Source organism: Medicago truncatula, chromosome 3, assembly GCF_003473485.1.
Source record: "Medicago truncatula cultivar Jemalong A17 chromosome 3, MtrunA17r5.0-ANR, whole genome shotgun sequence".
Taxonomy (NCBI): domain Eukaryota; kingdom Viridiplantae; phylum Streptophyta; class Magnoliopsida; order Fabales; family Fabaceae; genus Medicago; species Medicago truncatula.
Genome location: NC_053044.1, coordinates 10,102,257 through 10,174,345, shown reverse-complemented (window position 1 = coordinate 10,174,345; position 72,089 = coordinate 10,102,257). Strand labels below are relative to the sequence as shown.

General features: G+C 34.4%; 8 protein-coding genes and 1 long non-coding RNA gene across 10 annotated transcripts; 4 read left to right on the top strand and 5 right to left on the bottom strand.

The window, feature by feature from the left end:
- Window positions 1–8,803: 8,803 nt before the first annotated feature.
- LOC11424746 (uncharacterized) lies at window positions 8,804–11,078 on the bottom strand. Of its 2 annotated transcripts, XR_003010671.2 has the most exons (4): window positions 10,785–11,078; window positions 10,413–10,553; window positions 9,804–9,896; window positions 8,804–9,669 (listed from the first exon to the last, which is right to left on the bottom strand). It is a non-coding gene; the product is annotated as an uncharacterized lncRNA (long non-coding RNA). The 2 variants fall into 2 exon arrangements; XR_003010670.2 differs by having other exon boundaries at window positions 8,804–9,896; window positions 10,785–11,076.
- A 4,235-nt stretch (window positions 11,079–15,313) lies between these two features.
- LOC11421550 (F-box protein SKIP23) lies at window positions 15,314–16,393 on the bottom strand. The gene has a single exon (XM_003599173.1). It carries the CDS (start codon window positions 16,391–16,393, stop codon window positions 15,314–15,316), a length of 1,080 nt encoding a protein of 359 aa, XP_003599221.1.
- Window positions 16,394–24,306: 7,913 nt separating this feature from the next.
- On the bottom strand, window positions 24,307–25,446 carry LOC11446063 (F-box protein SKIP23). Its single transcript, XM_024778680.1, has one exon. The coding sequence runs from the start codon at window positions 25,444–25,446 to the stop codon at window positions 24,307–24,309; it is 1,140 nt and encodes a 379-aa protein (XP_024634448.1).
- A 2,279-nt stretch (window positions 25,447–27,725) lies between these two features.
- LOC25488778 (F-box protein SKIP23) lies at window positions 27,726–29,086 on the bottom strand. The gene has a single exon (XM_013603735.3). The coding sequence runs from the start codon at window positions 29,029–29,031 to the stop codon at window positions 27,841–27,843; it is 1,191 nt and encodes a 396-aa protein (XP_013459189.1). The 5' UTR covers window positions 29,032–29,086; the 3' UTR covers window positions 27,726–27,840.
- Window positions 29,087–32,797: 3,711 nt separating this feature from the next.
- LOC11446062 (F-box/kelch-repeat protein At3g23880) lies at window positions 32,798–33,973 on the top strand. Its single transcript, XM_003599171.2, has one exon. It carries the CDS (start codon window positions 32,798–32,800, stop codon window positions 33,971–33,973), a length of 1,176 nt encoding a protein of 391 aa, XP_003599219.2.
- Window positions 33,974–46,577: 12,604 nt separating this feature from the next.
- Window positions 46,578–47,696, top strand: LOC11438269 (F-box/kelch-repeat protein At3g23880). The gene has a single exon (XM_003599170.1). The coding sequence runs from the start codon at window positions 46,578–46,580 to the stop codon at window positions 47,694–47,696; it is 1,119 nt and encodes a 372-aa protein (XP_003599218.1).
- A 5,752-nt stretch (window positions 47,697–53,448) lies between these two features.
- Window positions 53,449–55,129, top strand: LOC11419620 (F-box/kelch-repeat protein At3g23880). Its single transcript, XM_003599169.1, has 2 exons — window positions 53,449–53,523; window positions 54,299–55,129. Exons 1-2 carry the CDS (start codon window positions 53,449–53,451, stop codon window positions 55,127–55,129), a joined length of 906 nt encoding a protein of 301 aa, XP_003599217.1.
- Window positions 55,130–56,018: 889 nt separating this feature from the next.
- LOC11445580 (F-box protein CPR1) lies at window positions 56,019–57,200 on the top strand. Its single transcript, XM_003599168.1, has one exon. The coding sequence runs from the start codon at window positions 56,019–56,021 to the stop codon at window positions 57,198–57,200; it is 1,182 nt and encodes a 393-aa protein (XP_003599216.1).
- Window positions 57,201–70,353: 13,153 nt separating this feature from the next.
- On the bottom strand, window positions 70,354–70,908 carry LOC11428383 (uncharacterized). Its single transcript, XM_003599164.2, has one exon. The coding sequence runs from the start codon at window positions 70,906–70,908 to the stop codon at window positions 70,354–70,356; it is 555 nt and encodes a 184-aa protein (XP_003599212.2).
- Window positions 70,909–72,089: the final 1,181 nt, after the last annotated feature.

Genomic DNA, 72,089 nt, shown 5'->3' with positions numbered 1-72,089 from the left:
AAACATTTAAAAGTAATTTTAATAGTCACAGGTTTATACACTATTAGATGAGTTTCTTGCATCTATTTGTAATTTAATTATTTCGAAAGTCAGCATTCAAATCACGTGAGTTAAAATTATTAGTGTTAACGTATTCAAAATAACAGTTAAATGTATAAAAATCAGCATTACTATAAAAGCAATACTTCGCTATAGTATAGACAATAAATTAATTTTAACAATTTTGAACACAATATTTTCAACATTTACTAAGTTTTACATCAGGTTCTGAATCAGCACTTTGAAAGTGTAATGGCTTCGTGAATTTGAAACATGGTGACTGACCTTTCCATCTCTCCTATATTAATTATTATGGGTTTTATATACTCTTGTTAATATTTTTTTTTTATTAAACATAGAACACACTTAATGTTGAATTCATTGCTTCTGATCATAATCACAACCAATAGAATCAAGGTTTCTGATGAAGTTTGTTTCCAACGCAAAGAGCAATGATCTAACATCAAAAACTTTGAAATCATCCACATGATAAATTGTATCCAGACAAAGTGCAATTATTGATTGTTTATATATTTAAGCATATAAATCAAGTAAAAACAACAACACACTAAAATTTGGTGCAACTAACCCATTTGATTGTTTCTGCACTTGCATATTAACTGATGAAGAATAAATAATTCACGTGAAGTATCACTGCCCATGTTGGTAAGGGGCCATTATATTTTCGCTTAACCTCCAATTTCACAACAGATTGGCAAAAAAATAAATTGGCATAGAAGTAAAATGCAATTATATTAATTAAGCAACATGACCTCAAACTGAATAGTCAGAATTCAAGATTACAAAATAGAAATTGCATGGAAACGAAAAAAACGTAGTTTAAAAAACTACAGAACTCCCATCAAATAAAAACTTAAGACCAAACCTAAAAAAGCTTAATCCCCCATAACCAAAAAACATCCACCACTGCACCAAATTACACCTTCATTCTTGCAACCAAACCCTAACTCCAACTAACAGTGATGTAGAGGCTATCGTTCTTCCCAGCTGCATGTGTACCAAGTCTGATCTTCACACCATCATAGAGATTACGCGCGTCCACAAAGCGTTTCCATTCACCACCGATCATGCAGTGCTCATACGGAGCTGAACCAAAGATTAATATGCACTCCCACACCCACATGTTTCCAAAGTCATCAACCAACTTGAGTGATGTAGAGGCCTTGTCCAAGGTGTCTGCCATGAAGACAACATTAGTTATATGAAGTAATAGCATTATAAGGAAGACAACATGGAAAACAACTTTGCTCAAATTTGCATTTACCAGTCAAGCAATGGTATGAGAGCAAAGTCTCAGCTGTGGGTATGGCCATTAACTATCTGCTGCGAAATAGGTTGCGCGGTCGCAAAGTGTTAGCTTGACTATTTATATCCAAAAGTTCTGGTGTTGTAAAACGTGAACTTGCATGGGAATTATGCCGCACTTAGTGGAGGATACCAATGGTGACATTAATTGAAGTTTATAGTTACTATAACCTTTGCATTTGAAATTCAAATGATAAGAATATGTAAAGACTATAAAACACACTTCAACAAATCACACTAATTTCTCTCTCTTTTTTCTTTAATAAATAATTAGATTTTCAGGTTAACATAGTTTTAGAGGGAATTAGCAATTAATGATGCATTTTTTAAAATATTTTTGAAATTCAAATTGCAAATGCCTTAGGAGGGAAATATTTTTAGGTTAACTCATTAGCATTAAATGCTGCATTTTTAGAGCCAAAAATTTAGGGTTAAGTTGTTGCTAACCTAACAACTTTAAGGAGTAAGGGATTACTTGAAAGCACAAGATATTTGACGTAGAAATTATATATGATAAGTTCGAACCTGTTTTGTTTTCATCATTTTGCTGTTTGTTTCGTTTGAATGGTGATGATGCTTCCCGTGATGTTGAATGGTGATGAACTCTGTGATGACGATGAATGATGATTTCGATGACGGTGATGATGATGATGATTCCGTTTACGGTGATGATGATGATGAATGACGGTGATGATGTTTGAATGGTGATGAGTGATGCTTCCCGTGTTGTTTTGATTTCGTTTCGTTTGGTTTCACTTGGAGGTGTATGACAAATGGGTTGGGGTGTACGAAGTAATTATGTTGAGCTACCGGTTAATGGGCTGGGATTTATGCAGGGTGCATAAGGATGCCTTATGCATGATAACTGCACCCGCAAAAATGGGTATCTCTATTGTGGATGTTCTTAGTATGTGCAATTTCCATGCAACTTATGCAAACACACGGGACACATGACCAAGATATGCAGATAGTCCTCGTAATTATCTCCATGAATTTGGTTAGTTCATGCAATTATCACAAACTCTAGCGCTCGTAGAAACCCTTCTCCTCGTGCGTATTATAGATGCACAATGGCTCTTGGTTAAGTATATATTTTGGAGTTCTTCATTGCAGAAAGGAAGTAGATGGAGGCATTACTTTAATTAAGTATATCTTCCCAACATATTGTTAGTTTAGCTTGTTAAGTTCATGTACATTTATACTTTTTGCTTTCCTTTTAATGAGCCAGGCCCATCTGTCTTTCTTCTGACTGTATTATTTACTTTTGGTGCTTTTAACTACAGTGTGTCTATATTAGGAATTGGTTTCAATTTGTGTATAGTGATCTTAATATTAATAAGAATTTGAGATTGAATCAATTGTTTGTGTTTTACTATTGATCTACCCAGATTTCACTATCAGCAACATTTATGCAGCATAATTTTCTGCAATTCCAATTAAAACTGTTAGCTACTGATTGGCTACTAATTAGCTTCAAATTAGTAACATTTATGTAACAGAATTTCTGCAATTGCAACCTAAACTGTTAGCTATAGATTGGCTACAAATTTGCTACTAATTAGCTACTAAATGAGTAACAATTTTTAAGTGTTGCAAGTTTTACTCTCAAATGTTACTGAAATCATTTAGTAACACGGGCTTTACATAACATTTGTCAAATGTTACAAGATCTAAATAGTAACAATTGTTTTTGATTTAATTACAATTTTGAAGTGTTACTAAATCTTATATATGTAGTAGTGTGACCAAAGACATTGGCCAAATTATGTTGATCAAATATCTTAAAATCGAGTAATTATCCAAACAATTTAAAGAATTGAATCAGACATGACCTAGCCGCCTTTTAATATATCTCTTAAGTAAATAAAATCAATCTAGTTGTTAAGTACAACGTCCTTTGTGTTTACCCTGATTTTTGGTAAACAACCGTTGTTTTAAAATTAATTGTTTGCAAGATCAGCCAATAGTAGTAGTTAAGTTTTTTTGACAAAGGTAGTAGTTAAGTTCAAATCATGTAATCCCTCTGAAGATGAATTTTATAAAGTTTACTCCTTGTCGACACTATAGTACATTTGTTAAAAAATTGCCATCGATGCGGTGTATTGAATACTCACACTGGTTATTGGTCTTCACATTGAAGGATATGGTGTTTTCAGACCCAAGAATGAAAGCAACAACAAATTGTGTCTTTGTTTCACCAATTAGAAAAAATAGAGAGAATTATAAACAGAGAGGATCCTAACTCCAATTTAAACCTTAGCGTGACTATTATTTATTGTGAGTTAATTGCTTCTCATCCAAATATCTTAATTAAACACAAGACATAAAATGTACCAATTGAAGGTGACGCTATGAGTTTGTTCCTTTAAATAAACGAGATAAATTGCGACATCTTAATATACCTAAGAGACACTTATAATAATGGTGGTTATATGAATTGTCTCTTGCAATTCTAGAAGGGCTAAAAGAAATTTAATTAAAATTAAAAAAGCATGAGGTGTTTTACATATAAAATGATCAAATATTTGTTTGTTTGTTACATGCAATTTAAGGACACATAATATGGCTGAAATTCTAAAAATTCTTTATGTTTTCATCATCTTCCTATCACTAATTCTGGCTGTAATTAGCCAACATCGTAAGTCCATTTTCACATCCATTTAAATGTTTCTTATTTATCATATATAAAATCTTTCACACCCCCTTCTTGTAACATTCATTTATATTCTTATTTGAAATACAGCTTTCACCCCCTGCGAAACCAATGCGGATTGCAAATGTCGTAATCATAAAAGACCAGATTGTCTTTGGCATAAATGTTATTGCTATTAAGTGTAACAATTAAGTGAAAAATAATTCTATGTTACTTTTAATAAGCTACCTATTGATTTGCATGTAATGTTTTAGACTCTTTGGCATAAATGTTATTCCTATTAAGTGTAACAATTATCAAATGCATGTAATGTTCTAGACTCTTCTAGCTGCATGTGGTACCAATTGGATTTTGAAAATAATTTTACCAAATTGAATCCACCAACATAATTAAAACAACCAATTACGTTCTGTAGAAGCTATGTAATAAACATCTCCAATTACATTTTTCAAAATACCACCTTAACATGACTTGAATGCATAGACTTGAAGTAAAGATTCGACAATGCACAACTCACCAAACTATATTATACATTAACTTACACATCATATAATATCTTCACCAATTAACATTATAATCACCATAAATATGTTTTTTTACCAACTTTTTGCATTATCAAGTATTTACATCCTTACAATCAAGAAAGTTATCGTCAATCCATCAAGTTAAAATCACTAAAGGAATCATCATCATAATCATCATCAACAATTATTACCTGAAGAAACAATAACGTTTCAAAATCACATTTTGCATAAAAAACGGACAACTAACCACATCATGACATTCATCATATTTAACATCCAATCATCATTGATTCATTCTTATTATATCCTATTATTGTGAAGCCATTTGCATGTTATCAGATCATAAAACTTCATTTTAACCAAATTCGTCTATTTTCACAAAATCGATTAATTTCAAATTTCTCAACAAAATAAGGGGTCCATTTTCTTACACAACATCAAAAACATCCCTACATATCACCTAACATCTTAGTTAATCAATCATAACATTTTGGTTTCACAAGGTTCCTTAATTTTCTCAAAAACTCAAAGTTAATAAGAGCTTTATTCTTTTATTCATGATCACTCTGTTTTCCTTTTTGTGTTTCTTTGAATGCATCGTAGTCCTTACCCATGATTTCTTTAAAGACAATAGAATTATAGAAAGCACAGGTGGGGTCTATACTATTGTAATTCATTAATTAAGTTGATTAAGTATGACTAGCATAGTTTTATTCCCTCGCTGGCCGAGATAAATATCTTAATGAGTAACATCGTAATGTTTATTTTTCTTTCTCTAAAATAATTTAAGAAAGTCAAAAAAAGGAAAGGCAACTGATTTTGGGAAAATAAATATTGAAATTGTTGTGTATGTCTTCAAATTGCAAAGTTGGGAAGCAGAGAAATCGTAACACGATTTTGGTAATGTTAAAAGCTGTTTTCAGGGCGTCCAATCGTGACATGATTTTGGGAAATCATGACACGATTTTTGGCTTGATGGACAAGATTTTCAGGATAAGGTTGGTCGTACCTTGGATCGTACGCATCAATCGTGGCACGATTGGGGAAAAACGTGACACGATTTTGACGCAGAAGGCAGCTATATAAGTGTTCTTTGCAGATTTTGAAGAGTGAGTTGGAAGAGAGAGAAACTTGGGAAATCAAAGGAAGAAACTTTAGGGTTTAGGGTCTTTGATTAGAGTCTCTCTTGGGTTGGGAAATATTGTAAACACCTTGGTGAGTGAAAATCATTGAGTGTCTTGGTCATTGGTGAGATTGGGAGAAAAGGGTAGAAATTAGGGTTGTTCTTTGTGAACTTGTCAAAACTAATTTCTTGTAACCCTTTTGTATCTTTTTGTAAGAACTCATTGATAGTGGATTGGAGAGTTCAATCTCTCCTCCAAAGTAGGTCAAGTTTGAACCGAACTGGGTGAACAATCTCTTGGTGTGTTTGTTTCTCTCTGCTCTCCCTTTTATCTTGTGCTTGTGATTTATGCTTTTCACTTTGATTCCTAGATTAGATCTAGGTGCTGTTATTGTTGATTATTGCTTGTGTTCACTTTGATATTGGTTACTACTTTCCTTTGCTCCACACATCATAGTTTGTATTGGTGTGATTTTGAGACCGGAATTCACAACAATTGGCGCCCACCGTGGGGCATAGGAGTGATTTGGTTTAGTGAGTACCATGGGTTCAAAGTGGGATATTGAGAAGTTCACCGGGATTAACGATTTTGGGTTATGGAAGGTGAAGATGTAAGCGGTGTTGATACAACAAAAGTGTGAGAAAGCTTTGAAGGGTGAAGGTGCGTTACCAATCACCATGTCACAAGCGGAGAAGACCGAGATGGTGGACAAGGCTAGGAGTGCCATTGTCTTATGCCTCGGGGACAAAGTTTTGAGGGATGTCGCGAAGGAACCAACCGCGGCATCTACGTGGTCAAAGTTGGAGCCGTTGTATATGACCAAGTCTTTGGCTCATAGGCAATTCCTTAAGCAACAAATCTACTCATTCAAGATGGTGCATTCAAAGACCGTGATGGAGCAATTGGCGTAGTTCAACAAAATCCTTGATGATTTGGAGAACATTGAGGTGCAACTTGAGGACGAAGACAAGGCTATACTCTTGTTGTGTGCTTTACCGAGATCATTTGAATCCTTTAAGGATACCATGCTCTATGGCAAAGAAGGCACTGTCACCTTGGAAGAAGTTCAAGCGGCTTTAAGAACCAATGAGTTGACCAAGTCCAAGGACTTGAGAGCGGATGAAAACAGTGAAGGCAAGGTGGAAGCATAGTGGAAGTACTCATTTGGAAGTTGAGGTAGAGAAAGCTCAACTTAAGGTGGAGTTGATGACACCGGGAATGGTACGACTATGGAGGCCTTGGTTGTTTATGCTCTAGTTGTGAGCATGTGAATTCTTCATGAGGATGGAAGGCATTCCGGGGTTTGAAGAATGTATGATGTAGCTTGTGTGATTACCTAAAAGACCAAGGGGTGATCGGATGCAAGGTGATCTTCGAGGAAGCGGGAGACGTTCCGTGGTTGAAGAGGATTTGGTGTAGACTTGTGGAGCAACTTGGTGTAGTTGGGTGCAAGTGAAAAGAAAAGGGAGATTGGTGGTTGATGGTTAAAGTGACATCATCATCAGTTTGAAGTCAAGGTGGAGAATGTTGTGTATGTCTTCAAATTGCAAAGATGGGAAGCAGAGAAATCGTGACACGATTTGGCAATCGTGACACGATTTGTTGTGTTTGTTTCTCTCTTCTCTCCCTTTTATCTTGTGCTTGTGATCTATGCTTTTCACTTTGATTCCTAGATTAGATCTAGGTGCTGTTATTGTTGATTATTGCTTGTGTTCACTTTGATATTGGTTACTACTTTCCTTTGCTCCACAATCATAGTTTGTATTGGTGTGATTTTGAGACCGGAATTCACAACAGAAATGCCTATGTTAGTTGGATCCATGTTGTTTAATTGAAGATGTTCGTTACTAAAATTATATACTACTTGATAACAAAATTGCATTCATCTAAACTTTTTTGGTCTTGATATTAAAGAACATGGTAACTATAATTCTGTTGTTAGATTGATTAAGACTAATATTTTACAATGATTTATTATAATAGATTGTGGCATCCAATGCACATTATGTTGTTCAAGGTTTTAATTTTATTCAGATTGTTTCTTATAGTCAATAACATTGTATCAGAACCATATTGGATAAGAACATTGTATCAGAACCATTTTATTGAGATTGTTTTTGCTATGCTGTTAGATTTCTTATTTTTTTTTTCTTCCGTCTTTGATTGAATTTACAATTTTGAACTTGTTTATCTATACTGTAAGAGCTACTATATTAAGTATGTTAGTAATATTTATGACTGCACCATATTGGATAAGAACATTGTATCAGAACTAATGAACTTGACTCTTTTGGTTTCTCTGTTCTCTAAACTTTTTTCCCTTTTAATTGTTATGATTGTAGAGGTCTAGTGCAAAAAAACTTCTCTATATTGTTAGATTCAAAATGGCAGGAAGAATCTTAAGGATTGGAGAGAATAAGATGAATGGTGATAATTTGTGTTTTTGTTCTTATAGTTTGTTGATTCTGTTTTTTATTTCTCTTTTCATTTGTTGATTCTGTTTTTATTTCTTCTTGTAACATAATCCATGTGCAGTTCCTTCATAGTTCTAGATGCAGTGCAAAAGTAAATTGTCAGAAGTTTCTCTATGGAAGTTTTCATTATGTATTTTCGTAGCTAATTTTCTAATTGTATATAGTGTAGTATAGCACTTTTGTAACATGTGGCAGTCTGTTCTTCTAGAATTCTGATATCATTATTTTTTAGGCTTAATTGCACTTTTGAACCCCTATCTTTCCAAAAGTTGCGGTTATGGACCCCTAACTAATTTAAATACAAAACAGTCCTTTATGTTTTGATTCTTTGGCAGTTTTGGACACCCAAGGCAAAAAATAAATAAAAAAATTGATACGTCACTACAACATAATTGAGATTTAGTAACACTTGAAAACTATTACTAAATCGAAAAAAATGTTACTAATTAAATTTAGTTACATTTAAACAATTGTTAGGTAAAGCCCCTGTTACTAAAGAGTTTTAGTTACATTTTAGAGCATTATATGTAACATTCAAAAAATGTCGCAAAATGTTGCCTATAGTAACGCTTTTTTAATCACCAGTAACATTAAAAAAATGTTGCATTTATCATTTTTGAGAAGTTGGAAAAGTGTCGCAAAATTGTCTAGAATAAAAAATTGTGAATCTACCAAATAATTCTTTCTTTAGACTTCATTCATATTTGAATTCACCAATATTAGAAGATCAAATATCATTCAAATTTACAACTCCAAATATGTTACAAATGTTTGAAATTTGATTTCATAATGGAAACGAACAATGCAACACAACAACTACAGCCGCACTAATTTTTGCACTAAATAGTGCACATCTATAGCCGCACTAATTTTTGCAATAGAAAATCCTTAAGCATGCCATCATTTAGCCTCCTAAGCTTTCATCACCACAACTTGAACACAAGGACTTTTACTTTTGAAGAACCTGCAACAAATTCCAACAACTACAGAATTCAGCTCCATGGATATATCATTTATAAACCATAGACAAAACCATAGATTTCATCTTATTAAGCCAAAACTCAATAAAACTAGTAAAGAGACACAAGATAAAAACCAGAAATCCTCCCAAGCTTATAACCAGAAAATGCCACCTCTGATATGAGCCCAAATCAGACCCTGCTACTAAATGTCAATAAACAGGCAGCAACATAGACAAACTTGCACTGATATCAAAAACCTCAAACCAACATACAACAGCAAAACCAAATATTATTGAACCAAAAAATCAAAACAACACTCAAAACTGAGCAACAGAACTGAAGGAAAATAATTATCCAAAGTTAATACAATGATTTTTCCTCACATTACTAGATTCCGATTTTTTCCAGCAACCAATTCAGCATTTACAAACTGAAGGAATAGAAACTCACGGGCTTTTAGTTGCAAGAGCATAAAACATGCTGCTATATAATGCTCCTTGTTTCAACAGGTTGAGCTTCAAGCTCAAGGTCCTTCTCAGTAGCTTCTGAAGTGAAATCTTCCTTTTTCTAGAAAATATTGCAATTGGAACATGTGTTCCTTTATATTTCAACTTTCAAGCCATTAACAGCCAAACACAAATAATTCATATATGCAACTACTTAAAGTCAGAAACTGAAAAGTCGTACAAATAAGTAATAACCTTTATAGAATCCCATCTTTGTTTACAACTGTCTCCAAGCCAAGAAGCAGAGTATGTTCCAAGAGCAGTTCTATCACCATCATCGTCCATTAGCTGTAAATGAGGAAAAGGTCAGTATAGTAATAAAGACACGTACTATCCTCAAGGTAGAAGAATTTGTACTAGCAAAAACACACCAAAAACGAAGGGTGTGCTCTGTCCTTAATATTAACTCTTTGCATGAGAGCAGACACTAGCTCATTTAGATGATGTCGATGTTCAAAAAGCTTTGAATTGTACAACATTAAGTAACTTGAAATGAGAAAATAGGTTCAAGTGTGGATATGCAATTGTAACTAGAACATATGCACATTGAAGCCTCATCATTGCACAACAAACACATAATCAAATAAAATAGCGAAACATGCATATTGCATGAAGACAATCAATATAAAACTAGAATATAGAGCCCCATAATCACATCCTACAACATCACTCACCTACTTCTTATATGACCTGATCAACATCACAATACAAATGTAACAATATAAAACTAATAAGGTCTCCTATGGTTGCATATTCATTTCTATGTTCTATTCCTTGTAATTACAAACTGAAATCATCACACACCTTTAATACAGTGTATATGCTGCTACACATATGTAGTATCAAGCAGACCAAGTAAACAAATCCCTCACAAGCATTTCATCAAACACTTTATGTGCCTTTCTCCAAACACCCACATTTAGCATACATAGTCATCAACTTGGCCTATATATCAGAAACATATAACAAAATCAAATACTTATACCTGCAATTGAGGATGGAGAAAGATAAAATAAGACATAAACTGATCCAGATTTATTATCATTTTTCCTATTTTCCCCTAAAATCTAATTGATCAAGCATCTAAGAATGAAACAGAGGGAAATCAGAACCCCTAATACAACAACACGATGGGATAGAATGAATAGTGTTAGATAGATATGTGATGGAATCTACCTTACTGAATCGTGAGATACGACGGTGAAGATGCCATAATCTGCGAGAGGGAGAGATACTCTGACGAGGTGAGAGATGCAGCGGCAAGATGAGAGGCGCAAGGTTGTGATACGACTGCAAAGTGAGAGATACGGTGGTGAAGTTGATCGGAGTGACGAGAGTGAGACAAACTTGGAATACGAGGAAAGTAACAAGAATGGGTTTCTAATATTTTGTAAAGTAAATTTATTATTGAGTTTTTTATAAACACCTAAGTGAAACTTTTTTCATAAACTTTGCAACAAGAAACGCAACAAAGCCCAACAAATGTTACAAAAACACTACAATTAGTTACATTTTTAATGAGTGTTACAAGGTGGTGTGTGGCACCTCACTTAGGGTGCCACGTCAGCGTTGACCGAGTCAACAATGGACTGGGGGTTCAAAACTGCCAAAGAATCAAAACATAGGGGGCTGTTTTGTATTTAAATTAGTTAGGGGTTCATAACCGCAACTTTTGAAAAGATAGGGATCCAAAAGTGCAATTAAGCCTATTTTTTATCAATCGTAGAAACATTTTATCTTAAAATTACTTATATGATTGTTCTTACTATGTGTAACCAGGGGAACAATTCGTGAACAAGTATGTAATATGAATTTAACTAGGAATATATTTCAAAGCCATGATCGTTACTCAAGGTGCTTTGCTTTTAATTTGTATTTTAGTTGTTTGCTAGAGATTGGCAACGACTTAGCTAGAATTAGCTATGAAATATGCAACATTTTTTAATTGTACCAAATAAATCTCTCAGTTGTTACGAAAATAATTTAGTAACACAGGCTTTACCTAACATTTATGCAAATGTTACTAGAAGTAAACAAGAAAAGAAGACAGATCAAGTCATATGTAAGTTATTTAAAACTTCATTTTTCAGAATGTCTATTCTAATAAAGCAAGTAAGAAACCAAAAGTTTGATGTCATAATTATGTAACATGTTGGCAAGTCAAACACAGAGAGCACTCGAAGACAACATATCGATAAATAGTTTCTTCAAAAAAAATAAATATATATATCGATAAATAGGATTTCAAACACTGTGAAAAGGCTAATTGTATTCCTTAACTATCTATATTAAATAACAACAAAAGGATTGGTAAACAATGGAGCAGTACATCCAATCCAAGTCTATAATGGCCCTTTTAAAATAGGGAAGAGTTAAGGAGAGGCCCTTTCCATAGCCATAGCCCTTATATCTCTTTTTCGATCTAAGAAGGTACGATTGATATGAAACCTTAAACCAGGAAAGAAGGCAAAATCTTGAGATATCATATAAGTGTAAATGATAAATTAGGCTTCAAGAGGTAGACTTATCTCCATGTATTTGAGGAGTTCATGTCATTATTATGAAGTCTAGCGCTCGTAGAAAATCACCCACGACAAATGCACCAAACGAGATTTTTAATTTTGGGTGGAACTTTCATATTTCCACTCCAATATGTCTGTATGAACTGAGTTAAACAGAGGCATATTAACAGAATTCGTTGCCTAGATGAGAGAACCGCGAACCGGTTCGTGTGAACAGGTTCACTGTACTTTTACAAACCAATTTGGCCATAATTCACACAGAATTCGATGATTGAAGAGTACCAGAGTACCGCACACAAAAATCATGAAATAATAAAAACTTTAAAATAATTAAATGACACTGGGAAGAGACAACACTTTAATGAAAGTGATATCTAGTGACCCACCAACAAACACCACAAGGCATGGCTTGTAGCTTGTTAAAAGAAAGAGGTGTAAGTGTCTGATGTCGTACTTCTAGTTCTACCGTTTGTAAACCAATTTTTATCAAGTTTGTAAATCACTTTCCATCATGTTTAGATTCTAATTTTAATTGAATATTTTCTACAAAAACAGTGTACCGATATTATATTTGAGCGTACCACGAACCCATAGCGTATCGACTGTGTATACCTCCTCAAGTACCGAATTATTCGAGAGTGAAGAACCGCGTACCTGAACCCGTACCATGTAGCGAAGCGAATTGCAAATCGGGTGACTATGAACAGAGGAATAAACTGTGTTATGATCAAAGGAGCTCTTAATAACATACTGATTCCAAGACTTTTCATCTTGAGTCCAACCCCACTCATTTTTGAATTTATCAACATTCTAGGTTTCCTTGTTAACATTAATAATTACTCTACTGCTATTTCTAGTTTTTGCCAATTGGAATTCAATGGAATTACACCATCTATTGTTACTTTGAGTATTTTGATGAATTCTTACTGCAACCTAGGTGGAATGTCATAACATTGACCAACCCTTGAAAAGGTATGTGTCTGAAGTCAAGCTCAAGAAGCATTGTACTTTCTTGACCACGCGGTTGCTCATGGATTTAGGCAGACCAAGTGAGTTATGCCATCTTGTTGAATGAGTTATGTAAAATGGGAGAAACAAGAGCAGCTATGCAAATGCTGAGAAAAATATGGGTCAACACTGACTTGGTAATGTATAGGACAATAATTGATAGTTTGTGTAAAGATAAACTCGTAAATGATGATTATGAGTTATATCCTGCAATGATTGCAAAGGAGATTTTTCCAAATATTTTTTAGTATACTAGTTGATGCATTGTGCTATGACGAAAAGAGGAAACAAGCTATAAGTGTGTTGGCTATGATGATGAAAAAAGGTGTACATCCGAATGTTGTTACTTATGGTGCTTTAATGGATGGTTATTTCTTAGTTAATCAACTGAGCAAGGCCATAAATATACTCACCGTTATGATCTAGAAGGGAGTGGTGCCAAATGTTCGATGCTACAATATCATTATTAATTAATGGATTGTGCGAAAAAAAAAGGGTGGATGAAGCAATGAATCTCTTCGGAGAGATGCATGGGGAAAAGATTATTCCTTTCCAAGTGGCTAGATTTGTCATACGCTAAGTTTTAGACTTCTACCAAACAACCTGACCTATCTTCACTTCGTTGTCGCACAATGATGAATGTTTCTTTCCAATATACTGCAGCAGCAAAAGCTCCCATAACATATCTAGGTCTCAATTTTCTTTTGTAGCTTTTTTAATAGAGCCAACATCTTTTGTCATCCCTAAATGGAGTGCTACAAGAACAGTGCTTCCCTTACCGAAAAGAATACTGACATTTTGAAAATTGTAAACAACAATGTATGGATCATTTCAGCCAAGTTACTAGAGATGGAACATTGTTAAAGTAGCTTCTAACTAGAGACGTACAGTAGAAAATTTGTCAAGAAAACTACTTCAACATAAAACATTCAGTTTCTTGCATAAAAACATGCAAAAGTAGAACTCGAGAATAGTCTTAGTAAGGGGAATGGTGTAAAACTATTGATTGTAACTTTGCTTCTAATTGAAGATTGGGAAGCATATTTTTCTTTTTAACTCATAGCGTGACAATACAACAGATATATAAGCTCTTTGCTCATACTAATGGGCATCCCGGTGAACTAAATCTCCTGCATACACATGGTCCGAGAAAGGGTACCCTATTTTTACACAAGAGTCTGTTTCTAGGACTTAAACCCATACCCTTTCAGTCACGTGACACCAACGTTACCATCGTGCCAAGGCTCGCCGTTCACTTTACTCATACTTAATTTTAGAATAAATAAATACATGAGGTCAAGCGATCACAAATTATTGTGATCAGATAGGTACTTAACAATCAAGATTTGATAGCTAAAACTGCGAGGAATGGATAACAAGAAAAACTTACTAGCAATAACAGATAAAAATTTATCGAACACGTGCAGTAAGAAAAGTGAAGAAAATAAAGAGCGAGAATAATCAAATAGAAATAACATATAATTCGTTTCAATATGTCCAACAAAAATCGAGAAATAAATATCACTTCCTTATTTTCTGGACATTAAACAAAAGGAAACAAAGAAGACTGATCCATTCGTCACAGATAAATAGCACATCTTGAATAATTAATCACAACTTGCTAATAAATAGCACATCTTGAATAATTAATCACAACTTGCTAAAAAAGGGAGTTGAAGAAGCCACCATACACTTATCCAGCAGCCGAAATTCCACTTCATTTTCTAGCATATTTTCATACGAATATGTAATTAGGAATTAGGAGTTTGTTGATAAATATATAGTTTATAAAAGAAACAGCGAAGATAATAAAATACATCAACATTGTTATATCTAGTTTAGAATCTTCATGATATAATGATATCATGCCATGATGATGTATTTCAATTCATACATTCATATATTTATGTATATGTAATCATATAAGTTACTCCTCAAAACAATTATATACAATCATTTCATCATATAGATCAAGATTTTTTAATAAGCTAGCTGCATATTTTAAAAAATAAACAATGAGTTTATGAAAAATTAGAATTGTCTACTTATACTTAATGTAACTAGCAACATTTCAATTTTTTAGTCAAAAAGTTTATCCAATCTAACAACATAAATTAAGCACAATAATGCAATATGACAATCACATTAGAAACCTTTCAATGTAGGATAACATACTCAGCTCTTGAGGATCCAATCCGGAGGTGGCGAAAACAAGTTGAAATATTCATGATAATGAGATACAGACGAAACCCGACCTTGATCCAAATGATAAACACCATTCCCACCTTGCATCCAATAATTGGTGATGGCGTCGTCGATAAAGATGATGCAATTCCCTTTGGAAACACACAAATCCGAAGCTGATGCAGAAAATGATGTTCCTTTGCCAAAAAACAAAACCCTATCCCCTAAATTCATCAAATTCACCCATTTCTTCTCCTTCTCATGAAATCTGAAAACTTTAATATTAAAATGTAAACTCTCATAAATGTCCACTAACAACAACTCACCGTCACTCTCCACCAACAGTTTTCTATCCCCACCATGAACCACATGTTCAGCAACTAACTGAACTGTTGAATCAGGTCCAATCATAACCGTCCTACCAAATTTATCAACAGCGTAACACTGCCCTTTAAACACACAGATGTCTCCAGAGGTCGTTGAAATGTCATAGATCCACTCCCAAGGCTCATTGCCGCAACGGAACAGCATCAGCTGGGGGGTACAATTTTTTAATATGCCAAGAACGAGAGAATGTTTTCCAATGGAAATTACCTTTTGAGGGAGCAGCACTGAGTTGGATGTGAATTCGTCAGTGATGAAATCAGTTCCTAAATGTAGGACGGAGAGTTTGTTGAAATCAATGAGGCGAGGCAAATGAAAAGAGGTTGAAGATGAGAGATGGGATATGTGGGTGAGTGGACAGTTGAGTTTGGTCTTGCCACTTGAGTTTTGTGTAATTCTAACTAACCAAGGACGAATTAGGGTTTGTTGTTGTGGTGGTGGTTGTTGTTTGATGAGGAATATACTGCGCTTGGAGAGGCAACAGAATGAAGTGATGGTGGAATCAGATAATGATTTGAGGAGTGGAAAATTGATGGTTAAACTGAGATGGTGATCTGAGACGGAGGAAGAGCGACGCCAATTGGAACAAACAGATCGAAAGCGTATGAGATCGATTTCGATGTCAATTCTTTGCGAAATCATATTCAAAAGCTCCTTTGGGAGATCAGACCAGTCTACCTCAGCCATGGGTGATGTTGCTTCAGCTGCTGATGTCAAATAGCAAAAGAACCCTAGAAAAAAAGGGATGCCAGGCTGTTAAAACATTATCATGCATATGATTTTATATTATTTATTATTTTTTCTGAGGGGATTACCATGCATAGGATTATAACATCACGTATGTGTGTTTGGTCAGTCAACCCATAACTCCCCCATGTACTCCATGAAAAGCGGAGCTATATATACACAGGAAGAATAATTCTTAGATGCACACAATTTAGACCATCTATTAGGTCACACACAAAAAAGAAGACATGGTATTATGTGTGTGTGACTAAATAGAGGGTCAAAAATTTTGCGTCCACACAAGAGTTGTTCCCATCACGAATGTGTGCGTGGGGTGCTCATTTATTTTAAAATATTTTTCACTTAATTTTTTTTAACAGTATAGAAAATCTAATTGGTCAATTTTATTATTGATACACTTTTTTGCAGTATAAAAATTTATAGAATTTCTTTTTTCACCCTCCAACTCCTCGCATGCCCTACGTTTTGATAATTTTACCTTGTTTTGATTTTATAATCTAACCAATATTCATATATTTTTTTTTTTTTGGTCAGGTAGTCTAGTGGCTAGAAATTCACTTTTAAAGTGAATAAGTGGGGTGTCCGGGGTTCGAACCCCGGCCCCTGCATATAATAATGCATTGTCCCTGCCAACTGAGCTATGCTCACGGGGACAATATTCATATTGTTATTTCTCCATCTTCAACTGCTCGTCTGGTAGTTCAATCAGTATTTAAAAAAATAAAAATAATTACAATCATGTTATATAATTATGAGCGTATTTTCCTGCCTTTGGGTTATATAATCAAAAACCCCTTTCACATCTTCCACTCCATTAAAAAAAAAAATCGTGAACCCATCCAGAAAGCATATACTTTTATTCGGGAAAGTTTAGTAATTAGACATATTTTCAAGCATGCATAAATCCTCTCGACATATTTTCAAGCATGCTTAGCCTACGCATATAATTACATTGAATTATGTGATTTTCTCAAATTATTAGCAGTGTCACTGTTTGTGTCTGATGTCTATGTCCGTATCCATTCTGTTATGAGTGTGGAAGGCCCAATTGATAAAAGTGGTGCAAATGATGACATGGCAAATAAGAAGGGATTGAGACGTAGCTACAGGATCAAAGGGAGTCATCCAATGTGGTCCCAGTTTGTTAGTAAATGAAGGGATATTAAGTAGTGGTAGTAGAATGAATGTGGTGTGCATTTTTGTGTGATATCACTTTCTCTCTCTTTCCTTATTTTCTCTATTCTACCTTATCTTTCTGTTCATTGTACTGGCTTGTTAGCCATTTCCAGTATTTTTCTATTAAGTGAATTGAATGAAATCAGTGGACAAGCAATACTCCATTTAATTGCTTGATTCTTATTATTATTTCAATTTTTGTTCTGATATCTCATAACATTGGTGCTTTCATTCTTTCCATGGCCGACAACACAAGATTGAAGGAATTGACCACCGAGTTACGTCGTCAAGCGGAAGCGCAAGAGAAATCCAACGTCGAAAACAAAGCGAGATTCGATCGATTGGAGGCGATGCAGACAGCTTCAGATCTGAGATTCAACCAACTCTCTGCAACACTTGAGAGGTTCATGCAGCAAGCACCACAACACAATGTCTCCCATGGAAACACGAACTCAGGCTCAAGCTCTAGTGTGATTTCTGCAACAGTTGTAGGTTCACAGTCAACATTTGTGGGTCATACTCAATCAGCAGTGGTGGGAAAGCAATCGACCTCAAGTATGAGCTCTCAACCGTTTCAAGTGCGTCATATTAAGCTGGAGTTTCCAAGATTCAATGGTAAGCATGTCTTAGATTGGATTTTTAAAGCTGAGCAATATTTTGGTTACTATAATACTCCAGATGCAGAGAGATTAATTATTGCTTCAGTTCATTTAGAACAAGAAGTAGTTCCTTGGTTTCAAATGGTGAATAGATCTCGCCCATTTCAGTCTTGGAATGATTTCACTAGGGCTCTTGAACTTGATTTCGGTCCTTCTATATATGATTGTCCTAGAGCATCTTTGTTCAAATTGCAACAAAACAAATCTGTTAACGAGTATTATCTGGAATTTACAGCTCTCTCTAACCGTGTTTATGGTCTCAGCAATGATGCTTTAATTGATTGTTTTGTTAGTGGACTGAAAGATGAATTACGCAGAGATGTCATGCTTCACACTCCTATTTCTATTGTTAAGGCTGTGTCATTAGCAAAACTGTTTGAGGAGAAAATTGCTGCTAACTTCAATCCAAAACAACCATTAAAACCATATACACCAGCCCAACCTCACCAACACCGAGCCCCCTTCAATCCAACCAGAAACGATCAAAATCAAACTATTGAAAAAGCCCCCAACCTACCCTTACTCCCTACACCACCAACGAGACCTATGAGCCACCTTCAAAAGAACCCTGCAATTAAGAGAATTTCACCTGCAGAGATGCAATTGAGAAGAGAGAAGGGCCTATGCTATTTTTGCGATGATAAGTTTTCATTTTCTCACAAGTGTCCTAACAAACAATTGATGCTACTTGAATTAGATGATGACCTTGATCCTCCTGATACACCTAGCCAAACAGCAGTGACCAGTGACACAGAAACACAAGAAGTAGCAGAGCACCATCTATCCCTTAATGCTTTGAAGGGAGCAACGGGGATGGGAGTAATTCGATTCAAGGGATACATTGGTCCTATTAGTGTATCTATTTTACTTGATGGAGGTAGTTCAGAGAGTTTCATTCAACCTAGAATTGTTCATTGTCTCAATTTACCTATTGAACATACTGACAAATGCAATGTCCTGGTTGGTAATGGTCAACACATGAAAGCAGAAGGTGTGGTTAGAAAGCTGTCATTAAAAGTGCAGGACATAGACATCACAGTCCCTGCTTACTTGCTACCCGTAGCAGGATCTGATGTGATCCTAGGAGCTCCTTGGTTGGCTTCTTTAGGGCCTCATGTAGCTGATTATTCTGTATCCAAATTGAAGTTTTATATGGATGGCAAGTTTGTGACGTTGCAAGGGGAAAGTGACAACAAACCTGCAGTGTCCCAATTGAATCATTTTAGAAGGCTACAACACATGAATGCAATTTCTGAGTTATTCACCATACAAAAAATTGATCCTGCTGTTATAGAAGATAATTGGGAAGGAATGCCAGTGAATATTGAACCAGAAATGGCCACCTTGTTGCATACTTATAGAGAGATATTTCAAATACCCAAAGGATTACCTCCTAACAGAGAGTTGAGCCATGAGATTTTGTTGAAAGAAGGAGCACAACCAGTGAAGGTGAAGCCTTATAGGTATCCGCATAGTCAAAAGGAACAAATCGAAAAAATGGTGCAGGATATGTTAGAGGAAGGAATTATTCAACCTAGTTTGAGTCCTTTTTCTTCACCAATCATTCTAGTAAAGAAGAAGGATGGGACATGGAGATGTTGCACAGATTATAGAGCTTTGAACGCCATAACAATCAAGGACAGTTTTCCTATGCCCACTGTGGATGAACTACTTGATGAATTACATGGTGCACAGTACTTTACAAAGTTGGATTTGCGTTCTGGATACCATCAAATTCTCCTCAAGCCTGAAGATAGACAGAAAACAGCATTCAGAACTCATCAAGGTCACTATGAGTGGTTGGTGATGCCATTTGGGCTCACAAGTGCCCCTGCTACATTTCAGAGACTCATGAATCAATTGTTTCAACCACTGTTGAGAAAATGTGTTCTGGTTTTTTTTGATGACATTTTGGTTTACAGTCCATCTTGGCATTCTCACTTGAAACATGTGGAAATTGTATTTCAGATATTAAGCCAAAATGTGTTGTATGCAAAGCTATCTAAATGCTCATTTGGGATAACCGAAGTTGAATATTTGGGTCATGTGGTGTCTGGTTCTGGTGTGGCAATGGACAAGATTAAAGTGATAGCTGTGTTGGAATGGCCTACTCCAACGAATTTGAAACAATTAAGGGGATTCTTGGGACTCACTGGCTACTATAGAAGATTTATCAGATCTTATGCTACTATAGCTGGTCCTTTAACAAATTTGTTAAAAAAAGATGCATTTAAGTGGGATGAAAGTACTGCCAAAGCTTTTGACACATTGAAGCAAGCTATTACTACAGCACCGGTGCTTGTGTTGCCTGATTTCTCTCAACCTTTTGTGTTGGAAACAGATGCCTCTGGTACAGGGGTAGGAGCTGTACTAAGTCAGGGAGGTCATCCCATAGCTTATTTCTCCAAAAAAATGGCATCTAGGATGCAACTTCAGTCAGCTTACACCAGAGAATTCTATGCTATCACTACTGCCTTAGCCAAGTTCAGACACTATCTCCTTGGACATAAATTCATACTGAGAACTGATCAAAAAAGTTTGAAAAGCTTGTTGGATCAATCTCTACAAACCCCTGAACAACAAGCTTGGCTTCACAAATTCATTGGATTTGATTTCCAAATTGAATATAAACCAGGTAAGGACAATCAAGCAGCCGATGCTCTGTCAAGAGTAATGTCTCTTTCATGGTCTGCACCTGAACATGATTTTTTAGAGCAATTGAAGAAAGAAATTGGCAATGACTCCCACTTGCAAACAATAGTACAACAGTGCGTAAACAATACTATGGACGACATAAATTATATGGTGAAAGAAGGGTTATTGTACTGGAAGCATAGGTTGGTAATTCCTATGGAGAGTAATTTGATTCATCAGATTCTCAAGGAATACCATGATACACCAATCGGAGGGCATGCAGGGGTGACTAGAACCTTAGCAAGAGTTACTGCCCAATTTTATTGGCCGAATATGAGGCAGCATATACAGAAGTTTATTGAAGCATGTGTCACTTGTCAGCAGGCTAAATCTGTTAATACAACTTATGCAGGGCTACTTCAACCATTGCCTATTCCAGAGCAGGTATGGGATGATGTAACTATGGATTTTATTACTGGATTGCCACTATCTTTTGGTTTTACTGTTATTATGGTCGTCGTAGATAGGCTGAGTAAATATGCTCATTTCATGCCCTTGAAAGCTGATTATTCAAATAGGACTGTTGCTGAGGCATTTGTGAATTATGTAGTAAAATTACACGGAATGCCTAAGTCAATTATCTCTGATAGAGACAAGGTATTTACCAGCAAATTCTGGCAGCATTTGTTTCAAATGCAAGGCACAACATTGTCCATGAGCACAACTTATCATCCTCAAACGGATGGACAATCAGAAGCTGTTAATAAATGTCTCGAAATGTACCTGAGATGCTTCACATTCAAGAATCCTAAGACATGGTTTAAGGCACTTACTTGGGTAGAACTATGGTATAACACTTTCTTACATACTAGTTTAGGTATGTCTCCATTTAAGGCACTATATGGCAGGGAACCCCCTATGTTAACACGTTATAGTGTTAATAATTCTGATCCCACAGAGGTACAACAACAGTTAATGGACAGAGACAAGCTACTGGTTGAGTTAAAAGAAAATTTACTGAGAGCACAACAGGTTATGAAGAGCAATGCTGACAAAAAGAGAAAAGATGTGTCTTTTGAAGTAGGGGATCAAGTGTTAGTGAAATTACAACCATACAGGCAGTCTTCTGTAGCATTAAGAAAGAACAACAAACTAGGCATGAGGTACTTTGGTCCATTTACTGTGATAGCCAAAGTAGGAGTAGTAGCTTATAAGTTGCAATTGCCTGAGACAGCTCGTATTCATCCGGTCTTCCATGTGTCCCAATTGAAGATCTTCAAGGGTCTCACTACTGAGCCATATTTTCCTTTACCACTTACCACAATGGAAGAAGGTCCTGTCATACAGCCGGAAGTGATATTGAACGTACGCAACATTATCAGAGGAGATCGAAAAGTGGAGCAACTGCTAGTGAAATGGAAGGATATGCAGAACAGTGAAGCTACTTGGGAAGACAAGCAAGAGATGTTGGATAGCTACCCCAATCTCAATCTTGAGGACAAGATTGTTCTTGAAGGGGAGGGTAATGTTATGAGTGTGGAAGGCCCAATTGATAAAAGTGGTGCAAATGATGACATGGCAAATAAGAAGGGATTGAGACGTAGCTACAGGATCAAAGGGAGTCATCCAATGTGGTCCCAGTTTGTTAGTAAATGAAGGGATATTAAGTAGTGGTAGTAGAATGAATGTGGTGTGCATTTTTGTGTGATATCACTTTCTCTCTCTTTCCTTATTTTCTCTATTCTACCTTATCTTTCTGTTCATTGTACTGGCTTGTTAGCCATTTCCAGTATTTTTCTGTTAAGTGAATTGAATGAAATCAGTGGACAAGCAATACTCCATTTAATTGCTTGATTCTTATTATTATTTCAATTTTTGTTCTGATATCTCATAACACATTCTTTATTTGTATTTAAAAAACTAGGTCACTCCAATTATAAAAGTTTGCAGGATATTCATAAATGAATCTTCATACCTAAAAGAAGAATTACATTGAGAATATATACAATTTTGAAAAAAAATAAAAAAATAAGCAAATGTATAAATTATTTTGGCAAAGGTGCTAAGGATGCGAAATACAAAGGAGGCTACTTCTACATAAAACGCCCAGTTTCGTGACATGTACAATTAGGAACCAGAAATAGTTCTATTAAGGGGTTTAATGTAAAGCTTTTGATTGTAACTTTGCTTCTAATTACAGACTGAGAAGCACATTATTCTTTTTAACTCATAAAGTACATGAGAACAAGCAATCACAGGTTTATGCAATCAGATAGGTACAATAAAATCAAGACTTCATAGCTAAAGAAACAAGGATGACAAGAAACAGAAAATTGCATTAACAGATTAAAATTTTTCCTGCAGTTCAATTGGAAATTATAACTCTTCTCAATACATCAAATTTTGTGTAGTGGGAACCGAATAAGACTAAAAAATTGATTAGAAATTATAACTCTTGGCAATATATAACTACCATATTGTCTGAAAAAGTAAAAGATTAAATTTGCACATTGCCATGTTTTGCGGATTAACCAGACGGTGTTGTCTCTCGTCTTCATTCTTTCTATCACCCCTGTTAGAAAGTAAATGAGAAGATCAAAATCCTAATATATAATGTCTAGGCTAATCTAAGTACAAGTAAACAAGAAACATAGAGGAAAGAACCTGGTCTTAGATAGGTTATTTAGAACCTCATTTCTCATAATGTTCATTCCAATGAGTAAACAAGAAACCAAGAGTTTTATGTCAAAATAACGTAACATGTTGGCAAGTCAAACACATAGAGACGACAGATCGAGAAAATAAGATTCCAAACAATGGGAGAGGGTTAATTGATTATATTCTAAAACTAAACCTCTTAAATAAAAAGATAAGGTTTGGTAAACAATGGAGCAGTCCATCCATGTTTATAGTGGCCCTTTTAAAAAAAGAGAAGTGTTGAGGAAATGATCTTTAATTCATAAGCATTGAGTAAGTCACACAGTGTTAAGGAGAATTCAGAATTATAAAACCTTAACTCTTAATACTTATCTCTCTTTTGGGGTCTAAGAAGATATGAACTGTTAAATAAAGTGGAACATATACATTAAATCCCGAACCACTAGAGATGATCAACCTAAAGTAAAATCAGTTGAGATGCAAGTGTATCTGATTAATTGAGATGCAAGTGGTAAAGATTCAATCAAACTAACATAACTTCTTCTGCAAAAGTAACAACAATAAAATACGATAATCAAACCCATAATCTTTGTTTGTTACATCTAGTTTAGAAACTTCATAATAAAAACTTGCCATATTAGAAAAAGTACTAGCCAAAAAGTTTATCCAATCAAACAAGTTCAACTAAGCTAAATAATGCAAGATGGCAATCCTATTAGATGCCTTTCAATGCAAGATGGCATACTCAGCTTTTGAAGATCCAATCCGGAGGTGGCCAGAACAAGTTGAAGTATTCAGGATAACGAGACATAGACGAAAGCCGACCTTGATCCAAATGAAAGACACGATTCCCACATTGCACGTTCCTAGAAGAGATAGGAACGCATCGTCAATAAAGATGACACAATTCCCTTTGGAAACACACAAATCTGAAGCAGAAGCAGAAAATGAACATCCATTCACAAGGAACAAAACCCTATCCCCTAAATTTTTCAACTTCACCCATTTCTTCTCTTTCTCATGAAACCTGAACACTTCAATACTAAAACGTAAACACTCGTAAATGTCGACTAACAACAACTCACCGTCACTCTCTACCAGCAACTTTCTATCCCCACCACCTACAACATGTTGAGCCACTAAATCAACCGTGGAATCCAGTCGAATCTTAACTGTCCTTCCACGTTTATCAACAACGTAAATCTGCCCTCTAAACACACAGATATCTCCAAAGGTGGTCGAGATGTCGGAGATCTGCTTCCAACACTCATCACTGCAGCGAAAAAGAACTGGCTGAGGGGTACAGGGTTTTAATATGCCAATAGCGAGTGGTTTTTCTCCAACGGAAATAACCTTTTCAGGGTACATGTAATTGGAGAAAAATGATGATTTATTGAGGAAAAAGAACTCGCTGCCCACGAAAAAATCAGTTCCTAAATGTCGGACCGATAGATTGTTGAAATCAAGTAGATGAGGAAGATAAAAAGAGATTGAAGGTGAGTGATATGACATGAGTGGGAGGAAGAGTTTGATTTTTCCACTTTCGTTTTGGGTAATTCGCAACAACCAAGGACGATCAAGGGTTAATTGGTGTTGGTGTTGCTGTGGTTTGATGAGGAAGATACTACGTCTGGACAGGGAAAAGAATAAAGTATTGGTGGTGTCGATGGGATTAGAGAGTATATATGAGAAATCAAGGAGTGGAAACTTGATAGTTAAATTGAGATGGTGATTTGAGACGGAGGAAGAGCGACGCCAATTGGAACATACCGATCGAAAGCGAATGAGATCGATCTTGTTGTCAATTCCTTTTGATATCAGATTTAGAAGCTCCCTTGGGAGAGCAGACCAGTCTAACTCCTCCATGGGTGATGTTGCTGCAGCTGCAGCTGCTGATGTCTGCCTTGTTTCTTTTAGAGTTTTTAGTTAATGGAAAATAGCAAAAAAAAGCCCTAGAATAAAACGGGATGGTCGTTAAAACATTACCATTCCTAACATTAAAAATTTAAATTTTTTTATTAATTAATTTTTTCCCAACATTTTACGAAATCCAATTGTACATGTTTTTTTTTTAAATAGTATAGTTGCTAAAAATTCACTTTTTTTTTTTTTATGGTAAATAAGTGGGTCGAGATTACAAACCTTGACCCCTACATTTATTATGCATTGTCCTACCAATTTGGTTAAGCTCACGGGGACTAATTGCACAATTTTTTATTAATACACTTTTGGCCTAGGATAAAAAAATGTACTAGTCCTGGTCCTAGTTCGGATGATGAACTCCATACACATTAGTATGTAGAAGTTGGAGTTCCAATGCGAGATTCATCACTTCTTTACAATTATAGTGTGCGTGTCTATCCACTAAACTACTTAAAAAAAAATACAGCATTTCATTCTATTTAGGATTCCAAGGCTCAATCATAGGGTCAACGATCTGGTATCGGGTTCAAAGGTTCAATGAGGTGCATAAGTTCAGCCACGAATTCCCTACATTATCGAAGAGATGTGGAATATAGAATAAGACGTTCATAGTCAATATGGGTCATCCAAACGATCGTCTGGTTCAACCGGTTAACCGTTTATTCCTATTTGGCATGCTCAATAATATATAAAGAGAGTGACTCACTATAAAAACATGTATCCACTTCATAATGGAAAAATATATAAAAGCTCCTTGAAACCATGTTGACTTGAGCATTGGTACACCGCTTCAATGAAGAACAATTGACAACCTACATAACTGTTGGTTATTATTTTGCATTTAAACCCCAAAGCTGGCTAGTGTTTGGTTGATTATGCAAGTTGTTTCATTTGGTGAAAACTAGGAGAATGGTGTAACATCATTTTGGATGTTGTAGCATTGAACAATGCTTGTATGACCACACAAAGAACATGTTAGAGTGGGGCCAACTGGTTGTTGTTTGAAGACCAAGATATGACACTCCTTAAATCCGTACAAGACAATGATTAGGGATATGTTAATCCTTGACAGGCCAAAGACATGAGAAAGACCAAAAGGCACAAAAGAAAGTCTTCTCTGATCACAATCACAACTCTAAATGAAAAAGATTTGGAAACACTCACGTCAAATGATAATTTAATTATATTAATCAACATAAATTAATTAAATTCTCTTTATTTAATTTTTCTCTCGTTAATGTGAGTATGTCTAAATATTTTTCATTCAGAGTTGAGCTCATAGAAGAGTTTCTCAAAGGTACAAGAATAAGGCAAGGATAGTGTACGATGAATTAGAACATATAAGGACAAAACGTTGTTACAGCAAAGGTTTCGAATTGTTCCCTCTGCATTGCTGCGACGGAAACACTCGCAGTCACTAAGATACCAATTTTATTCCCTCATTTTGAACCATCATACATCACACATGGACTGTGAAGGACTAATTATTTCTCCCTTTCAGATTATAAAGTCTCCTTTGTAACTCTGAATATTGTTTTTCATTTACGCAATGATGTTTCTATCCATATTCTCTTCTATTTCTGTTTTAATGGTTTACAAAGTATTTTTCCAAAACACTTTTAAAAACCAGCTCTAAATTGAAACAAAATACAGTTTCAAGCTTCAAGAAACTCTCCAAACAACATCATCCCGCTTTTGGCTGTGGCTAAACGGGACAGGTCAAAACGGACCGGACCAGGCCGTTTTGCCATTCCTACTCAAAACAGGTCTTTCTAAATATACATCACCAACTAAAAATTCACAAACCATAATGTTTGCATCCTTTTAAAATTCCTCATTCAATAAAAAATATACATCCTACCACTACCAACATTGATTATGATCATGCCCTACAACTACACTTGATTACATCATGAGAATCCTTTACATGTTACACAACATAAATGACCATTTATATTGCTTTAGCAGTAGTAGCGTCTCAATTAGGTTCCGATCAAGCCTCTCATTTAAAAGATGTTGTCTTGATAGCTCTTATACATACTGCATCGCCAACTCTATTCCTACATGCATACATCTAGTTTCCCTCAAAACAAAATGCATCAAATAGATAAAGATTTCTGAAAATGTTCGCTGCATTTATAAAAAATGAATAAGCTTTGAAAATTCCGAAGTGTTCAGATACTTATAGAGTTATAGTCAATGTAACATTTTTTTTCGTCTAAGTAATAGTGAACACGTTTATCCAATCTAACAACATAAAATAAGAACAATAATGCACTATGAATCCCTATTACATTAGAAACCTTCCAATGGAAGATAACATATTGTGTTACGAATTCAAATTTTGAGGATCCACTTCGGTGGCAAGAACAAGTTAAAATATTCGGGATATTCAGACACACGCGAAAGCTGATTTCGTTCCAAGTGAAAAACACGATACCCGTGTGTTAAATCGTCCCTAGATAAGACGTAATAATCAATAAAGATAACACAATTTCCTTTGGTAAGACACAGATCTGAAGCAGAAGCAGAAAATGAACATCCACTCCCCAAGAAAAAAACCATATCCCCAAAATTCTTCAACTTCCACTTCTCTAACTTCTTATCATAATCCATCAACTTCACCCACTTCTTCTCCTTCTCATCAAGCTTAAAAAAATCAATTCTGAATTGATACAATGATTGATAAATGTCCAATAACAACAACTCACCCTCGCTCTCCACCAGCATTTTTCTGATGAGACTGTCACCAAGAAGATTATATAAAGGTTGAGCCACTAATACCATGGTCAAGTCTGGTCCAATCTTAACTGTTCTTCCGGACATTTCTACCACGTAGAACCGCCCTTTAAACAAGCAGATGTCTCCACGGACAGTTGATAAATTGGAGAACAGCTTCCACTGCTCGTTGCAGCCACGAAAAATCACTGGCAGATGGGAAAAATGACTCAATGTGCCGAGTAAGAGAGGGTTTTTCCCATGGCACGTGACAGCAAGGGCGGTTTCAGGGCACTTTCCGTATTGGTTGGAGATGTAACGGGTTCCTAAATGAAGGACGGAGAGTTTGTTGAAGTCAAGCACGTCAGCACGTTCAATTAAGGTTTCTTGTAGTTGTTTTGCTGATTCATGTCTGATGGGTGGGTGTGAGTATGTGAGCATAATTTTGCCACGCTTGTTTGGGAGTGAGCTTGGGCATATTTGCATCAACCAAGGACGAAGAACTACGGTTTGATGTGGTGGTGCTTTGACAAGGAAGAGACTGCGTTTGGAGAAGCTGTCGAATGGAGAGTTGCTGTTTTTGATGAAATGGATGATATCATTGTCGTCGTTTTTTGTGGAATATGGTGGAGGAATATATTTGGGGAATTTGAAGGATGAGATGTTACTATGGTGATTTGGGATGGAGGAAGAGCGCCACGTTGAACAAATTGATCGAAAATGAATAAGGTCGAGTTCGTTGTCAATGCATTGTGATATGAGATTCAGAAGTTCTTTAGGAAGTTCAGACCAGTCTACCTCAGTTGCCATGAAAGAAGTTGATGCAGAATGATGGTGTTGTGATGGTGACTGTGTCTTAGTAACGGTAAAGGAGCCAAACGATTGAGTGATATCGCAGCAAGACAGAATTGAGATGAAGAGAATCTTAAGCCAATGAATGATATCAGTTAAGAGAGAATTTTGTGTATTTTTGTTCACAAATACACAGTGGTTGCTCAATGCCCTTTTATAGGCTTACATACTAGGGTTGCTCAATGTTTTAATAGGGTTGTTATTACTTAACTCTTAAGCTAGTGAATCTTATCTCTTAAGAAAACGGTACTTCTATCCTCCAAGGGCCAATAATATATTTTCATCGTGAACAAGTATCAAAGTTTTTTTTTTTTTTTTTTGAAGGATTGACCAAGTATCAAAGTCTTCTAGATTTTGCTTTTTAATTTCTAAGAAATAATCCTGGAGAAAAAATAAATACATTTAAATTCTATTGTAATATTCATAAAATAAAAAATAAAAAATCTACCGTACTAAATGGGCCCGATTTGTCAGGTCTGGCTGTTTAGGCGCAATTTCGAAAGTTTTACCTCATACCCCTACAATTATTCCTCCATCCCTATAAACCATAGAGAATACCAATTTTAACCTTGTTTTTAGAATCACACCCACTACTGGAAAACTTAGCCCAACAAAGTCTTTCGGTGCTAATCTGAAATTGGCGTGTGCAGGTGAAAATCACCCCTAAAAACTGCCAATTGTTTCATATATAATCTTCTCTAAGAAATCAACTACCTTTTTTACTTTGATGAAATCCTAAGTTATCGAGTCCACATTTTTTCACAAGACATAATCAATTTAGAATTAAGGGTAAAACGAAAACCCTAAAACATATATTGATTGAACAGATCTAAAAAAATAATTTGGGAACTAAATTTGTTGATTTCTTTATGGAAATGAAAAGAAATCAATCAAACAACATCTATCCTTTTTTACCATGTTGATTCTGATGTATTCTACCAATTTGAATGGATGAATGTCGTTTTATTTTTGTAAAAAAAAAAACTTATTATTTTCACTTATTACTTCTCTATGTTCAAATTCCTTTTTCATCTTATTTCTTTTTCTAATTTACTTTCTCTGTTTTCATGAAAGAAAGAAAGAAAAAAACCCTCTTTGAAATTCCCACCATCCCACCTTTTTTACCATGTTGTGCCTCTGACGTTATTAGGCTATCTCACAAAGTCACAAATACAAAGAGTCTCATACTTAAGAAGAGATGTGTTAATGTGTCATGTGTGATTTAAACTTCTACGTTGGATGCAATAGTAGATTTTAAGCAAAATGTTAGTGAGATGACCCGTATACCTAATGTCTTAAGGTTTTGCATCAAAATATGGTGTCGATTTCATTTGGGAGGTTTCTTTTAGCCAAATATGATGATCCAACCTATTGTCTACTCCCGCAGAACTCTAAACATTATGATGAATTGTCTTCTTAGCGTTTTATGTCATTTACTTGGTTTTTTATATTTAAATAACTAAAAAAGTCAATTATTTATTTTAAATTCCTTCGGTTTTGGTCTTTGGTCGGATCAAACCATGGAAAAACGTCAATGTGTTATGATGAGATGACAAAATGCATGCTTATATTGTTTCAAATTCCTCCACTTTTTGTCTTTAGTAAATGAGTTACAGATGTACGCAACAAAAAAAATGTACAAATTTTGATCTACAATAGATGAAATATGCGGGAATGCAAATAAAGGAAATAATGGTCAAGGTTTCAAATTTAAAAAGCAAGAAAGTCCACATATTATTTTTTTTTATACAAAAGAAAGTTCGTTCGCATCCTTATTTACTTTGAAATACATGTTGTCGTATACATCTTTGCGTTGAAACTGTTTGATTGTCATTGTTATTGCTATAAATACAATAATGAGATGTTAATTGGTATTATATATTTTTGACAAAAAAATTGTTTGATTAAAAATATGTTATTGCACATTTATAGGTTAACATAGTGAATGATGACACAATTGAATTTTGAGTGAAAACAAAATTTAGTTTCGTATAAAAATTGAGATCCAATTTAGTTTCTCTGAAAACTAAAAGCAGTTTTTAGTTCCAAAAAACAAATTAGAAAATTTAGTCTCTATCTCACTATTCTTAAAAATATTTTCCAGGTTCCGTGAATAAATCTATGCGATAAGTTGTTAGAACTTAAGTATTATAAGGTGGAATTGGGTATTAAATTTATATAGTTATATGATCTTCTCATGTTCTTCAATAATATTTTTTCTTCTAAAAAAATAAATATTTATCCTTTTTACGTGAATTGGACTCCTAAGACTCGTCTGGATCACAGGACCTCTCTCATGAATCAAAGAGTATTTAAAAAAGTATTTGCACATCATTCACTAAAGAAATTCTCATGAGGGCAACAAAAGTTGAATCAACAACTTTGTGGTTGAGTGAAAAGAGTGGTGTTTTTTTTAAGCTTTTCTTTATGTAGGCTGAACTTTTGTCATTTATTTGATTTTTTTTCTTCCCAAGGAGTCATTTATTTGAATTAAAACACATATAATTAATTTCCATGTAAATGATAGTGTGTTATAACTTATAATATTCACATCAATGCATTTATTTAAATCCGTTAATTTAGTATGATCTATATTCATTGCATTGTAGCATTCTATATTTTGTTGTATGACTTTTAAAAAAAAAAAAAAACTAGACAAATAACGGTAGCATTTTAGCTTTAAATAAGTTATCAAAAACATCTTTAAATTGAATTGATTTGAAATTGTGGTGGAATCTTTTTTTTGTTTTTTGTGAGACGTTGGGTTTATCAAAAACACATATACTATTTAAAATTCAATCAACATATATACTATTTTTTTTCGTGGGATCCAGGATTCAAACCGGAAAACCCAAATTGAAGACATAATTGAAGAATATGCTAAAATGCATAACTTTTTTTTTTTCGTTCATAATTGCTCTTTTTTTTTTTTTTTTTTTTTTTTTTGTAGATAGACGAAATGGCAAAGCCATTATAAAACTCACACACACAAGTGGAGGCACCGGGGTTCGAACCCCGGTCATGGCATCCGGCCTAACAATTTCGGCATTTTGTTTTTTTTTAAAAACAAAATTTTTCCGCTTACATGCACCTACATAGTGAAATATGCATCCATGATGTGGCAATTCAATGGTAAGAGTTTGACATCTCAATAGACATAGTTTAAATTTCATCTCAAAAGAAAGAAATAATAGACTTTTTACGGACAAAACATGTTCGGTAATTCAGGTGTTTGACAACATTAAGGCCCTCACGTTTATGTGGTTGAAGCCAAAGTTTAAGCCTCTTTCCTTCAATCTTCATGGTTGGTTGCTTAGTTCGTTCACCGAGCTAGGCATAGACTAATAGTTATTTTATTTCTTTTGTTTTCTTTTTGTAAATATTGTTTGGACCTTGTTTCTTCCTAAATACCTTGTGCTAGGAGATACACTTTTCGTTGATAATATATTCCATTTTAACTATTTCAAAAAAAAAAAAAACATTATTAATTTTACTAGTGGAAGATTAAAATTAAATACTACAGTTTAATTAATTATTATATTTTGGTCCATTACAGTTTAATTAATTTATTGAATTTAATATTCTCAAAAAAAAAAAAATCAAATATGATAGAGACCATTGAGATTTGAAACGAAAACACTACTTTTAAGCCTCCTATTTCTATTTCTCGCTATTAAGTGTTAACATTACCTTTCGAATCAGAACTAATTGCTTGTTGTGAAACATGGCGTCAGTTAGCAGCAGTGACAAAGTCGTTTCTTCTCAGTCACTCATGGTGGAAACAACCGCCATCGGAACCCTAACATATGTGCTGCCTTTACCTACTCTTCCATTCGATCTGATTGTGGAAATTATGTGCAGACTTCCGGTAAAGCTACTAGTGCAGCTTCGGTGCCTTGGCAAATCCTTCAATTACCTAATTTCAGATCCGAAATTCGCCAAGAAGCACCTTCGTTTATCAATCAAGCGCCACCACCTCATAGTATGCCCTGCCGACTTGTCATCTCGGGTAATTCTCTATGATTCCCCAATTTCCTCTTTTTTTTCAAAATCTGGGGTTACTCAGACACAACTCAGTTACCCTAAATTTCAATTCGAAAATCCTACCAACATAAGTTCTTGCGATGGAATCCTTTGCCTCACCATAGATGATGGTTCCGCTATTTTGTGGAACCCTTCCATCAGAAAATTAACAAAATTGCCTCCTTTTTTTGTGAAAGGGGAGAAAAGTTTTTGGTATTCCGCATATAGCTTTGGGTATGACCGTTTCACTGATGAGTATAAGGTCTTCGTTGTTTCCCTTCTTAATTACGAAAGGAAAATAGAAGTTAGTGTTCATACTTTGGGCACTGATTATTGGAGAAGGATACAAGACTTCCCATTTAAAAATGCTATTCGGTACAGTGGAATATTTGTGAGTGACACTGTTAATTGGTTGACTACTGATCTTTCAAAATCAAATTGTGATGAAATTGTTTCTCTTGATTTGGTGAACGAGTCCTACCAAATACTTTCGAGCCCTGATTTGAATAGGGAATCTTGGCGTTTGTCGATGGGAGTGTTGAGGGACTGCTTGTGCCTCTCTGCAAGTAGTACTTGTGATATGTTTTTTGATGTTTGGGTTATGAAGGAATATGGAAATATAGATTCTTGGACTAAATTATACAGTGTTTCTTACGTTGGAACTCAGATTCCCCAAGCATATGCGTTAGTTCTGTATATTTCTGAGGATGACCAAATGGTAGTGGATTTTATTGGGCAGCGCCAGGGGAGTAACAAACGGATGGTCACTATGTATGATTCCAAAAATGGTACTTTGAATATTCTTGATATTCAAAATATCAATCATTTCAGTTTCTTTACCCTAGTTGTCTACAACGAGAGTTTGATATCACCTTAAGCATGAGATTCAAGTGCTACATATATATTGTTAGTTTCTATTTGTATTATTAATTTCTGCTTGTTATAATAATTGGTGACTTGTTGGATCATTGTTATATAATACTATTGTGATGCCATTCTTTTCAAGAATATTGAATATTCAATTTTAGCACATATGTAGTGCATATCACCTTAAAATTGGAATGTCTTATTTAAAGTGAATTACGCAACTCAAATTGGCCATATTTGCCTCAGACAGATGATCTCTAATGAAAACAATAATTTAGCCATTTAAGAGTTTACATAAATCAATTGAGCGGCTCAATGAAGGAGATTTGGCTTCTTTTCATCTGCAAGACCTTGTCATAAACATAAAAAATATATTTATTCTTTATCCATCTTTACTTATTTAATTAAACGTATGTTAGAAAATTGAAAAACCTCATGTTGAATATCCTTGATCAGTGCCAATAGAGATGTAAGGTTTTCTCTATATAGCACATGTCTTTATTGTAAAATTTTCTTTAATAATTGTATCTATTTATAGACTTCCAACATAACATTTCAAACTGCATGTTTATTTCCCACTTGTATGAGTTGATTTTTTTGTCTTATTAACATTTTTTTTTTATTATTCGACAAATCATTCTAAAGATTTTGCAATCTATTCTAAGTTGCAAGAATAAATTAGAGAATTTGGTAAGTCGATTCAATACCCATGTTCAAGTTGATAACTTAAGACAGTCATTTAGTGAAACTCATCCCTGACAATTTTATTATTACTAAAGCTCCCGCATATGCGGGGTCTGGGAAGGGGTCCCAACATTATTGGTGTATTCTACGCAGCCTTACCCTGTTTTTTACGCAAGAGGCTGTTTCCAGGACTTGAACCGATGACCTTTCAGTCACATGACAACAACTTTACAAGTTGCGCCAAGGTTACCCCTCACATGATGACTCTTGATCAAATTTATATTGTCCTGAAGAATTGTTAAGGATAAGGTAAAAGAGTTCAATTATTCTTTTAGATATATAGTGGTTGTTGAACCCTCTGGTTTGTTTCGGCCCTGGGATTTTAGATTGACGAGGTAGCGGTCGGATTGCTATCGGTAGGCACTGGGACTGTTTTGAGCAGAATATGTTGTATTCATGCTCGCTGCTGCATTTTGCTCCATCAACACGTTTATCTAAGAGTTTTGTTTCTGTTTTTTCTATTGGCATCTTAGTAATAGTTCTTCTGGTGTTCATGTTGTTTGGATCCGCTGAGGTGGTGGGGGACGAGCGCATAGTTGTTTTCAGCTTGCTCTTGTTGTTGTAGTTTCTGTTGTTGGACAAATCAAACATAATTTTTTTGCAATCTATTCTAAATTTAATTTTTCCATATTTTGCCTATTTATTAAAAACGTCTCAGGACATCATGACTCTCGTTTTTTTACGTCAAAGATAATTTCATTAGAAAAAGTCTGGCATTAATAAATCAAATGTCAAGATTGTAGAAATACGAGGTGGAGTCTCTTTGATCCATATGCAATCTAAATTATTTAGCTAAATAATGACCTATACACTTTTTTTCTTTTGTTTTTTTTTTTTAAGGAATACATTTTTTTTTCTTGATGCAACAACAACCAATATACTTAAATATATTTGACACTTAGTAAATGATAATACTATTTAAGTTTTTGGTGTTTCATTTTATTAGGTACCCAAAATTTAATACTATAACAATTAGTGTTTAGAGAAGCTCAACACAAGTTATTTTGTCATTAGTCCTTCTGTTAATTTCAAGTTAAAAAAACCGTTAAAAATAACTGTGTGCCACATGGACCAATTATTTCACGCTACGTGGCTCACTACAATTAAAATAAATGAAATAAAATAATTGCTATTAGAAAAAAGAAGAAATGAAAAGCAGAAAGTCAGTAGCTTTGAGAAAAGGGGGAAAATGGCTTGTAGGTTTCAACTTGCTCCAATTCGATTCGTTGCCTTGCCTTATGTTTCAGTTTCGATTTCGACTCCATACATCAATTAGATTTCGACCTCCATCATCATTTATGCAATTAATTTTTACAAAAAATGCCAGTTTTCAGCACGTAATCGATTACAATTTATCAGTTCGATTTCGCATTCTCGTTTTAGTTTATGGTCGTGTTTTCGTTGAATTTCTGTTCACTATGAGTTGTGTTTTCCGTTGGAAGATGTTGTCTTCGTTGTGAGCTGGTTCAAATTGAAACCATAAAATACATTTTCCCCTTTCTAAAAGTTTTTGCGTTTCATTTCTTTCTTTCTATATATTTTCTTCTTAATTTGTTATATCTAATTAAATATTAATAGTAATATAAAATCAAATTAAAAATCAATAATTTTATTTCATTTTTCTTAATTCTGAAAATTGTCTTGTAGTGTGCCACGTGACATGAAATAACTGGTCCACATGGTACACCGTTAGTTTTAACATCTTTTTTTAACTTAAAGTATGTTTCTCAGTTATCTTTTTTTAGTATACGTTGATGCCTTAGATCCAACAAGGTATGTTTCTCAATTATCTTGTTTGTTGATAGAACACTATGGCGTTGTCATTTAATTCATGTAACGACTCCACTTAATGGGATAAGACTCGGTTGATATTGTTAGTATTAGTCTTTGTGTCACCTTTGGAAAATTTATTGGAACCTACCTGTTCAAGTTAGTATTTGTGAAACTAATGTCAAATTCTATTTATTATAATTTTTGTTGGTTGCTTGAAAATCCAAGGGTAAATGATTTGAATTTTTGAATGACTCGTGATGCGTGTAAGATACTCTAAAATCAACTTTTAGTGTAAAATAGATTAATTCATTAACGCAAGAGTCTATTTAAGATTGGTAACACTCTGCTCAACATCATTTGACAAGCACCATTATTGATTGTCCTGAATACTAGTCACTCATGATGGTTGCATTGCAATCTTGTGTTATCTTTCGTTAAATATTTTGTAAATGTGAGAGTTAACTTAAAATCAGAATTCTGGAGAATCGTGCTACGATGGAGAAGTTTCGTGCCACGATTGTTGAAGCAAAATTCTGGAGCAATCACTGGAAAAAATCGTGCCACGACTGAATCGCATCGTGGCACGATGGTGCGATTGAAGATAAAAATAAAACATATTTTTATTGAAGATTTGTTTTAGTTTTTTAAGGGATTACTTTCACTATAAATATAGACCTTGTATTAGAGAAAACTCTGAGAGAGAGATAGAGGGGGCTGAAACAAGGTTTAGAAAGGCAACAACAAAACTAGGATTTGTATAGAGTTTGTCTCTTTGAAAGAAACACTAGGTTTTGAGGGTTGATTCACCTTGGGAAACACTATTAGGATTGAGTCTCTTGGTTACGGAAAGAGGTTGAGACTTTGGGTAGAATTAGGCGGGAGACTTATTCTTGTAACCCATTGATTTCTCTTTTGTAACGTTACTCATCATATAGTGGATCGGAGGGCTGCTCTCTCCCCCAGACTAGGTCAATTTAGACCGAACTAGGTCAACAAATTCTTTTGTGTTCTCTCTTCTTCTTTTCTCTCGCTGTTGTTTTCTATTTTTGGCCTGTGATTATAATTGTTTCATACACTTTGGTTTGGTTACTTGATTATTCCTTGCTCCACACATCAAGTTGTTATTGGTGTGATTTTTCATCGAATTCGCAACAGTAAACATGTTCATTCTCAATGAAAACAAATAAATTTTCTCAGGTGTTTTCAATTGCAATTGCTCACCTTAGAACTTCCAAATTAGGAATAATGCGGATCTTATTAACTAACAAAATTGTGAGAAGTTCTAAAATTAATGTTCGATGCTGCCTTCGTGCGAGAGACCTCTCATAAACCAGAATGTTCCTTACAAAGTTAAAAAGTTGAAAAATAAAAATGAGAAGTATATGTTATTAACAGAAACGTAATTAAAAAGGTGATCAACTATGGACAATGGGATTAACTTATGGATCCACTGACTTTAATAAGATCGCCCTTTTTGGGATTAAATAGAAAAATTGGTCCCTCAAAACAGTAATTGTCGGTCAAATTATTCTCTTAATTTAGCGAATTGGCAAATACATCTCTAAAGTGGTAAATTGTTGGTTAAAATAGTTGCAGAATTTTATTTATTTTTGAACGAAAATAGTTGCAGAATTATAACCCTCCTATTTGGAGTTATATTTATAGTCCTCAATATATTATAGGCTAAAATATGGTTTTGGTCCCTGCAAATATGCCTCATTTTGGTTTTATTCTCTGTAAAAGAAATTTGTTGTTTTTGGTCCCTGCAAAATCAAAAGATTTTGCAGGGACTATTTCTCTAATAAATGAGTTCAGTCATCATGTGACACGTGTGCAAATCATCACAAAAGTGGAGTCAGGGACCAAAACCAAAATAAGACATATTTGCAGGGACCAAAAACAACAATTTTTTTTTATAGGGACTAAAACCAAAACGAGGCATATTTGCAGGGATCAAAACCATATTTTAGCCTATATTATACTCCATGGGAGGTTTAGATTTAAGCTGGATTCTTTTGAAATGCAGGTCACTTTTTTAGTTTTTTTTTGTTATAAACAACATGTATTTAATAAAACGTGTTTCTCGCACAAGACGCGCAATGGAAACCATCACAGACCTAGACAATGCAGTATATAAGCGACATCACTATTATCTGAACATAGCCTACCGCCAATAACTCAAGCACCGAAACAGAAATGAAGCAAAGGAAACAGGGAAAAAAACAACAATAACTCAATGTATAAACCATTCATTTTAGACCATTTAACCATAATCAATGCACCATGTGAAATTTTACAAACCCCATGCTCAATTCTAGTGCAATAACCTAGACTATCAAACATGCTTAGGGAAATTAAATTTCGCTTAAGTTTGGGAGCAAACCTCACATCCTTTAAAAGGAATTCACGGCCATCAAACATCTATAGACGAATATTGTCCATGCTTTGGACTTTGCACGCTTTGTTATTTCTGAGTCGAACAACTTCTCCTTCTCTTAGAGCCAAAGTCTCAAAATATTCCTTTCTAGGACACATATGATAAGAGCATCCCGAGTCCAAAACCCAACTCTTCTCCGGTTCCCAACTTGTGACCACTAGTGCACCCGCACTCTCATAACCATCTTCATTTGACGCCTCCGCAACTTGAACGGAAGGACAACCATTGCCCTCTCTATCCGGAAAATCCTTCTTGAAGTGACCTTGCTTATGACAAAGAAAGCATTTATACTTTGATTTGTCAAAGCCCTTGGACCTAGACTAGGACCTTGATTTCCCTTTGCCTTTTCCTCTATGCTCACTCCTCCCTCTTGCAACATATTCAAGCCTCACCACCTTCATCAACCTTCAAGTCCTTGAACTTGGTCAATTCCTTGGTTCTCAAAGCCGCTTGGACCTCCTCCAAAGTAGTGGTGCCCTCCTTACCATAAAGGATGGTATCCTTGAAATGCTTAAAAGACTTTGGTAATAAACAAAGTAACAACAAAGCCTTATCCTCATCTTCCACATTGACTTCAATGTTGGCCAAATCATCAAGAATTTTTTTAAATTCCGCCCATTTCTCCGAGATTGATTTAGACTCCACCATCTTGAATGAATAGAGTTGTTGTTTCTTTATGTAGGCCGAACCTTTGTCATTTATTTGATTTTTTTTCTTCCCAAGGAGTCATTTATTTGAATTAAAACACATATAATTAATTTCCATGTAAATGATAGTGTGTTATAACTTATAATATTCACATCAATGCATTTATTTAAATCCGTTAATTTAGTATGATCTATATTCATTGCATTGTAGCATTCTATATTTTGTTGTATGACTTTTTAAAAAAAAAAAAAAAAACTAGACAAAAAAAGGTAACATTTTAGCTTTAAATAAGTTATCAAAAACATCTTTAAAAATTGAATTGATTTGAAATTGTGGTGAAATTTTTTTTTTTTTTGTGAGACGTTGGGTTTATCAAAAACACATATACTATTTGAAATTCAATCAACATATATACTATTTTTTTTCCGTGGGGTCCAGGATTCAAACCGGAAAACCCAAATTGAAGAATATGCTAAAATGCATAACTTTTTTTTTCTTTCATAATTGCTCTTTTTCTTTTTTTAAAAAACAAAATTTTTCCGCTTACATGCACCTACATAGTGAAATATGCATCCATGATGTGGCAATTCAATGGTAAGAGTTTGATATCTCAATAGACATAGTTTAAATTTCATCTGAAAAGAAAGAAATAATAGACTTTTTACAGACAAAACATGTTCGGTAATTCAGGTGTTTGACAACATTAAGTCCCTCACGTTTATGTGGTTGAAGGCAAAGTTTACAATTCTTTCCTTCAATCTTCATGGTTGGTTGCTTAGTTCGTTCACCGAGCTGGACATAGACTAATAGTTATATCTGCTTTATTTCTTTTGTTTTCTTTTTCTAAATATTGTTTGGACCTTGTTGTTTCTTCCTAAGTACCTTGTGCTAGGAGAGACACTTTTCGTTGATAATATATTCCATTTTAAATTCTTCAAAACAAAAGAAACATTATTAATTTTACTAGTAGAATATATTGCTCCGTCAACACGTTTATCTAAGAGTTTGTTTCTGTTTATTCTGTTGGCATCTTAGTAATAGTTGTTCTGGTGTTCACGTTGTTTGGATCCGCTGAGGTGGTGGGGGGCGACCGCATAGTTGTTTTCAGCTTGCTCTTGTTGTAGTTTCTGTTGTGAAGTGTTGTTTTTTCTGCAGGATTTTGGTAACAATAAGTCTGATGATTGGATATGAGTATTGCATCATGATGCAGCACAAAAAATTTCTGTGTATCTGAATTAGTGCCTAACATCCTTGAATGAACCCCTCAAAAAAATCATCCTTGAAAGAATCTTATTAACATATAATTAGTGCCTAAATGATTGGATAATTTTGTTCTTATTAACATATAATTTTTTTATTATTGGACAAATAAAAAAAAAAAAATTTGCAACCTATTCTAAATTCAATTTTTCCTTATTTTGCCTATTTATTAAAAACGTCTCACGACATCACGACTCTTGTTTTTTTTACGTCAAAGATAATTTCATTAGAAAAAGTCTGGCATTAATAAATCAAATGTCAAGACTGTAGAAATATGAGGTGGAGTCTCTTTGATCCATATGCAGTCTAAATTATTTAGCTAAATAATGACCAATACACTTTTTTTCTTGTTTTATTTAAGGAATACACTTTTTTTTTCTTGATGCAACAACAACCAATATACTTAAATCTATTTGACACTTAGTAAATGATAATTCTATTTAAGTTTTTGGTGTTTCTTTTTATTAGTTGCCCAAAATTTAATACTATAACAATTAGTGTTTAGAGATGCTCAACGCAAGTTATTTTGTCATTAGTCCTTCTGTAAACTTCAAGTTAAAAAAAAAAACTGTTAAAACTATCTGTGTGCCACGTGGACCAATTATTTCACGCCACGTGGCACACTACAATTAAAATAAATAAAATAAAATAATTGCTATTAGAAAAAAGAAGAAATGAAACGCAGAAAGTCAGTAGCTTTTAGAACAGTGGCGGAGGAAGAAATTATAGAGTCTGGGCAAAAAAAAAAAATCGTAAAATGTTACTTCCTTCCTACGAATAATTTCATATTTCCTGCGGAATCGGCAGGAAATCCTAAGCAAAATCTGCAGGAAATGTGTTTCCTGCAGAATTTACATAAAAATCCGCAGGAAAAGCCAAAAGTTCTAGTAATGGCTGGGATTACTACAAAGAAAATAGGAGCTGAGCTTGGGCTAGTGCCCAGGCTAGCTGGGGGTGGCTCCGCCCCTGTTTGAGAAAAGGGAGAAAATGGCTTGTAGGTTTCAACTTGCTCCAATTCGATTCGTTGCCTTCCCTTATGTTTCAGTTTCGATTTCGACTCCATACATCAATTAGATTTCGACCTCCATCATCATTTATGCAATCAATTTTTACAGAAAATGCTTGTTTTCAGCACGTAATCGATTACAATTTATTAGTTCGATTTCGCATTCTCGTTTTAGTTTCTAGTCGTGTTTTCATTGAATTTATGTTCACTGTGAGCTGTGTTTTCCGTTGGAAGATGTTGTCTTCGTTGTGAGCTGTGTTTTCCCCTTTCTAAAAGTTTCTGCGTTTCATTTCTTTCTTTCTATATATTTTCTTCTTAATTTGTTATATCTAATTAAATAATAATAGTAATATAAAATCTAATTAAAAATCAATAATTTTTTTTCATTTTCTTTAATTCTGAAAATTGTCTTGTAGTGTGCCACGTGACATGAAATAACTAGTCCATGTGGTACACCGTTAGTTTTAACATATTTTTTTAACTTAAAGTTTACAAAAGGATTAATGACAGAATTTTACTTGATTTATTAGGATAACTATTTTCCATGTTGTTACTTTTATTAATGTTATTTATTCTATGCTTGTTCTTCTTATTGCCGATTTCACGGATCAATTTTAAATCATTGTCGATGAAATCTACAACTTGAGAAATAGCCATGTCATATGTTATTGTGGCTTGAATTTCTAAGATTGGAGATACGGTTTAGATATAATGTATGTTCACTGCTACACATATGTCTTGATGGTTGCTTCAAATCTTGAAACATGCATTATTAACTGAATATGTTATATATATAGGGAGCGTATTATGCCAGAACTCTTATTTTTTATGCTAACTGCTACACGTATATCATATGTTTCCCCCTCCACTAAATCATTATGAGGTTTAATCTTTCTTCAATCACTTAGCAACAGAAACAAGTTTATGAATGGATAATGTTGTGCAATAAAATTAAATTATAAATGTTAAGAATTGTCGATAGAGGAAGGAGGCAAAAAAAGGGCAAGAGAAAGACTCGATGTAAGTTGTTGTTAAGCCGTTATAGATGGAGGAACCCACCATATTTCTAATAAAAACATTAATCTAACTGGTTATTATAATCTAGGCGTTGTTGTTTTGTCAAAATAATAATAATTTAATAACGAATATGGATTTATGCGAGTCTAAAAACTTAAAAAAAAAGTTAATTTTATTCTATATGTGTTAATATTTTTACTAAACCCAGTTAATTTTATCTGTACGTGCATCTATAAATTTACGAGTATTTATAATATGATATATTTTATTATATTTGTGTGTATTTCTTAAGATATTCATCCTATATCAATCTGTGATAAATTTTATTTGCAGATATCATATAGAGAATTATTTTCTCTTCTTGAATATGTCTAACTCGGGCAACGCCAGGTAAATACACTAGTACACCTTAATAAGAATAGCATTTAAATAAAAATTAAACATTTGAATATTATTTTGCACGTTACTTAAATAAAAAAAATGAAAATCGTTGTAATTCTTATTATAGTATGTGGACAACGATTTTTGATTTTTTTTTTTATTACTTATTGTATGTGCACAACGATTTTTTTACTTATTTTACATTATAGCATGTGCACAACGATTTTTTTTTTCTTTCTCAAAATTGATTATTACCCATAAATTTATTGTTTCTCAAACGTTACTCTTTATAACATATACAGATTATGTATGCTTGAATTTCAAAACCTAAACTTTTTTTTTTAGTGGTCGGGGTTTGAATCTCGGACCTTGCATATTTTATACATTGTCCCAACCAACTGAACTAAGCTCACGAGGACAAAATTTCAAACATTTTAAACAATTAAAGGAGTTTTAAAACTAAAATTAGTGCAAACAGTAACCGAATATAAGTATGATTAATTTCGATATAACAATAAATATAGGCTTAAATATGCATTCTGTCCCTGTAATTTGGGCGCGTTTTGATTTTCATCCTTGTAAAAAAGAAAAAATTAAAAACATCCCTGCAAAAAAAAATTTGTTTCTTTGTTTTCAAAACATCCTTTGATCAAAATTTAAGTAATATGCCAAACAATATTCAAATGCATAATTTTTACACTGATTGGTAGAAGTACTAGTCACCAAGCAGAGTTAATGCCAATTTCCACACTATGATGAGCTACTGCAACTTCAGAGTCTAATATTGGAATGCTTGATTTTAGATGGATTTCTAGGTTGTGAAACTACACTGTGAGGTTGTTGCTGAGTCTGGTTTTTCGTATTATCCTTCTCTAATATTAGATGGATTTTAGATACTTCTCACCCTGGCGACACTGCCAGCTCGAAAACATGCTTTCTGTTTCACACTTCCCGCCATGGCGAGATTTGGCGTGCTCGACGAGCCATGAAAGTGCCGAACGTGAAAAACAACATTTTAGTCTAAAAACCTCCAAATTCAATGTCCCATTGCATATTTCAAGCCTAAGAATCATAGTAGTACTGGTAAACACATAAGATTCCAAGTATTTGTTAATTTACTTAGCATAACATAAAAAGGGGTAAAATCATGACCTATAGCTTCAAGCTAATCATGCATGAGAATCACACAACCCAAAGGTAGGTAAGCTAATCTAAGCACTCACTTAGTATGTTTCTGAAGTTGGCTTCAAGGTCCAAGATCAAGCCACCCAAACCCTAGCTTCTTGATCTTATGACATGAAGAAGGAAGTGGAAATCAAGCTTAAACCCTCTCCGTTCGTATCTCTTTTTCCAATTGCGGTGTCAATGAGTTTACAAGATTGAATGGCGCCAGGCGAGGGCGCCGCTATGCCCCACAGCTCTGCTGCGGCCGGCCCCCGGACTATGCAAAGTTTATTATTGCTTCTTTGATCATGAAGAAACCATAACATGCACAAGCTCATGCTCCAACTTCCAACTTTCCCAAGGACCAAACCCTAGCCTTGAATCTCTTCTTGTGAGTGAAAGAATTGGAAAACAAGCTTAACCCCAAGTTTCCAATCTCTTATAGGATCATGTAGGAACCAAATCTTGATCATAAATCATTAAAGGAAGGAGGTTTTGATGAATTGGTGAGGAAGGGAGAGAGAGGGTCGAAACTTTCTTAGAGAGAGAAAGAGCTTGAGATAATAAAATATTTTGGGCCAATTTCTCTTAAGGCTAAAATATGGTTTTGTTCCCTGCAAATATGCTTCGTTTTGGTTTTAGTCCCTGTAAAAAAAATTTGTTGTTTTTGGTCCCTGCAAATACGCCTCATTTTGGTTTTGGTCCCTGTCTCCACTTTTGAGATGATTTGCATACGTGGCACATGATGACTGAACCCATTTATTAGAAAAATGGTCCCTGCAAAATCTTTTGATTTTGAAAAAGATCCCTGCAAAATATTTTGTTTTTGAAAATAGTCCCTGCAGGGACGATTTTCAAAAACAAAATTTTTTTACAGGGACTAAAACCAAAACGATGCATATTTGCAGAGACAAAAACCATATTTTAGCATTCTCTTAAATACCCCTTGTGGCCAAGTTATCGAATTACCCTTCATCTTAAAACGTACTTAAACTGAACCAACTGAAAAAATATCGCTAACTGATAAGTGGGATATTACGATGCATGTTTGCTTTTTGTATAAATTATATTTATAAACATTTTAATTTATTTTCCTTATAAAAAAAAGAAAATTTTAATTTATTTGAAAGTATATTTTCATCTTTACAATGACAACTGTGATACATGTGTTTAATTGATATTTTTTTAATTTTCTATAATTTTGATGGAAAATTGTATCTTATATTTTGTTTAGATTATACTAACAAGTGCCTTTAAATTATGACACTAGTTAAGAACTCAAAAATAGAAATAAATTATAAATTTGATGTGGAAAAAGTTCATTTTTAAAGTTTCATGGTGTTGAATACATCATCTCTAAGATAAACTTTCTTTTTTAAGCTTCTTAACAAGTGCCCTAAGAGCACTTGTTAGCATTTCCCTATTTTTGTTGGTAAGAATCGTATCTTTTTATTTATCTAGTAGAAATAAATGGTGGATTCTAGGCGAGGGACGTCTATCAACGGTGAACCGCGATAAACACACCAATAGATTAAATAGATGGTTCAGATTATACTATCCTAAAATGGTTTCAACCAATGTTAGTATGTTACTATTCGCCTTGTAAACCATAATCAGATATGTTCTTCCCCTCAAATTATCGGCAAAAGTTATGGTGCATAAGCTATTTCCTTATGCACCGTGCATAAACACATCACAACCATCAGATTTCTTTTATTTTGAATAAAAATGGTTTTGGCTCACTTTGGGGGTGTAGGAAGCAATTATGTTGGGATTTATGCACGGTGCATAAGGATTTCCTTATGCACCATAACCACTCCCCAAATTATCATAGACCAAAACCATGAACCCTAAAATTAACCAATCTTCTTCAACAAACCGCAATTTCCCCCTTTTCAGTCAAAATCAGAAGGTAAAGTACAAATCAAATACCATCAAATTGAAAGCATTTGCAACCACCCCCAAAAAATAACTTCGGTTAGAATTGTGTTTATATTGTGTTTGGGGTTTAGACCATCTCTAATATTAATATATGTTTATGGTTATAGTAAATATGCAAATTGAATTATATGTTTTGATATTCATTTTCATTTTTGTTCTAAACAGAACCCTGTTTTCGAACGAATATCCTAATTCTGGAATTCACATAGTTAGCATTTGTTTCGCACAAACCATTCTTGGGTAATGGCGCAGGGAAACAAAGTCCTTTCATCTCAGTCACTCACGCCGGAGCTTCCAACTCTTCCTTTCGATCTAATTGCTGAAATTCTATGCAGGCTTCCTGTGAAGTTTCTCTTTCAACTTCGATGCGTATGTAAGTTCTTTCATTCTCTTATTTCTGATCCAAAATTTGCAAAGAATCACCTTCAATTGTCAACAAAGCGCCACCACCTCATGATAGCCTCTATGAACAACTTGGCTGATTTAGTTCTATATGATTCTCCAATCCACTCAGTTTTTTCTACTTCTACCATTGTTACACAGACACAACTTTACCCTCCTAATACTCTCACAAATGGATCTAAATACGTGGACGTATTGTGCTCTTGCGATGGCATTTTTTGTTGTTTTCTCAAGCCTGGTTCTTATGTTTTGTGGAACCCTTCCATTAGAAAATTTAAGTTATTGCCTCCTTTGGAAATTCGACGCAGACATGATACTTTTTTCATAAGCTTCGGGTATGATCATTTCATTGATAAGTATAAGGTCATTGATTTTGCTTCCAAAAATGATGTTTTTGTTTATACTTTGGGGACTGATTATTGGACAAGAATAGAGGACATCCCACATGATTACCGCATATATGGACGAGGAGTATTTGTGAGTGGTACTGTTAATTGGTATGCAGAAGGTGAATCAGATGATTATTTGCACTTTATTCTTTCTCTTGCTTTAGAGGATGAGTCATATCGACAACTTTTCCTCCCTGATTCTGATAATGAGTCATATTCATGGAGGTTGGATGTGCTGAGGGATTGCTTGTGTGTCTTTGAAACTAGTGATATGTTTTTGAATGTTTGGATTATGAATAAGTACGGAAATGAAGAGTCTTGGACTAAATTGTTCCATGTTCCTAACATGCAAGATCTTCACGGTTTCGAAGACAACTGCTGGTGGTGGAGTCTTGGACTATATTTGTCTGAGGATGACCGACTGCTGATGGAATTTAATGATTTTGAAAGTTACGATAGGAAGTTGGCTGTTTACGATTCCAAAACTGTTACTTTTAATATTCTTGAGTTTCAAAACAACTGTGCTCAGAAGCACCCAATAGTCTACATTGAGAGTCTCATATCACCTTAACTTAAAGCATGCATTCGACTTCAATATACATATGGTTAGTTGTTTGTTGTTTAATTTATGTCTGCTTTGATTCTTGGTGAATTTTGGATCATTGTTAATCAATGGTTGATGGAATCTATAGGTTCAACATTGCTTCTTATTTTCAATAGTTTGGTTAATTTGAGTTGTTGATTCTCACATATCTTGCACTATATTTTAAATAGTTCACAATCATGAATTGCATTAAATAGTTTGTCATTTCATTTTCTAAGATATCTGTTATGGTGTAGATGTTACAATGTCTTCTTAGACGTTGCACGAATTTCTTAATGTTTGTTTCAAATCTTGCAGAATACATTATAAACAAAACTGGATATTGCGAAGTCATTTTTTAAAGAATATTGAATATCCGTTTTTACCACACATGTATCTCAAGAATGGGATTATTATTTACTACTCACGCATATGTTGAGATCAATTTATTATTTATTACTGACTTTCTGACTATTGCTAGATACACTAGCAAGTATTGAATTCTATATTAAACTTTGCTTCTTCGACAAGGTTTCTGGAACATTGACATTGGATAAACTTTTCAACGCAGTTCTTAAAAGTTGAACTAAACTTAGTAATGTTGTCGATTGAATTTTTTAAAAAGCTGTTTTTTGTATATATGATAATGATTTTCTCTCGTTGTTTCTTATATTGCACTACTTGTTGCAGAGAACAGGTGTTTAAAGCATGGAAACAAAGCAGCTTATAAGTTATACAAATCCTATTGAACCTGGAAACAAAGTAGTTTTGAGTTTGTATTTTATTCCATTTTACCACAAACTTTAATTTGTATTCTGATGAGTTACTAAGACTATTTTAGTTTAATTATTTTTATCACAACTGCTACTGTTTTTTGTATCTTGCTACGTACTTTATTTCAAAAGAATGAAAGATGGAAACCACCTATAAGTGAGTGGCATCCACTTATGTTGATCTGCTTATTCTTTGGAGATTATAAACTGATAATTTGAGGCTATGATTGAATGTTAAAATGTTTGATGGTGTGCTGAGTGGAAATATGGGAAGTGGGTTGTAAATGGAACTATCTTAAGTGCAGTAATTTTATACACAAGGTCTTTTAGAAGACTTTTAGAATAGACAATGAGTCAAGAAATAAATTCACAATTTCATCTTAAAGTTCTACCGAGCAATAATTGGACATTTAGCTCTCCATTTTAATCTTTTCCCTCTTTTCTTTTGGGCTTTCAGGTTCTATCTAGTAGGAAATATAATCATAGCATTTTTAATTCATAATTTTTTTATACATGCATAGTACACTACACCATTTGTTGTCTCTGGCAACACTTCTTTAGGGGACGTGCAAAATTTGTCCCCTAAAAGTCCCTAAGACAACGTTTTATGATATTTGCTAGAAATAAATTCGCAACCCCTGGAAATCGTCCCCTTAGATACTTCTGGGGACGTTTTTGGAGCGTCACTCTATTATTTCTTTGGTAACAATCATGAATTGTCCCCTTAAATACTTTTGGGGACATTTTTGAAACGTTACTCTCTTATTTCATAAAAATTTCAACAACATCAAATTTTTGGTGGCAATCTTCCCTCTACACTTGTTCACCAAAATACAAATTTTCCCTCCAATCATTCTTAAAAAAATAAAAAAAAATAAAAACAAAATATTGCTAACACATCACGTAAAAAAAATAAAATATAGTTTTTTTTTGTAACATATAGTAATAATAATAATATATCTTTACGTAAAAAAAATATAGCTTTTTCTTTTGTAACACATAGTAGTAGTAGTAGTAATAATAATAATAATTATAATAATAATAATACACCGAACCGAACCACAAGCAAATCCACCGCCGGCGAGCTGTGACTGCGACCACTCTCCCTCCATCCATCATCGGTTCACCATCGCATCCTCCTCCATCTACTGTTTAGATTCAGCTATCTTCATGATGTAACAAATCAACATGATATGCGCTTAAACCGACACATATATGCATGTGGTACCAAATCACCTCAAGGTCGTCACCCATGATGTAACAAACACATCATGTGTAAGATTTCACACCCGTCTTACATTATCACCGAAGTAAAAGAGCACATCCCTTTTACAGCCACAAGACTCAACATGACTATGATGCATAGACATACAAGCAAAGACTCGACAATGCAACATCACTTCATAATAATCAAAACAATATAAATGACAACTTCCAATTATATTGATCACCTCAACAACAATTGCATTATCAAGTATTTATGTCACAATAATTAAGTCACAATTCAAATAAGAGTCATCATCACATTATCATCATAAACATCAATGATCATCAACATCATTCAACATCAACTACATCACATAGTTTCATCATTCCAAATATTTTTCATATTACAAGTAAAGAGAAAATACAACATCTTATGATCAATATCATATCCAGCATCTAACAATTCATTCATTTAGTTACATAAGGCTAGTCACGAATGATTATAAGATAATTGGCTAAAAAGAATCATTTCCGATAAATTCCATATATCAAGTGGCAAAACGGCCAACATTGATAATTTCCAAAATAAATAATTTATTCAAGTTTGAAAACTCACAAGATAATCTTAATCAATCATGTAGTCATGAGCTTAAGCCACTTACAAACTATTAGGCATTAGTTCAAAGTATAGCTTAAGTTCGTTTGAGAAAACCTAAGTTCACATTTTCCACATTCCCATCCGAAAATTCAAGTTTGACATGATTAAGACAATTAACCAACATTACAAGCTTTGCATAAGTCTATAGGAACTGTAGACCCAACTTGTAATCTTAGTTAGTTCACAAAAGTTCATTTTGACAAAATCCGATAATTCCCAAAATTGCAAGTTTCAACCCAACATGGAAAATCCCAAATTTGAATGAGTAAAACATGTTCCAGTAGGTTCAGGAGTTCAAACAGATGTTAAACAAGTTGAGAGGATCATTTTACAAAGTTCGGATTGACCTCCTAAGATCCGGAACCAAAAATCAAAGATGCTGAAACTGGGCAGGTTCGCTTAAGCGAACGAGTTCCAGTAGCTACCAGTAATGTTCGCTTACTCGTCACTTACCGTTTCGCTTAAGCGACCGAGTTCCAAAACTGACCATGCTGGTTCGCTTAAGCGAACAGTCATAGTTCTGCAAAAATATATTATGGGTTTCAACCCCTTTTTACCCAAAACTCCCAATTTTGATCCCCTAATGCCCAAATGTGGTTCCAAAGTTTGTTTTATAGGTCAATGCAACTAAAAGGGTTCACAACAACACAACAAACATGAAAACAATTGTCATTTGAACATAATTCACCAATCAATCCATTTTTACAAAACCAACAACAACAACTCATTTCTCATCATCAAATCATGAACTATGAACACCCAAGTCATGAATCATCAACAACAATATCACTTAACAACAACAACATCAATTGAACATGGTTCTCATCAGAACTCAACAACAACATAGCATAATTCAACAAATTGAGCATAATTCATATCATACCACTTTCACATACTTTGAACATGAAGTTTCACCAACAACAATTCAATTATCACCAATTTAATGCATTCAAACATATCATCATAGTTAGAGCACGGATTTTAACAACTATGAACAATTAACCACTTATTCAATTAAGCACTTAATCATACAACAATTTGAAAAATTACACTAAATGATTATGATGAATTCTAATCCCCTTACCTTAGTTAGCAATTAATCCTAGCTCAAGCTTCACTCTCCTATGATCTCACCAATTCTTGAATCGTCAAGCTTCTTCTCCTCTAACCCTTTTTCTCTTCTCTTCCACATTCTCTCTCTACCTCTGTCAATATAACTCTTATAATGAAAATGAATGAGATTTTTTCTTAAGACAAGGCCTATATAGGCTATTCCTCTAATGGTCTTAACCTAATACCTTAGTGGACTTAACCTACTCAAACACAATTCTAAAATGTTTCTACTCCCTCAACGGTAAAATACTAATAACATTCACTTAACTGTAACGTACTAACAACGATCAGTTAACAGTTTACAACTAATTACTACGCTAGTAACTTAGTAAAATAATGGTTCTCACTAAACACTAAAACTAATCCTCACCAAAAATTACTAATTTACCCTTACTTGCAAAATGACCAAAATATCCCTGCGTCCAAAATGACTAAATTACCCTTGTAACACGAAAATTCATTAAAATGCATCCAATGATAAATAATCACACACAAGCACATGTAAACACATATTAAAATAATTAAAATAAATCTAGCAAAAATCGGGCTTTTACATCCAACACTTACTAATCAATTTCAGTCGTTATATTAAACAATGTTCCATCTTGTTTCTTTTCATGTACTCTAACCTCTCTTAATATTTCTATTTTTGGTCGCACAATGATATTTCCTAATTCTCTGAGTATGCCGGTATTAACAAGCAATGAGATATTTCCTCATTTTAATCTCATTCACTCGGTTTGGTGTGCTTGTATTTGGACTATTTGGAAGAAAAGAAACAACAAAATCTTTAATAACAAATCATGTTCGGCACTTCAGCTCTTAGATAATGTTAAACCTCTCTTTCCGGTGGCTAAGGGAAAAATCTAAAATTATTCCTTTTGATTACCATAGGTGGTGTCTTAGCCCTTTGTTATGTTCAAGCATGGCATAATTGCTCGTTTCGTTTCTTGTTTCCTTGATTTCGGGTTTGTTCTTGACTTTGTATATTTTTTTTAGCCTCGTCTGCGGTATACCTTGTGATGGGGAGAGTGTGGTTTAGTCGTAATATAATTCATTTTGGCTTCTTCAAAAAATAAACACTTATGAAAACAAAAATAAATAAATTTTGTATTAAAACGAATATATTTTACACTTTTAAAACTTTGACTACACAAATACCTCTAAAGTACTATATTTGTTTTTTAACTAGTGTTCCATAAACATTTATTAGCATTTTGTTAATGCTATCCCCTCCGTTTATTTTTAAGTGTCATTTTAGAATATTAACACCAAAATAGCAAAGTGTATTTTTGCACTTTTTCTTCCTATTGTACCCTCATTTTAATCCACCAATATATACCTTCTTTTTTTTTGCACAAACTTTCTCTTTTCAATAAATTTAATATGTTATTTTTATCTTGTAACAAACATTCGTTAGATATTATGTTTTCTACAACAAATTCCTTTTTTTTTTGCACACACTCTCTCTCATACAAATTCCTATCTTGTTCTTGTTCTTCTATCTTGTCGAACGAGTCTTCAACTATTTCTTCCTCTTCACCTCCCATAAGCCGTTCCAACAAGTCTTCCACTTATTATTCCTTTTGAACATTCATGGAGTCTTTTATTTTATTTTTCTCTCATATCCGTTCTTTTACTTTGCACTTGAAATTTTTAATAATTCCTACTCATCTTATTTATATAATTTTAACTATTCATGAAATCATTATTATAGGTAACAAAGTTTTGTTTAAATTTTAAGATAACAAGAAACAAACTTTGTTTTATAAAACAAACAAACTTTGTTTAAAAAAAACAAACTTTAGTTTTCCAAATATATAACATTAATTAGTTTTTTTGAAAAAGATATTAGTAATTGACAAAGGGTATAATTGATAAATCATACCCTTAAAATATCAAAAAGACAGTTAAATAGGAATGCTATATCCGCACTAAAACAACACTTAAAAAATAACGGAGGAGTAATAATTATTCTAGATAAATGACAATGACTTCTAAAGGGGTACACAATCATCAACAACCTTTCATGGCACTGCTTGAGCTTGATAGTTCGCTTGTCTATGTTAGTATATCTCATTGTTACAGAAAATAATTATTTTATAACTTACTAGTGTATTTATCCGGCATTGTTCGGTTAGACACATTCAAGAAGATAAAGAAATTATATATATGATATCCGCAAATAAAATTTAGGCTTAATTGCACTTTTGGGCCCTTATCTTTTCAAAAGTTGCATTTATGGACCCCTAACTAATTTAAATACAAAACAGCCCCCTATGTTTTGATTCTTTGGCAGTTTTGGACCCCCAGTCTATTGTTTACTCGGTCAACGCTGACGTGGCACCCTAAGTGAGGTGTCACATGTCAATTTTTTTTATGCCACATGTCACTTCCACGTATATTCCCAATAAAAAAAGTTAAGTAAAATATCAAGAATTAGAAAAATATTTAATAGAAAAAAAAAAGTTAAGTAAAAAAAGTTCAAGAATTCAATAAAAAAAGTTAAATAAAATATTTAATAGATATGATCAAAAGTTTGTTGAGATATTTATGATAAATAAAATATTGATTTTGAAAAATTAGAAAAATAATAAAAATATTGCAAATAAACGTGGAAGTACGTGGCATAAAAAACTTTACTTTATATATATACTATTGATATTAAAATAAGTTTTTTTTTTTTTTACAAGAAAAAAATGTGGCTATTTTTATCCAAGTTGAATGATCTGAGTCATTGATACCAATCTATGAAATCCAATGATACTAAGTTGTCCACGTCAGTAATCCAAGTCGAAGTGAAAACCTAAAACCTCAAAGCTTATATAGTCGTCGCGCAGACCCAACTCGATTGTCCTGATTTTTTGAACAATGTTAACGTTTGTGATTTGCGTGTTTGCTCTTGCAACGGCATCCTTTGTTTCACCATTGAGGATCATTTCCCTCTTTTGTGGAACCCTTCCATTAGGAGATTCAATACTTTCCCTCCTTTGAAATATCCGGGAAAAGGAAATACATTTCTCGCTTCCACATTTAGCTTTGGATATAGTCCTTCAACTCACAATTATAAGATTGTTGCTGTTTCTTTCTTTAAGAACCAATATAGAGTTAGTGTTTATACTTTGGGTACCAATACTTGGAGGAGGATCCAAGACTTCCCATATTCTCACATCAGTGATAATCCAGGTGTATTTGTGAGTGGCACCATTAATTGGTTGTCATATGATATTTCAAGTAGACTTTTGAATGCCATTGTTTCTCTTGATTTGGAGAACGAGTCGTATCAAAATCTTTTGCTGCCAGATACGGATAAGCAACGTGAATCCTTGGGAAAGTTGAGGGATTGCTTGTGCCTCTTTACTAGCAGCAGCAGTGATATGCTTGTGGAGGTTTGGATTATGAAGGAATATGGAAATAAAGAGCCTTGGACAAAATTGTACAATATTCCTTACATGGGAGATCAAGTTTTATATCCCTATTCCAAGAGTTGTTGCTATGCTATTTCGGATGATGACCAAGTACTAATGGATTTTGAAGAGTTTTTGACATTGAAGTTGTTTGTCTATGATTCCAAAAATGGTACTTTTAATATACCTGAGTTTCAACATATTAGTAGCAGTTACTTGAACCCGGAAGTCTACATTGAGAGTTTGATATCACCTTATTCTTGATGTCAAGTTGTTGATGCTATGTTATGTCACTTGTGTTTGAGATTCAACTTCAAAATATATATGATTAATTTTTCCTTATGTTATTTATTTTATGCATGTATTGTTGGATGTAATGGTTGATGGAATCTTTAAGTTGAAAAATTTCGGTTATTTTCAATTGTTTGTTGGTTTGAGTTGTTTGTTCTCTCGTCGTACATTACTTTTTAAATTTTAAATAGTTGGATCATCGCATTAGAGGGTTTGTCATTTGATTTTTTAAGATTTGAGTTACGATTTAGATGATAAAATGTTCTTAATGCGGCAACAATTTCTTAATGTCTGAAAACATAAAAGATAGAACAATATGGTAGTTGTTGTTGGAATATTTTATATTTTATTATATTCCAATATCATTATGTGGGCAAATATCGTAATAATAATTATATTAGCTATTTATCAATTGTGAGCCTTAGTTGATTAGTGTTTCTTCTTTTACTTCTTTTTTTCATTTGTGCGAGTGTGCCCAAATAAAACTATTTGTGGTTGTGATTAAGCAAATTATCCTCCAATAAAACTCACTATTAAATTAAATGAAATATAATGTGATTTAGTGATCTATACGTGGAAAATAAGCTTGTGTGGTGTGGTGCAGTAGTAATTTGTTTATGCACATTACATAAAACCTGTTTTTTGTTATTAAGGTCTTGGGCCTTTTTAAAAACGTTGTATCTATGAAATGAAAATCATATAAAATGCTTGTTTCTCACCAATCGTCGGAACCCTAATCCACCAAAAGTGGAACCCTAATATTCAATTCACACCATCCAAATCTTACACAATATAAAACCATACTCTTGTTTCTCACAAATCGTTGCTTGAAGATCTACTTCTTGCGTTTCCACTCCAACAAATGAAGTTTGGTAGCAATGAAGACGACCGAAACACCATTGTCACCGGAACCCTACCCACTCTTCCCTTCGATCTGGTTGCTGAGATTTTTTGTAGGCTTCCGGTGAAGCTCCTCCTTCAACTTCAGTGCCTCGGCAAATCGTTGAAATCTCTAATCTCCGATCCTAAATTCACAAAGAAGCATCTTCAGTTTTCAAAGGCTTTCCAGCACAACCATCACCTCATCGTTAACATCCCGGGAGACATAGGTAAGCTAATTATGAAGGATTGCACAATTCCCTCTGTTTTCAACGCAGCTATGTCAACCTCTTGCATCAAGCCTACCAAACTCAGGTTCCCTGATATTTTGAACACTGTAAGTGCCTATAAGTTGTGTGTTTCATCTTGCGATGGGATTCTTTGTTTCACCTGCGAATATGATACAATTGCTGGACATTCTGTTGTTTTGTGGAACCCTTCCATCAGGAGATTCAATATGTTTCCTGTGATGGAAAATCCAGGAAAAAGAGTTCCCCATTCTACCAAATATAATTTTGGATATGGTCATTCCACTCATACTTATAAGATTGTTGGAGTTTCTTTTTTTCCTGACAAAAGTAATGAAGTTTGTTGTTATACTTTGGGTACGGATTGTTGGAGGAGGATCCAAGACTTACCATATGGCTCCACTAGTGCAGTAGGAGTATTTGCTAGAGGTACCATTAATTGGTTGGCATATGATTCTCAGAGTTCTTCACATAACATTGTTTCTCTTGATTTGGAGAAGGAGTCGTATCAAAAGCTTTTGAAGCCTAATTTGGAGACAGATAGTTGGTCCTTGAGGGAATCCATGGATTGCTTGTGCATATTTGCACGTTTCGAGAAATTTGTGGATATTTGGATTATGAAGAGATATGATAATGAAGAGCCGTGGAGTAAATTGTACCGTGTTCCTTACATGCATGATTTGGCTCAATTATACCATGCTCCTTACTTGCATGATTTGGATCTCAATCCCAATGACGATGCTTTATATATCACGGAGGATGACCAAGTGCTAATGTATTATAGAAATTTGGTGCAATTGATGTTTACTGTCTATGATTCCAAAAGTGGTACTTTTAATATGTCAGTGCCTCAAGACATTAATGGTTATTTTAATCCAGAAGTCTATGTCGAGAGTTTGATATCACCTTGTCCTTGATGTTGTTAATTAGATGTTATGGTCTGTCACTTATCTGGAGATTCGATTACAACTTATGTTAACTTAGCTTTTATTACTGTTATTTAGTTTATGCTTGTTCTTCTTATTGACGATTTCATGGATCATTTTTAAATTATGGCCGACGTAATCTACAGTTTGAGAAAATTCCATGTCATATTCACTTGCTCGTTAGTTATTATTGTGGATTGAATTTCTAAGATTGGAGATAAAGTTTAGATATAATGTATGCTAACTGCTAAACATATGTCTTAATGGTTGCTTCAAATCTTGAATAATGCATCACTAACCAAACTGAATAATGCATTTTTTGTGATCAGATATATCTCACCTGTTTGATGTAGGTGAACACCAAGAATATTCACAGATGTAGCTATAGTAAGTAAACTTGTTTTGACATTCATATACTGGAAGGAATTGAGCAAGTTAGAGCACTACAATAATCTATTTATTTATTTTCAGTTGAAATAGCAGGTAAAGATAGGTACTATATGGCCAATATATATACATGCTTTAACTGCAGGTCTATATGTATTTTCAAAACACAATTCTTCTGCAACATTTTATTCCAGCAATTCAGTTCAGAACTGATAATGTACAGTTCCAAGTGATCATTTCTTTTCTCTTCAATCACATGCTTGTTTGTTAGGGTATCCACTGATATTTTCACGACTTCAGTCACCACATTCTTTTCTCTTGTGTACCGGGGGGAGAGGGTGCCCTGCTAATTTGATACTAAAGTCTGGTGGATCGATCACTTTTGATTCGAGATCGGGAGTCAGTTCTTTGTCTCAAGATGGTTTTTGGGCTTTTGTTTTGTGATCTTTCGGTGGATCGGAGGTTGCGAGGTTGTGAAGTCGCACGATCCTTCGGTCAGGCGCTCTTCGAATTGTGGCTCTGCTTGGGTTTTGGGGTCTGGGAGTTTTATTTTGAGGATGTTCTTTGCGGTGAGTAGTGACGATAGGCGGTGGTGGATATCGTGTTTACGGTGCTTGTTTTTTTGAAGGAGTCTAATTTTTGTGGTGATGTGTTTTGGTGGGTTTATTTTCAAGGGTATTTTTAGGTGGTTATGGTGTATCGTCTATATGCGGCACCATTTGTATCTTGTTTCGTCTATACCTTGTGTCTTACGGAGATGGCGTTTAATAATATTGACCCATTAAAAAAAAAAAGTCTCCAAATTCAATTAGGTTTATCCAGTAGTCAAATTTAAGTGATGAACTAGTCACAATCCTTCAAGAGCTTCTTAAAATAAAAGTAGATAATCAACCAAATATTAATATATACACAATTAAAGTCTATAAATTCAATCCAGAAGCCTTAGCTCAACTGGCAAAAATGCCGAAATTGTTAGGCCGGATGCTATGACCGGGGTTAGAACCCCGATACCTCCACTTGTGTGTGTGAGTTTATAATGGCTTTGCCATTTCGTCTATCTACCAAAACAAAACAAAAAAGCCTATAAATTCATTGAATCAATATTATTAGCACTGCTGATGACATATAATTTTGATGCTTTGTCTATCATCAACCAAATCAATGGGGTATTTTCTTACACAATTTTCTTTCACACAATACACAATTTTTTTCACGTCCGAAAATATACTTTCGAATACATGTTTGATTTTTTAGAAACACATGAGAATTAAAAAGACTCTTTTAACTTCTTTTTCCTGAGAATAATCTGTTCTAGGAATAGTCATTCTCAAACTTTACATGTAAAAATATTGTCTCAAAATAAGTGACAATTTCAATTTTCTATACAATATTAATTACTTCCTCGACCTTTATTTATAAGAAACATTTGAATCACTAAAATTTGATGTGTTTGGTCTAAATTTTGAACAACATACATCAATTTTTGTCGACTCAAATATCTCTTATAAATAGGATAAAAGGAAATAATCTTTTTCTTCAATTGTATCATCGTATTAATAATGTTTTCACCAATATTTTCGTTGTGAAAATTTTTTCACAACTATTTCTCAGCACTTAACTACCGAGTTTTTCCTCGGTAGTAAGATGTCGAGGATTCCCATGACAGAGTTATACGTAATTGACGTAAAAACCCATAACAAAAGCTAAATATCAACCGATTAAAATGCTCAATACCTGTTTTTTACGTCAAAAGTGTGTTGATACCTCCTATGCTTGATGCTTCAATGATTTTGGAGCAAGATTTGATGAAAAAACTATTGGATTTGGGGAGCAGGTGGCTGTTTCATCTGATGAAACATTTTTTTCGGCAGTTAACTGACGAAGTTTTTCTCGGCAGTTAACTGCAGTCGGTTTTTGAATTTCTCGGCAGTTAACTGTCTATAGGCAATTTCGTATTTTACATGTATTTCTCAGCCTTATGATATGTGTGAACAATTTCAAGACTCTTTTGCCAAAATCGCGGGAATTAAGAAAGTGGATATTTGTATCAAAGTTGTTTGGAATTACTATTGTTTTTACAATTTTATCCGCTATTTATTTTTGATTGAAGAAAAAGATGTAAAATAAATAGGGGCATGTATGTAAATAAATAATTAATATAGTTGGAAATAGCAAAAGGGTCTTATAAAAAGGGACAAAAAAATTTCTCAAAAGGGTCTTATAATTAGGGATGGAGGTAGTACATTTCATAATAGAGAAATGATATTTATACAATTACTTTATGATAATTTTTATATAAATTTCTCTCTGATACTCACATGATATTTTCATCCTCTCTCTTCCAATTTCTCTCTTCATTGTTTTTAACCAATAAGAAGAGTGAAAAATAAGGTTGTCATCAAAATTGTCATGAAATATATGTACACATATCATTGCTCTTCATAATAATAAAGGGAAATAAAGTAGCAGAGACTTCATGAAAAGTAGGGAGGCTCGGGTGAGATAAAACAGCTCTAACTATAATATGAGATACCAGATTTAATTTCCTTCTAACAAACGACACTACATAGTCGGAATTATTGCATAAAAGACTCTTACATTCAAATATTGGAAGACTGTCCGCCAAGAGATTGCCATTTTTAAAGGTGGGACTTTGAGATTCTAAAGGAGCTTTATAAATCATTTTTAGAGGTGTAGCAGGGATTGCATCAGCATCTCAATGATTGAAAATAGAGCGCAAGTTCATTCTATTGGACGTAACAAATATTTTGTTAGCTTTATAAATGATTTATAGTAGATATTAATAAAAAAAAATAACTATTTTATAATTTGTGTTGTGAATTCCGGACTCAAAATCACACCAATATAAACTATGATGTGTGAAGCAAAGGAAAGTAGTAACCAATATCAAAGTGAGCACAAGCAATAATCAACAATAACAGCACCTAGATCTAATCTATGAATCAAAGTGAAAAGCACAAAACCACAAGCACAAAATAAAGGGAGAGAAGAGAGAAACAAACACATCAAAGATTGTTCACCCAGTTCGGTCCAAACTTGACCTACTCTGGAGGAGAGATTGATCTCTCCAATCCACTATCAATGAGTTCTTACAAAGGGATACAAATGGGTTAAAAGAAATTAGCTTAAACAAGCTCACAAAGAACAAACCTAATTTCTACCCATTTCCGAATCCCACAAATGAACAAGACACTCAATGATTTTCACTCACCCAAGGTGTTTACAATGTTTCCCAACCCAAGAGAACTCTAATCAAAGACCCTTAACCCTAAAGTTAACTCCTTTGATTTCCCAAGTTTTCCTCTCTTGAAGTTCTCTCTCTTTCCCCATCAAAAATGAGCTTAAACACTTAAATAGTACACAGTGACAGACAAAAATCGCACCGCGCCAGTGAAAATCGCATCACGGTTGAAGCGTACGACCCAAGGTACGACAACCTTATCCATAAATCGCGTCACGCCTGCCCAAAATCGCGCCACGATTTGCTTCAGCAGAAACCATCCATTCTGCCAGCAAAATCACGCCACGCCTCTGAAAATCGCGCCACGATTATTGACAGGATACAAATATGATTTTTTAAATTAGTCATCCAAAACTGAACTGAATTGCACATGATTTTATTTTTTGATCAGATAAACTTTTGTCTCAAAAACGATTCAATTACACCTCGAACACCCTTAATTTTAGGGGTAGTATGATTCATAGGCCAGAGAAAGTATTGTCAGTATAGTTTATCTTAATGGATATTCGATAGTAACTCACACGACTCTGGCATGTATATGAGTAACTCACACGACTTTTCCTGAGGAACATAAGTACAAGGAATAACATATTCTTATTTTTGTTCAAAAAAAAAATATATATTCTTATTTAGATTCTTATTTATGATTATATGGCTATTTAGATTCCTAATAATTGCCTCAGCATATATCTTCATTTCTTTCAGTAAACTTTTTTCATGACTATGACTATGAGAAAAATCAAAGAAATATAGAGGGAGAATCAATAACCAATTCAAAATTCGAACTCTTTTCAAGATTTAAGAAATGAGAAGTACCGTGAACTGAAACAAAATACCAAGTGTTTTGGGAAACATATAAAATACTTTTGCCAATTTCAATGTCATATAATAATAAAAGATCAGCGTTGCATATTGCCCCAATGTCGTGTCTCACGTCCTCTTTCTTTTCGTCGCTCCTGTATAAAGTGACAAAAGTTTCTGTTAAAAACTATATGACAAAGGTGTCTGAAATCGTAATAAACCATGTCGAGGAAAATTTATAAAATTAAAATGATTTTCTATCTCTTTTTTTTTTTTGTTGAATTAGCGAAAATATTATTAAAACCTGACACTCCGAAGCACAAGATGTACCCGAAAGTGTCAAAAAAGGGATTCAATATCCTGCTGTAGCAGGTCAAAAGATTCACACAACAGGCCAACAAGAACCAAAAGAGGTACACCAAAACCTCAATACTGGAACATAAAAAAAGTAAGTTCCAGCAATTAAACTGGTTTCCGCAACCCTCGGCTGCAAAGCACCTTTGAACGACTGAGGATATTGAAATACTTCGCTACTTGAAAGAAATACTTCGCTAATTGAAAGGTACTGTTAATTATGGCTTGTTCTATAAGAAGAGTGAAATAAATGTGCTAGTTGGTTTCAGTGACAGTGATTATGCTAGTGATTTGGATGATCGCAAAAGTACTTCTGGGTATGTCTTTCTCTTAAGTGGAGCTGCAGTCTCTTGGTCTTCAAAGAAACAGCCTGTTGTGACTTTATCTACAACTGAAGCATAATTTATAGCTGCTGCAGCATGTGCTTGTCAACGTATTTGGCTTAGAAGAATTTTGGAAGAGGTAAAATGTACACAACAAGGTCCACTTATGTTATTTTGCGATAACAGTTCAACTATTAAATTGTCAAAAAATCCAGTTCTACATGGAAGAAGTAAACACATTGATGTGAGGTTTCATTTTCTCCGTGATCTTGCTAAAGAGGGAGTTGTGGAACTATGTTACTGCAAAAGTGATGAGCAAATTGCCGACATCTTTACAAAACCTCTGAAAGTTGATTCCTATTTGAAGTTAGTAACTGTTTGTTTTTATTTGTTTTGCTTTTCTGTCTAATAAATCCTATTAATTAGGAAGTAAGGTTGTTTTGTTATCCTTTACATTAGGAACCGTTGCTGACTTCTTTTAGTTTGATTTAGTCATTAAGATATTTTCCCTCTTTGTAGCTAAGTTTTTTTAGTGGCTAACTCAAGTTTAAAAGTGGTGGTTCTTGTGTAAGGCTATTTAGAAAAGCTATTTTGTGTTTTCAGAAGAGTACTTTCCCTTCAAAGTTCCATTTTTTATATCTGATACATAACAACCTCTCCTCCTTCTTCTTGGCGAGAGTTGAGAGCTTCTCTCTCTAAGTTAACCTTAGAGAGAGAAGTGCTTGTTAGTTTATGTGTTTTTTTGTGAAGCTTTCTTTTTATACCATCATTATTTTTGTTCAATCATGCGCGCGCATAGTGTAATACCCTCTTTACTTATTTGATTGTTTTTATAGAGTTTAGAGTCTATTTAGATGATTTATATGATTGATGTGATTTAAATGATTATGTGATGTGTGTTATTTTATTAAGAGGCCTTATTTTATTATTTAATAGAATAAGATTTGAAAATAAAATAAATATTTAGTTGAGGGGTTTGTTTTGAGAATTTAGAGAGTTTTGTGGGAAAAGAGGAAATAAGATAAAATATATGGGAAGAGATAAATAGGAGAAAAGAGGTTTAAAATTATTTTCACGTACAACCAGTTTTGGAGAAAAGGGAGAACAAGAGGAGAAGAGAACCAAGAGAGCTGTTGATCGATTTTCTTAAGGTAAGGGTGGGACTAACATTCAATCTTCTTAAGCCTATGATTCTGATGATTAGATTTAACATGTTGTAGGGTTAGTTTTTTAGAATTGGAAATTAGGGTTTAGAGTGATAATTGAGGATTAGATGATGGAAACTTGTAGAATTGATGTAGAAAGTGTGTACAGACCTTAGATAATTCATAGGGTGATGTTTAGAATTAGTTTTAAGCTTAGAACCATGTGTTTTGATGGATTTTCGTAAAAATCTGCATTCTACCCGAGCTGATATTCATCGCTCGCCCTGGCGAGGGATGATCCTCGCCTCGCGAGTGATGAACTTCATCACTCGCCTCGCGAGCAATTTTCCCTCGCCTCGCGAGTTGTACCTTGCAGCTCGCCATAGTGAGCAGATCACTCGTCATAGCGAGTTGATCAGTGAGTCAACCATGATTTTGAGAATTAACTTCTTTTAGTCGAGCTTTAGATGACTTTGAGTGCCTGAACATGTATGATAATGATTAGGCAAGATTTTAGATTGAAATTGAACATAGGGAAGTTAAAAATGGGATTTTGGGGTGAAAAATGTCAAGTTCCCGAGAGCACTCAATTTCTAGCTCGCCAAGGCGAGCAGCCTTTTACTGAACTCGCCATAGCGAGTAGAGTGGCTCGTCTTGTGAGCTGCACAGTGTCAGACAGCCTTGTTTAGGGTTATTGCGATCTTTGTCGTACGTGAGGTTATAAGTTGATCCTTGGGGTGGGAACGAAGGTTGATTATAATATTGTTGATGTTCAGTGAGTCTGATATAATATGATTTGATGTTGTTAGTAATGTGACATATTTGTATATGCATTATGTGAATTATATAAGATGTTTAAGGTGTTGTTGATTATCATTTGATATTGTTATATCTTGAGATTTATGTGTTGCCTATGTTGCTGTTGTATATAAATAAGCTGCATGAGTCGGTCTATGATGTAAGAAGTCGTTCCAAAGTGTTGGAGTCTTAAGTTGTTGATGTTGTCTAAGTTGTACACATTGTTGAGTCCATGCATACTCATTTAAGTTGGGGGCTTGATGCCCTGAAGCCTTTGCTCAAATAAGTTGAGGGCTTGATGCCCTGGATTGGTACCACATGCATGATTAAGAGGATTAAGTTGCATAGTCAAGTCGAAGTCACATTGTCGAGTCAAGTTGTTAAGTTGATAAGTTGTGTCCATGAGTTGTTAAGTTGTATGTTTTCAATGAAGTGTTTAATGAAGAATTGTTATTGATGTAGTATTTTTGCATCAAACAATTGTAAGTATTTATATCGTCTCCTCAGGGACTAGTGCGATATTGCAGACCGTTCGACACCAATTATTATTCTAAGTTTAAAAGATAAGTTGTTTGTTTGTTTTAGTAACTAAATTGCAGATGATAAAATTGAGATTAATAGGGCGTAAAACTTGTTAGGATTAGAATTCCTTGATCGAGCGTCACACGTAACCTAATGATCATACATGGATTCTAGCTTTTCTTTGATATTATCACGTATCCCTCAACAATACCATTCGTGTCCAAACAATATTGTGAGATCACTTATATCATTCAATCGTCGATGTCTCAAACTATTGAATGATTCAAGAGTCGGTCTTATCATTTAATCGATGATTTCTCAATCTATTGAATGATAAGAAAGCGTTAAATTTGGATACAAAAGGTGATTATCAAAACATCGATTCCATGTCTAGAATCTCTTGTTTTGATAGATGATTATTCTAAACCAAGATTCAAAAGTATTTCTCAATCACAATTAAATCAAAGATAAAGATTAAGTGCAAGAATAACCTCAATATCAAATCAAATGCTAGAACCATATATTTATAAATCAAAGGATTACATGTTTAAGCTATGATCAAGTACCTCTAATCCCAACAAAGGAGATTTAGCTACTCATTGTCATGGAAGCCTTGCAAGAATGAATTGAAGAAGCAAGATTCATTACAACTTGTGATGTCTCAACAAAGGATGAAGAATCCACTATCTATCACTCTCACTCTATAAAGCACAAGCCCTATCTCTCTCTCTCTCTATGAATATTACAAGTGAAAACACAAAGAGAAACTAAATGAAAAACTATGTAAAAACTCTCTAAAAACTATCTCTCCAATGAAATGGTTGAGTGGGCTATTTATAGAATTCTGATTCTGTACTAACTCGCCTCGCGAGCTCCTTCCTTTGCCATGGCGAGTTGAAGTTTCTTCCCCATTGGGTTTGTGCCACGTCAGCATTTGAGAGGCTAAACCGCCTTCACTCGCCTCGCGAGTCATTCCACTCGCCATGGCGAGTAAGCTCGCCTTCCACTCGCCATGGCGAGTAAGCTCGCCTTCCACTCGCCATTGCGAGTTGGTGGCGTGTAAACTTTGTTGCATTCTGGAATTGCTCGCCTTTGGCTGGCCATGGCAAGTTGGGGGCGAGTAATCTTCATTTTTCAGCCTTTTTGTACTTTTCTTCATTTTCTTCTCTTTCCTTGATGTCTTGAGTTCTAATCCTGCACAAATGGGTGAAGTAAGATAGATAAAGCGTAAAAGGGCAATAATCACTTATTTCTCGGCTTTTCCCTTAATAACTTGCAAAACAAGTAACGAAAGTGCCTAAAATATATCACTTAAAATACAACTTTCTAGCACTTATCAAACTCTCCCCAACTTAACTCTTTGTTTGTCCTCAAACAAAAGATTGAAAATCAAACAAGTTAATATGACAAGACACAAGTACAAAAGGTTTGAAAACATTTTCAGATGAATGATTCAAAGTGAATGCGCGGGCAAGTCTGAGTTTCCAACTAATCTGGAATTCTACCACAAATATGAAATGAGTCCTATGCACAAAGTTCATGTCAAATAGTTCAGGTCAATAAAACATTTATTCACGAACCACACCTAACACACTTCTTTGTAAGTAGATATGCAATTGAAATCAAATGAGTGAGGGTTATGAACACACATCCAGCAATCAAGTTAACATACAAATCAAGTTATATGTCCATCCAATTATCATTTCAAAAAGCATAAAAAACATGGATCAAAAGGTCTTTTAGGGTTGTAATTTGGCTTGGCTACAAAAGAAAGGACATTTGTGGGTCAATTGAATTCAAATGGCCAAGCATAAGGGAACATTCCTTATATTCACATTCAAAGAATCCCCTTAATTCTAAACAAACCCTTGGTGTTAAAACATGATACTCCTTGATCTTGACAACTTATTCTATTTTTGGATTTTTCTTTCTTTTTTTCTTTTTTTTTCTTCTTTTCTTGTTTTTATCATGTACACATTTTTCTTTTTCTTTCTTTTTTCATATACAAACAATGTTGTCTTGATCAAAATTTCTGATTACACCAATTCACTTTACAAATGATGAACATCTACCTTTTCTCCCCAACTTGAATGAAAACATACCCTATTTGAATGTTCCCTTAATTTATGGCAAAAAGGGACAAATAACGATGAATGTTTAGGGTTCAACAATTAAAACATATCAAGGTCCGCTAGTGCAACAAAAATGAACTGGATTTTGAAAAATATAGGGCGAATTCATCAAGCATTGTGCTCATGAATTGAGAGTTCATAATTGAGGACCTTGCTTCATTTGGCTCAAGTGGGTTAACAAATACTCGCTCTTCTCACAAGGTAGGCTATTTGTGGTCAAGTATGTTTCTCTCATTAAACAAAATATGCCTTGATCCTTTCCATGTCTTTACAGAATTCAAAACAAATATTAGATTTAACATAAAATGACCGAGTTAAAACAATGAATGCCGGTCTCCTTGCATATAGTACAAATATCTGAGGTTTCCTCACTTTTTGGCTAGAACTAAGTGGTTCACAAACAAACACATTATCGAGGAGAACTAAATGAATTGAAATTTGTGCAAAGTACTCGTTTCCTATTCAAGTAAAAACCTAGAAAAACTGGAAACTTGTACCTTGGCTTTGCGCTTTATCACAAACTATTTGTTATTATCAATCATCTGAGAATCTTGCTCAAGTTTTTGGCTATCTTTCAAGCGCTTTGAAATTTGAAGCTTTGAGCATTTTCTTTTCGATAAGCAAGAGTGATAAACTAAAGAAACTTCCACAATTTTCAAAAGAAAGTACTTGATGTAAACCAAAAGTGTTAAACTAAAACAACACAATACAACTTGAACAATGTGAACATCACAATACTAATTAAAGCAATTGTTTAAACATAATATCCCACAATAAGTGAACAAAGTAATAGTTAAACAAAATTATGAGTCATAAGTGCCATGATAAAACAACAGAAGCAAATATTTGTCAAAATAGCTGGAATTGAAAGCAAATAAAGGAAATGAAAGAGAAGGAAAGAATCGACTGAAAGCTTATAAAATGTCACTCAATAAAGGTGAGCTTTCACGTCTCTTCTTTTCCTCCTCAACCCTGCATGTCATCATCATCTGAACCACCAGTTGCACTTGGGACTCTGTCTGGATCGTCTCTGTCAGAATCTCCCATCAGTATATCGTCAGAAAGCATCCCGAACGATGAGCCACCCCCTCCGTAAGGATCAGGCCTGCCCTCAGGCCAAGAAACATGAGCCTGATAGGCCTCTGGTGTCATGAATTGTGACATCACCTCTGGTGGGTACCCAGCCTGCTGCTGCATCACATACTGAGACTGCTGAAGATATGTATTAGCACGGTTGGTTGCGTCCAGCATGTTCCATGTATGGGTATGGCACTGGTATTGCCATTGAGCGAAGCTTGCAAAGTCAAAAGCAGCAGTGTGTGGGTCTAGATGTGGTGGAAAGTGGGGTTGTGGTTCAGATGATGGTTGAGGTCGTGGTGGAGGTGCCCCAGAAGATGATGCTTGTTTGCCTTTATCCGGCTTTGGGTCACTCATGATGTATCGTTTGATGAAGTCATCATCAACAGGGTTCCGGAGTTCCTCATGTACAGCGGTGGGAAACTTCATTCGTGAATCTTTAATCAAGCCCATGATGAGTCCAGGAAAAGCTAGGCGGGTTTTTGGCTCACTTTTTCCTTGAAGGGTGACCAGCCTTAACTCCCATGCTAATGTGCGGGCTATGTCAACCTTGAAGCCCTTGAGAATGTAGTATATGAGTGGGCATACATCCACAGTGCAATCGGACAAGTGGCTGTTAGGTCTGACATTGTGAAGGATAAACTTTAGGATGAATTTGCAAGTTTTGTTCATGAGTTTATATTGTGCTCTGTGATGTCTTCCAGCATTACTCACGTCATAAGTTTCACCCTCTAGTAAGATAGCCCTTTTGATTGTTTCTCTCATTGGCTCAATGTTAAAGGTGCCTCGATTTTGGTTGTCATGGAATTCATCCATCTCATCCTCATCACTTAGTGGGAAGTTGTTACCGAGATAGATGTTAATAGCTTCGCGATCGAAGCGGATGGTGCGACCTCTCACAAAGGTTTCATAGACAAATGGATCGGTGAGGTTTTCAGGAAGAGCATTGGCGTAAAATTCACGCACGAGCTCAGCATTGATTGCGGTGATAGGTTGGAGCAGTCTTCCCCACCCTTGGTCAGTTAAAACCTTCAAGAGGTCTTGGTAGGGTCCTTGAGGGTTTATGTTAAACACTTTCTCGAGCCACATGCTCTGTTTAAGCAACTCCTTGTATCTGTCTTGGTGGTAACGAGATTTAAATCTCTCACGGTCAAATGGTTGGTTTCTTGGTGGGGGTTGAGATGTGGATGTTTCACCTTTCTTCCTTTTGCCGGTATTCACGGGTTTCTTAGGAGCCATACCTACAAACATAACCAGGAAATACCATACACAACAGAATAGATAATTAAACATCAGTATGGAAGCAATAAAGAGCAATTGGAGTGTCAGAGGCTTGTTTCACAAAAATAGTTTCAGGTTCTGATGCAACTCGCCTCGCGAGCAACTGAACTCGCCATGGCGAGTTAAGAAAAAAAATTCTGGGTTTCCAGATGAATACTCGCCTCGCGAGCAATGAATCTCGCCATGGCGAGTTGCCCAGAAATTGGCAAAAATCGACCCTTTTTCAAAAGTTGTTCCAGTTTTATGATTCCTAACCCCAATTATGACCATTGCGACCCTGATGATGACAGTAAGATGAACTAAATCATGCATTTGCTTTGGAATTCGAATTTGTTCCACAAAAACCCTAATTTTATTTTAAATTTGTACAAAAGGTTTATCAAAAATTGTGGATTGGAAGGAGAAACATTACGAAATTAAGCATGATTATGTTTCCTCTCAGTCATGTGGGTGTCAATTACAAAGAACAGGAGTTATCTGACAATTACCCAAGGGTTTTACATGCATTACCAGAAATCTATAAAAGGGATAGCCATTCATACCTGTTTGTTAATGATATGCAAGTGCAGAAAGGATATGATGAATGTGAAGCTTGACTTGAATTAACTTGATGAAATGGAAAGGGGTAGTGTTGATGTTTTAGGGTTTGAGAGAAAAATTTTGGAATTTTTGGGAAGAAAGAGAATTGAAACCGTAAATGATAAGGTAAATGTTGGTAAAGGGTGGTTAAGAGAAATAAATGAGGGAGTTAGTGGCTTTGGAAACTGAAACTGTCAGAACTGCTGTTACTCGCCGCGCGAGCGAATTTACTCGCAATGGCGAGTGGTTTGGTTGGTCAACGCAGTCAATGACCAGTTTACTCGCCATGGCGAGTTGTTTTACTCGCCTCGCGAGTAATGACAGTTCAGGTTTTTGCTTTCTTTTGGCTTCTGATTTTTGAATGGTTTTTGGTGTGCACATGACTCTTACACCTAGTATGCATTAAAACAATAAATAACTTACAAAGTTGGGTTGCCTCCCAACAAGCGCTTGTTTAACGTCGTTAGCTCGACGCCTTTTTCATTAGGGTGGCCAAAATGAAACGGACAACACATCATCTCTTGTAATCCTGCGTGTTGGGAGGAATTCCATGAATTTGAAGTATAATTGATGTGGAGTCCATATCCTCCCTAACTTGGGTTTGTTGAACAAGGCGCATATTTCGTCTATGACTCGATCAATCTTTGCCTCGCTCGTTGTCTTCCCCTTTTGTTCACTTGATTCTTTCTTGCTAAGTATCCATTCCTGTTTCTCTGTAACTATCAACACTGCTCCATTATCAACAGTTTTGGCCTCTTCAGCATATGACCTTTCTTGAGGAAGTTCTATTGGATGTAGTGGCTCTAATTCTTCCGTCATTTTTATGGTGCTACATTCTTCTAGTATTATGTCTTCCTCGGTATCATCAACACCTTCGTCAACAATCTTTCCGACTTCCTCAAATGTATTTGAATTATTTTCTTGTTTTCCGTGAGTGGATTGAATGTTGGCTTGAATATCCATGATTTGTTCTTGCATCATTTCCATCTGAAAGGATAGATTCTTCAATCTCTGATTGGTATCCTGCATGTTTATCATGGATTGCTGCATGAAGATATTCAAAGTATTTTCCATCTTTGATATTCGTTCATCTTCAGAGGGATATTGTTGATACTGTTGATATGATTCATATTCCAGTGGAGTGTAGAAGTTGTTATAACCATGATCAGCCATGATTTCATTTATGTAGAGAATCTGAAACGGATATAACTAACAAGAAATCTTTCTTTGTATGCAAAGAGGGGTTAGTGACAATAACTATACAAAAGAAAATATATTTACAGAGTATATACCGATGCTTAAAATGATAAAATAGTCGCGATGTCTACGATATCTAAACGCCAGTCCCCGGCAGCGGCGCCATTTTGATGTAGTATTTTTGCATCAAACAATTGTAAGTATTTATATCGTCTCCTCAGGGACTAGTGCGATATTGCAGACCGTTCGACACCAATTATCATTCTAAGTTTAAAAGATAAGTTGTTTGTTTGTTTTAGTAACTAAATTGCAGATGATAAAATTGAGATTAATAGGGCGTAAAACTTGTTAGGATTAGAATTCCTTGATCGAGCGTCACACGTAACCTAATGATCATACATGGATTCTAGCTTTTCTTTGATATTATCACGTATCCCTCAACAATACCATTCGTGTCCAAACAATATTGTGAGATCACTTATATCATTCAATCGTCGATGTCTCAAACTATTGAATGATTCAAGAGTCGGTCTTATCATTTAATCGATGATTTCTCAATCTATTGAATGATAAGAAAGCGTTAAATTTGGATACAAAAGATGATTATCAAAACATCGATTCCATGTCTAGAATCTCTTGTTTTGATAGATGATTATTCTAAACCTAGATTCAAAAGTATTTCTCAATCACAATTAAATCAAAGATAAAGATTAAGTGCAAGAATAACCTCAATATCAAATCAAATGCTAGAACCATATATTTATAAATCAAAGGATTACATGTTTAAGCTATGATCAAGTACCTCTAATCCCAACAAAGGAGATTTAGCTACTCATTGTCATGGAAGCCTTGCAAGAATGAATTGAAGAAGCAAGATTCATTACAACTTGTGATGTCTCAACAAAGGATGAAGAATCCACTCTCTATCACTCTCACTCTATAAAGCACAAGCCCTATCTCTCTCTCTCTCTATGAATATTACAAGTGAAAACACAGAGAGAAACTAAATGAAAAACTATGTA

Coding starts and splice junctions, on each gene's coding strand:
- LOC11421550 (XM_003599173.1), bottom strand. CDS start 16,393: ATGGCTGAGGTAGACTGGTCTGATCTCCCAAAGGAGCTTTTGAATATG.
- LOC11446063 (XM_024778680.1), bottom strand. CDS start 25,446: ATGGAGGAGTTAGACTGGTCTGCTCTCCCAAGGGAGCTTCTAAATCTG.
- LOC25488778 (XM_013603735.3), bottom strand. CDS start 29,031: ATGGCAACTGAGGTAGACTGGTCTGAACTTCCTAAAGAACTTCTGAAT.
- LOC11446062 (XM_003599171.2), top strand. CDS start 32,798: ATGGCGTCAGTTAGCAGCAGTGACAAAGTCGTTTCTTCTCAGTCACTC.
- LOC11438269 (XM_003599170.1), top strand. CDS start 46,578: ATGGCGCAGGGAAACAAAGTCCTTTCATCTCAGTCACTCACGCCGGAG.
- LOC11419620 (XM_003599169.1), top strand. CDS start 53,449: ATGACTTCTAAAGGGGTACACAATCATCAACAACCTTTCATGGCACTG. Junction 53,524..54,298: donor TTGATAGTTCGCTTGTCTAT/GTTAGTATATCT, acceptor GTCGTCGCGCAG/ACCCAACTCGATTGTCCTGA.
- LOC11445580 (XM_003599168.1), top strand. CDS start 56,019: ATGAAGTTTGGTAGCAATGAAGACGACCGAAACACCATTGTCACCGGA.
- LOC11428383 (XM_003599164.2), bottom strand. CDS start 70,908: ATGATAAACATGCAGGATACCAATCAGAGATTGAAGAATCTATCCTTT.